The 72089-nt window shown below is 43.7% G+C and overlaps 1 protein-coding gene across 1 annotated transcript; it reads left to right on the top strand.

Annotated features, from left to right (window-relative positions):
* The first annotated feature begins 21971 nt into the window (after window positions 1-21971).
* On the top strand, window positions 21972-67771 carry pdia4 (protein disulfide isomerase family A, member 4). The gene is made up of 10 exons (XM_072508825.1): window positions 21972-22204; window positions 32994-33165; window positions 35437-35642; window positions 45408-45546; window positions 45811-46016; window positions 49449-49607; window positions 51689-51840; window positions 53310-53466; window positions 61792-62025; window positions 67082-67771. Exons 1-10 carry the CDS (start codon window positions 22126-22128, stop codon window positions 67495-67497), a joined length of 1920 nt encoding a protein of 639 aa, XP_072364926.1. The 5' UTR covers window positions 21972-22125; the 3' UTR covers window positions 67498-67771.
* The last annotated feature ends 4318 nt before the right edge of the window (window positions 67772-72089 follow it).

The raw sequence follows: 72089 nt of genomic DNA, 5'->3' as shown, positions 1-72089 counted from the left end.
GCTGTTCCACCGCCTCTCAGCTCTCACTTTATGTGCCACCCGCGCCCCACACCGGCCCCACCCTTTCGGAGAAGAAAAATTGTGACAAAAAGTAGAAACATTTGGATTTTAAAGCTTTCAATATCATATTAATACAACCCTTGCAGGAAATATGTTCTGCATCGAAACACTGGGCGAGGTTCTCTGGCCTCCCCGCAGTGTGTTTCCCGGTGGTGGGAGGTGGCCCACCGTTGACCAGCAGCAGGATCTTCTTGTCCCGCTGTTGTCAATGGGAATTCCCATTGAATCCACGCCACACCGCCCGGAAACCTGCGGCAGGGCTGCGCCATTGGCGGGTTCAGACGTTTCCACCAGCATGAACGGCCAGAAGCTGTTGTTTGCTTTCATACTTATTATGAATTGTGAGTTACTATGCTCCCAGGTGGTGTTTTGTTGTACTGTGCAATTATTACATTCAAATCTTATTCACTAAGTAGCTTTAGTAGTACTCAGCACCATAGACCTCATTGCAGCGCAGCTGTCCCATTATAAATTATTGAGATAAAAGCAAATTACTGTGGATGCTGGAATCTGAAACAAAAGAGAAAATGCTGAAAACTCTCAGCAAGTCTGGCAGCATCTGTAGGGAGAGAAAAGAGGTAACGTTTCGAGTCCGATGACTCTTTGTCTAAGCTAGATTATTGAGATAACGTGTTGGAAATTCAATTGCCCGATAATACATTGGGTGGCAAGGTAGCACAGTGGTTAGCACTGTTGCTTCACAGCTCCAGGGTCCCAGATTCGATTCCCGGCTTGGGTCACTTTCTGCGCAGAGTCTGCGCTTTCCCCTTGTCTGCGTGGTTTCCTCCCACAGTCCAAAGATGTGCAGGTTATGTGGATTGGCCATGCTAAATTGCCCTTAGTGTTCAAAAAGGTTAGGTGGGGTTACGGGGATGTGATGGAGGTGTGGGCTTAGGTGGGGTGTTCTTTCCAAATCAGGAAATGGCATACTTGCTCAATATTCACTTTGTGTTAGCCTGCAAATTAGAAGATAAGGTTGCAGTACCAGAGATAGAAGGAAAACATTTTAAAAAGCAAGGGAACAAATAAGGGGAGGTGGTGGTGTAGTAATGGCAATATCACTGGACTAGTAATACACAGGCCCAAGCTAATGCTCTGAGGATACAGGTACTAATCCCACCACGGCAACTGGTGGAATTTGAATTCAATTAATAAGTCTGGAATTAAAAGCTAGTCTAATGGTGACCAGAAAATCATTGTTGATTATTGTAAAAATCCATATGGTTCACGAATGTCCTTTAGGGAAGGAAATCTGCCATCCTAACCAGGTCTGGCCTATATGTGACTCCAGATCCACAGCAATGTGGTTGACTTTTAATTGTCCCATGAAATTTCTGGGCAAGCCATTCAGTTGTATCAAACCGCTACAAAGCCTAAAAGAAATGAAACCGGACGCATCACCAGCATCAATCTTCTGGACACCGGAGCTGACGAAGGTACATCCAATCCTGTCTACACTGCAAAATCTCCCTTTCTAACATCTGGGGGCTAGTGCCAAAATTGGGAGATGCCACAGATTGGTCAAGCAACAACCTGACATAGTCAAACTCACAGAAGCTATATTACCAGCGCCGGGCAGAGCCTCATAAATCCAAGCAAGTAAAGGACTGTGAGTTTGTCTAAGATATTAATGTATCCTGTGCTGTGTGAACACAATGTAAACTGATTGTGATTCGTACAAGTACTTCAGAAGATTTAAAAATGCAGTACTTCACACTCTGGCAGGCACCTCACAGTCTGGCAGGCACTAACCGTACTGTTTATGCTGGATACACTTTACATATTTTTCTTTTATATAAGTTCTTGGCCAGATGTCAGCAATGTAATTTGTTTTCAAAAAGCAAAACTCTCATCAGCTTCTGCAAATTAAAAGTAACAGTCTGCCCTCACTTTTCACGTTCTACGACTGTAACTTCTCTGTCATCCATTTTCTGCACAGAGGTAGATCCGACCTGTAGCACCCAAAATCTCCACCACATGCAGAGCAAGGTTACAGGCCCTGAATCGATCACAGCCAAAACAGGGATCCAACTACGTGCTGTTGGCAGCAATCTGAACCACACTGACCATCCAGCCAACTGAGCAAACCAGTCCCACAAAGAGTTGGAGTTGCTGTGGCACCATACCATGTTGTAACCTGGAGCTATAGAGTGTTGGGAGAAGCTCCAATTTATTTCAATCACATGATTGACCAGGGAGTTCTCCCACTCTTACTATCTACCATTGGTATACATTGAAGGGTTTACAAGTTAACTGGTTGAATCTAGTTTCTCTAGCTCCGATTCAGATTATTACAAATCCAGGGTTCTACAGTGTAACTGAAGATAAGCATGCAGGTACAGCAGGCGGTAAAGAAGGCAAAATGGTACGCTGGTCTTCATTGCGAGAGGATTAGAGTACAGGAGCAGGGATGTCTTGCTACAATTATACAGGGCCCTGGTGAGGCCACACCTGGAATATTGTGTGCAGCTTTGGTCTCCTTGTCATGTTGGATGTTCCGATAACACAAACGAACCAACACGGTTGTAGATGGTACAACTCTGTTTTATTATTCTGTACAATAATAACTATTAACTTCTGGCTGTGGTTCGTACTTCACCAGCTAACCTGTGGACCCAGCCCTAGCACTATCTTAGAGAGGCACTCAGCACATGATGTATGTCTGAGTGGCACGCTGTGAGCTCTGTGCTCTGAGGTATCTCCTGGTAGAATGAGCGGGAACTGTGGTGTTCCCTGTTTTATAGTGCGTGTGCTCTCACTGGTGATTGGCTGTGATGTTGTGTGTGTGTTGATTGGTCCATGTACCTGTCCATCAGTGTGTGTGTGATTGCACCATGATATGTTAATATGGATATCATGACATCCCTCCTTTTCGCAAGGATATGTGCCTACATGCTAATAAATACTGGTGTGTACTGAGTGCAGCTGAGTATGTGTGTGCAATATTTACAACATGTACATGAGGCTAAACTATATACATAGGAAGGTGTCAGGTGCAACAGAACAACGAGGTTGCACCACAAACAAAACAAGTGCAATCATCAAATATCGAAAGAGAACTCCTGGAACGACAAAAAGAGAAACACGTTAACATTGTTGCACAACAATTCAGTGAGTCCAATGTGCAAACAGGCTCATAAATCCAGTCTATTGGGTGGGCGACGAATTCGGGTTGACCGCCTCAAGGGTAGGTCAGCATCCACCGGCTGAGGAATGGGCCTGGCCACGGGCGACAGAGGAATAGGCAGAGTGGCAGGAAGCTCCACGAAGTCGACATCAGGGACAACAGGAGGGTATGGCACCGGTGCATGATCACATATCGAGCGCGGAAGCAGCCGAAGGGCCCGCCGATTACACCGGCAAATGGAGCCATCAGGCATGCGAACCAGGAACAAGCGGGGAGCCACGCGGCGGAGAACCTCTGCAGTTGCCGACCAGCCACCCTCTGGTAGGTGTATGCGGACGTTGTCTCCAGGCGCCAGGGCAGGAAGATCAGTTGCCCGAGTGTCATGTGCCGCCTTCTGCTGAGCACGCTGCTGTCGCATCCTTTGCAGTACTGGAGCATGGTCGGGTTTAGGAACATGAATGGACGGCATAGTGGTCGTGAGGGTGCGACCCATCAGCAGCTGGGCTGGTGAGAGGCCTGTGGACAGTGGGGCCAAGCGATAGACCAGCAGGGCTAAACAGAAGTCAGATCCGGCTTCAGCAGCCTTGCAGAGGAGCCGCTTCACGATGTGGTCGCCCTTTTCCACCTTGCCATTCGACTGGGGATGCAAAGGGCTGGACGTCACGTGTGTGAAGCCATATGAAGCGGCAAAAGAAGACCATTCTTGGCTCGCAAAACAGGGCCCATTGTCCGACATGACGGTAAGCGGAATGCTATGGCGAGCGAAGGTTTCTTTACATGCTCTGATTACAGCTGATGATGTCAAGTCGTGCAGGCGTATGACCTCCGGATAATTGGAAAAATAGTCAATTATAATGACGTAGTCCCTGCCGAGCTCATGAAAAAGGTCCACACCCACCTTTGCCCAGGGGGACGTTACCAACTCATTGGGCTGGTGTCTCAGGGGGTTGCGCCGGCTGAAACCTTTGTCAGGTGGGGCAGTTGAGCATGTTGGCGATGTCGTCACTGATGCCCAGCCAGTACACAGCCTCTCGGGCCCTCCGCCTGCACTTTTCAACCCCGAGATGGCCTTCGTGCAATTGTTCGAGGACAAGCCGGTGCATGCTGTGTGTGATCACAATCCGGTCCAACTTTAGGAGGACACCATCAATGACGGCCAAGTCGTCCCGGACATTGTAGAATTGTGGGCACTGCCCCTTGAGCCACCCTTCCGTCATGTGGCGCATCACACGTTGTAGAAGGGGGTCAGCCGCAGTCTCACGCCAATACCGGGGCGGTGGTGAGCTTGACCTTGAGCTCCTCCCATTCCTTCTGGTGTGCGGGCAGCCACTGGAATTCCACAGTCTTCTTGACCAGGTGGCGAAGAGCCATTGTGTGCGAGGCAAGGTTGGGAATAAACTTCCTCAGGAAGTTGACCATCCCGAGAAAGCGTAGCACTGCCTTCTTGTCTGCAGGATGGCAGATTTATGAAAGGGTGCAGGTAGGTCTCACAGTCGCTGGTTAGCTTCCACTACTGGTATCATGTCGTGTTGGGTGTTCCGATGCACAAATGATCCAACACGGCTGTAGATGATACAACTCTGTTTTATTGTCAAAACTGTAACAACTAACTACTGGCTTGGGTACGTGCTTCACCAGCTAACCTGTGGACCCAGCCCTATCACTATCTTAGAGAGGCACTCAGCACATGGTGTCTGTCTGAGTGGCACGCTGTGAGCTCTGTGCTCTGAGGTATCTCCTGGTAGAATGAGCGGGAACTGTGGTGTTCCCTGTTTTATAGTGCATGTGCTCTCACTGGTGGTTGGCTGTGATGTTGTGTGTGTGTTGATTGGTCCATCTACCTGTCCATCAGTGTGTGTGTGTGTGTGATTGCACCATGATATGTTAATATGGATATCATGACACTCCTTATCTGAGGAAGGACGTTCTAGCTATACAGGGAGTGTAGCGAAGGTTTACCAGACTGATTCCTGGAATGGTAGGACTGACGTACGAGGAGCAATTGAATCGGTTAGGATTGTATTCACTGGAGTTCAGAAGAATGAGGGGAGATCTCATAGAAACCTACAACATTCTAACAGAAATGGACAGGGTAGATGCAGGAAGGATGTTCCCAATGGTGGGTGTGTCCAGAATGAGGGGGCGCAGTCTGAGGATACGGGATTGACCATTTAGGACAAAGATGAGGAAAAACCTCTTCACCCAAAGAGTGGTGATTCTGTGGAATTCTTTGCCACAGGAAGAATTGAGTCCAAAACATTTTATGGTTTCAAGAAGCAGTTAGATATAGCACTTAGGGTGAAGGGGATCAAAGGATATGGGGAGGAAAGCGGGATCAGGGTATTGAATTGGATGAGCAGCCATGATCATAATGAATGGCAGAGTGGGCTTGAAGGGCCGAATGGCCTCCTCCTGCTCCTATTTTTACTGTTTCTATGTTTCTAACTAAGGCAAACGAATGCAGTTTTGGAACTGAGTGCATTCCTGGGATTTTCGGGAGTGGGGAAGTTCGGTAGGAATGGAACGGTTTCTTTCCGTTTCCTTTTTCCATCAGTCAAAATGACAAAGTCATTCCTGAAACCTCACATGAGGAAACATGTTGCATCCTTTATCCCCTGTGATGCACCATTGCCATCTCCCTTCCCTTGCAGGGCAAACAGGACAGCACCTCGGACTATCCTCGTGGCCCCTGGAACTAACAGACCTAAGCAGCTCAGATGGGGACTTCTCGGATATATCTTTAGAAGAGGGTTCACAGCTGTCACTGATACCCTCCACCAGTGCAGATACTTACACCTCGGTGGGATTAAGTAGTAGGCAGCCTTCTGTGTCACTCACTGGTCAGAACCCCACAGCTAACGATCCACAGCAGGTGGAAGCAGGGACATCCCAGGATTCCGGCATTCTGAGGGATGCTGGATCCCAGGACACTACTGAGTCCCTGGCCGATGACATGCCCCTGGGTCCAGTCATCCCAGAGCTGATGGAATTGCAAAGGCAGAGTCACGAAAATCACGAGGAGATGACAGCGTCCTTTCTCGGACTGCATGGTCAACTGGAGGTGTCCACTCGCCCACTGTCCGAGGATATGGTGCCATCAACCTCACACAAGAAAGCCAACACTGCAAGGATGGCATCCGTAGTGGAGACCTTGGTGCAGGATGTGCATTCCATGGCGGTGGTGTCCACTCCATGGCTCAACTAATGTGCTCCATTACTGAGGGCATGAGCTCCTTGGCAGCGGGCTTCAACTGCATGGTGCAGGTTTTGGTGGGAATATGGGCTTCTGGATCTCACTCCAGCTGCCCATACTGAAATGGCCTCTGGAAACCTAGTAGACACATCCATTATAGTCTAAAGATATTGATTCCCACTTCTCGTTTTAGGAAGCAGTCTTACGCAATCAATTAAGACCCTAGTAAAAGGTTCCTCAAATGCTGGAATGGGTATTAAGGACGCTGGTTTTATCACTGCTTGAGGGTTCCTATCACTTGACATGTGTGACATGATCGACAAACTTTGACTACATCTTTATGTAGTCCAGGCCAATAAAAATGTTTTTGGATTTTAGCTTGAGTTTTCCTGACTCCCAAATGACCTCCCACTGTTCCCTCATGTGCAACTCGCAACACCTCCTTTCTATACCCTACAGGCAATACCACTTGATGAGCTTCTGCCCACTTTTCATCCGCCTGCACGTGTAAAGGTCTCCATTTTCTCATCAAGACATCATTTTTACGGTAATAACACTCTGGTATACACTCAGATTCCTCTTCCGTGTATGCTTTCTGATACACCTATTTTATTTCTATATCTTTCTGTTGTCACTCCGCCAGTTTTCCTGATCTAAATATATCCGCCTCATCCTCCACCTGTTCTTGTTCTTTTCCAACCATCTGATCAAAAATCGTTTCTGATAATTGCACTTCAACTTCATCTTCACTCTCTGATTTCTCCTCTTGTTTTAACCTGTGACTTTGCGACCTTGTTGCTACACAATCCGGAAAAATCCCAGGATATTCGTCCTTCAACACTTCAGTTGTCTGATTTTCCACTGGCTTATGAACCACAGTAGGCATCACTCCCACCTGCAATCCAGCTATATCATTACCCAAGATAAACTGTGTTCCTGGACAAGATGGTTTCTCTATTACTCCTACTACCACTTCACCACTCTTCACTGGACTTTCCAACCGTACCTTATATAATGGAACACTTCTCTTCTCACCCTGAATTCCACATATTACCACCTTTTCTGGCAATATTCTTCCCAAACTACATAACTCCTCATCTCTTACATTAAAGATTGACTAGCTCTCGTATCTCTTAAAATTGTGACTTCTTTACCTACACTTTCTGGTACACATGAGTAAACCTTACCCACACAAGTAAATTCTTTAACGAGATCTGGCACCTTCTTATCAATCACTTCTTGATCAGGCTGTCCAATCTTTTGCACCTTCTTCGCTTCACTTGGGCTTTCCTTTACCACTTTAACAAACTCTATCCTGTTTTACCACATCAGCCTTCCCAGTGCTTTTCTTCAACCACCAAAACTGTGACTTTACATGGCCTAGTTTATTACAGTGAAAACATTTGAAACTTTTCATTTCTCTTCCACCCTCCTGGATTTCTTTTTTAATCTGAGGTACACTCTCCTTATTATCTCCCATCAGATCTCCTTTACCTCTACCACCCGAGTATTTCTCTTTTCCCCAGTTTCTATCCCTCACAAGTGATGTTGGAAACCAAGCTTTGATTTATGAACTGATTCATACTCATTGCCATTTCTGCTGCTCACCTCGCAGTTTTAACCCTCTGCTCTTCCACATGAGATCTCACTACATCAGGAATTGAATTTTTAAACTCCTCCCAAAGTATAATTTCTCTGAGAGCTTCATACGTTTGGTCTATTTTCAATGCCCTGATCCATCGATCAAAATTACTCTGTTTGACCTTTCAAACTCCATGTATGTTTGACCAAATTATTTCCTTAAATTTCTAAACCTTTGTGTGTAGGCTTTAGGCACTAGTTCATATGCACCTAAGATGCATTTTTTTCACCTCCTCACATGTCCCAGATACCTCCTCTGATAGTGATGCAAACACTTCACTAGCCCTACCTACCAGCTTTATTTGAATCAGTAATACCCACATGCCCTGTGGCCATTTAATTTGTTTAGCCACCTTCTCAAATGAAATTAAAAAGGCTTCTACCTCCTTCTCATCAAACCTTGGCAATGCTTAGACATATTTAAATAGATTCCCACCAAGCCTTTGATTATGATGCTCTTTCTCTTTATCGCCATCACTGTCCTCCAACTGTACTTTTCCCTTTATATCCACTCATTTTTACTGACTGTCATGTTTCATGGCCATTTTCTGAAGTTCAAACTCTCTCTCTTTTTCCCTTTCCTCGCTCTCTTTTTCCCTTTCTTCTCTCTCTTTTTCTTTTTCCCTGATCTGTACCTCCCTTTCGCTTTCTTTTTGTTCTGCGAGGGCTATTCGTTCTTTGTTTCTTTCTTCTCTCTCCTTTTCTTTTTCCCTGATCTGTATCTCCTTTTCTCTCTCCTTTTCTCTTCCCTCTCTCTCTTTTTCTTTTTCCCTGATCTATATCTCCCTTTCTCTCTCTTTTTCTCTTTCCTTTCTCTTTTTTTATTGTCCCTCATTGCATATTCAAGCTGCTTTAATTCTTTCTCATGTTCCAGTTGTTTAATCTGTAACTGAATTTTTGCCAGTTCTAATGAGTCAGACGGTATCTCAGGCAATTTTAAATGCTCAGCTAGCACCGTAAGTACCTCTTCTTTTTGCATGCTGTCGGGTAACGTTAACTGCATTATTTTTGCCAAATCTAAAAGCCTTTTTTTAGTCTCTGTTCGTAAGGTACTGTGTGTGACCTTCTCCACCCCCAAAAACTTCCGAGCCTCTGAAAGAGCCATTATCTACAACACCTTCGCTACGTAAACTGGTATACCACACCTGAAAAGCAACCACAAATATGCTCACCCCTCACTGTCTTTAAGTTCACTAAGCCAATCCAATCATGAAAGAGAGACTTTTATCCATCAAGCCCCCAATTTATTATGGGCCAGGGTTTAGAGAACACCAAAGTGTATCATGGAGTTCACCTGACCCACAACTTTTAATAGATTTTGTTTATGGGGAGCACAAGGGCCCACTCTACAGGTGTGATGCAACAGAGATCAAAAGTACTTTTAAAACAAAACAATGTTTATTCTATGAATCCAGTTAACATTTTATAAACACACAGTAAACATCTTTGCAACTATCAACTCAAATACTCCCCCCAAAGAATACAGTACCTTATAAGTTACCCTTAATCTTTCCTTGCAACATCCATAGGTCCCTCTTTAACAAAGATAGCAGGTTTTAAATTCTCTACTGAGAGCAGTTAGCACTTTTAAATTAGCAAGTGATCTGAAGATATTCTTTACATGCAGAAAGATCAAAATTACACCTTGTTTGGTTGGATGCAGCTCCAACTCTCAAAGCGAAACCACAGAGCCAAAACCAGCTTTCAGCACAAAACAAAAGTAAAATGCAGAGCAGAGCCCAGCTCCACCCACACACTGACATCACTGCAGCTATTTGATAAACACCCATTTCTTAAAGGTACACCCACTACAGCTATTTGATAAACACCCATTTCTTAAAGGTATTCTCACATGACAGTATCATCTGCAAACTTAGCAACAGTGCCTTCAGTTCCTTCTTCTAGATCATTAATGTATAATGTATAGCACCGACCCCAGAGGCACACCACTAGTCCCTGGCTGCCATCCTGAAAAAAACCCTTTATCCCCACTCTGCCTTCTGCCAGTCAGCCAATCCTCTATCCACGCCAGGATCTTACCCTTAACACCATGGGCTCTTAACCTATTTAACAGTCTTCTATGCGGCACCTTGTCAATCTTCTGAGTTAATCCTATTTTGGGTTTGCTGTGAGGACAGCAGAACGGTAGCACAGTGGTTAGCACTCTGGCTTCACAGCGCCAGGGTCCCAGGTTCGATTCCCGGCTGAGTCACTTTCTGTGCAGAGTCTGCACGTTCTCCCCGTGTCTGTGTGGGTTTTCTCCGGCTTCTCCGGTTTCCTCCCACTAGTCCCAAAAGACGTGCTGTTAGGTAATTTGGACATTCTAAATTCTCCCTCTGTGTACCCGAACAGACGCCGGAATCTGGCGACTAGGGGCTTTTCACAATAATTTCATTGCAATGTAAGCCTACTTACGACAATAAAGATAAAAGAAATAGAAAGAAAGTTTATTCGCAGAAATCGGATCACACGTAAACCAAGGGGCTGAGAAATAAGCCATCGCTTATTAAGAAAAAAAATCAAAACAACTATTTATGCAATGGTATGTTAATGGGTGCGTTGTGACAAATTAGTTGTGTGACTTATCCTGGCTGCATGAAGAGGGTCATTCATCTTCTTCCTGCTCTGGAACCCCATCCTCTTATGTAGCAAGTTGGCGCTCACTAGCGCTGCCTCCACCTCCCACACGAGTTTGGTGACTTTACTGGCAGGCCATCTGCCCATGCAAGGGTAGAGAATGGCGTGTCTCTACTCCACCCCACCCAGCATCTTGGTCAGGGCTTCCTCCAATAAATGTGGAGCTGTCTTCTGGGCTGCCACCCCCCTGATTGGACTTGGAATAATTGCTGGGGAGTGCTGGAGAGACATTTAAAAGATGCACCCCTAAATTGCTGAAATCAAGTAATGCCAGGACGAGTGAATCAGGGACGGTCCGCCTCACGCACCTCATGAAACTCATAATTTTTTTAAAGTGGCTGAAGATGCAGCTATTTTCCTCGCCGACAACGGCAGAGGGATTCTCTCCAATATTCTCACTGAAACCAATACTTCGAGAAAATACAGATGATTCCATCCATTGTATCTGAATCACTATTCTTGTGATGCGATCAATTAAACTGTGTTAGGCGAGAGGCGTAAGGCAAAAAAGTAGATATCTTGTGAGGGAAAATAAGTGCATAGATAAGGAGGTAGAAAATCTGAGCGATCAAATGGGGGAAAAGTGAAAGAGATCAGGAAAGGAAAAATTGCTCCAGCAATGGAATCCAAGGCACAATGTATGCACATAAATATACAGAAGGTATGAAAGTCGCCATAGTCATAGGACCATAGGCTGCTCTGCCCTTTGAAAGAGAAAGCTAACTGGTGGTGATTTAACTTGAGGATCACCATGTCTCAGACAAGTGACAAGGTTGAGAAGGTATGCTTTCGTGGTAACCTCAGCCGGTATGGGAATTGAACCTACGCTGTTGGCGGCGCTCTGCGTCATGAACCAGCCATCCAGCCAACTAAGCTAACTGACTGCCCACAGAATTTAATACCATAACTGACATCACATACACATACTGGGTAGGAGATGGTAATAGCTCTTCATTTAAAACTGAGTCCACTTTTGAAAACTTGTGGATTATTCTGGAGTAGAACAAGGCTTTTCAATAATTCCACAAACTTAAACAGAACCCTAGAAATGTTACAGTGCAGAAAGAAGCTGTTCAGCCCATCATATCTGCACCAGTCAAAAAAGAGAAAAAATAAACTAGCTGTTTATGTTAATCCATTTTTCTAGCAGCTGCTCTGTAGCCTTACAGGTATAGCCCTTCAGATGCAGATCCAGGTACCTTTTAAATTAGTTAAGCATTTCAGTATTAACCCTGCACCAACTTAGGCAGTGAATTTCAGACCGCCCACCACCCTCTGAGTGAAGAGGTTTTCCTCATGTCCCCTCTGATCCTTTTACCAATCATCTTAAATTGCTGGTAATTGACCCCTCAGCTAGGGAAACCGTTTTTTCTTGTCTACCTTGTCTAGGTCCCTCATTATTTTGTATATGAAAATTGCTTATTGTCACAAGTAGGCTTCAAATGAAGTTACTGTGAAAAGCCCCTAGTCGCCACATTCCGGCGCCTGTTCAGGGAGGCTGTTACGGGAATTGAACCGTGCTGCTGGCCTGCCTTGGTCTGCTTTCAAAGCCAGCGATTTAGCCCTGTGCTAAACAGCCCCTTCTCAATTATATCTCAATTAGGTCACACTTTAATCTCCTCTTTTCTAAGGAAATCAATCCTAGCTATCAAATCTTTCCTCATAGCTGCAATTTTAAAATCCTGGCAACATTCTTGTAAATCTCCTCTATACTCTCTTCAAATCAATTATGTCCATCCTGTAATGTGGTGACCATAAGTGTGGCCTAGCCAGAATTTTAAACAGTTACATCCCTGCTCTTGTGTTCAATACCTCACCCAGTAAAGGAAAGTATTCAATATGCTTTCTTGACCACCTTTTCCACCTGGCCTGACACCATCAAGGACCAGTGGACATGCACTCCAAGTTCTCTCACTTCCTTAACCCCTCTCAATACCTTCCTGTTTATTGAGTGTTCCTTTGCTTTGTTTGTCCTCCCCAAATGCATTACCTCACACTTTTCCAGATTGAATTCCATTTGCCGCTTCTCTGCCTACTCATCAAACCTTTGATATAATTCTGGAGTCAACAGCTATCGGCTTCACTATCAACATCATGGCCAATGTTTGTATCAGTTCCCAATCACGCCAGCTACATTTTAGTCAAAATCATTAATATATACAACAAACAGCAAGAGCCCCAACACTGAGCCCTGGAAACTGTTTCAATTCTCAAAAACATCCATTGACCATTACCCTTTATTTCCTCTCACTGAGCCAATTTTGGATCCAACTTACCACTTTCCCCTATATCCCATGAGATCTTACTTTTCTGACCAGTCTGCCATGAGGGCCCTTGTCAAATGCCTTACTGGAATCCATGAAGAGAATATCTACTGCACCACCCTCATAAGTTCTCTTTGTTACTTCCTCAGAAAATACCATCAAGTCAGCAAAACGCGATCTTCACCTAACAAAACCACGCTGAGTATCCCTGTTCAATCCGTGCCTTTTTACGTGACAGTTTATCCTGTCTCTCAGAATTGTTTCCAATATTTTGCCCACCAATGTAGTCAGACTGACCAGCCTATAGTTTCCGGGGCAATCTCTCGTACCCTTTTTAAATAATGGTACAACATTCAGCACCTCCAAATCTCTGGAATATCGCCTGTTTCTAGTGAGGATTGGAAAATGATCCTCAGAGATTCTGCTGTTTCCTCCCTGGCTTCCTTCAAGAATCTAGGACAATCCATCTGGCCCTGGTCGTTTATCCCCCTTGAAGAATGCCAGTCCTTCAAGTATTTCCTCTCTCACTATGCTTATTGTATCTAATATTCCACGCACATTCTTTTTAACAAGGATGCCTGATTCCCCTTCTCCGTAGTGAAGACAGAGAGAAAGTACTCATTGAGAAACTTGCCCACATCTTCTGAATCAACCCACAAGTTACCACAGTGTTTTTCAAACTTTTTTTCCCCAGACCCACTTTTACCAGCCAGCGGACCTTCGCGACATGCTGACGTTAGCAACCCACGCCGGCTGACCTTCGCGACACACCATTGTTGCTTACCTTTAATGCGGCAGGTGGGTCTGCTTGGTCCTCACGATCTCTCTTGCTTTGTCATTCAATGTTGCTTTTCCGCTAAGGATTCAGCTGATGATTTAAGTTCTTGCTGCATGCTTTGAAAAAAATCAAGAGGTTTTTCCTTGAACTCGCCATGCTAAGTCTTTAAATGCCGTTGAAGATTTGGGGCTTTTAAACTTCATTTGTCAGTACATCGCTGCATAACACACATGGCTTTGCATCCTGATTTGCATTGGTACAATTAAAGCCATACCTCAAGAAATCATCTGCTTTGTTCATGATTTCAATTTCTTCTTAATTGTTTGTTCATCAGATGCCCTGGAGCTCGGGATACAGCTCACACCAGCACTGCCTTGTCCTACCGTGGACTCTCCTGAGAAGCTTTCTCCAGGGGATTTAGTTGTGAGATCCTGTTCTGTTTGTATCTTTGGCCCTCTCTACCTCATTACAATATGACCCATCTTCTGTTCTTCACACAGACCTGTTGCTTGCTTGCTGGCAGCTCCAAAATGGAGGAATCCCACCTCTATAATTTTGTACCCAAAGCATTGACGTGCCGGGCGCAAGACCTTCTCTCTGCCGCTGCCTCTAGCAGAAAGACTCATCCACGTATGTAAAGGCCAGTCACGGCTGGCATTCTTTTTTTTTTTAATGAGAAATTCATTTTTTTATGTATAAATTTAGACGACCCAATTATTATTTTTTCCTATTAAGATGCAATTTAGCGTGACCAATCAACCTAACCTGCACATCTTAGTTGTAGGGGTGAAACCCACGCAAACATGGGGCGAATGTGCAAACTCCACACAGACATTGACCCAGGGCCGGAATTCGAACCCAGGTCCTCAGCACCATAGTCCCAGTACTAACCACTGCGCCCCGTGCCACCCGGCATTCTTTTTTTTTTAACTTTGAAACTTTATTTCTAATACCTAATTTTTCCAAATTCATGCCTTTTTACTGCTAAAAATTATAACAACTTCAGTTGAACATGGGCATCCTTACATTTACACACAAACTTTGTTTTAAATATATTCCCATTTCTTTAGAAATTTAACCAATTGTAGGAAAAATTACAATCTTGTTTTTACTTGACAAACTACGACTTTAGAGGATATGAAGTAACTTGTCAAACACGCACAATGTCACACTATTTCTTACTGGTTCCACAGCATTGCACCTCCAAATATCCAAGTCACCTCCTGCTCCATTTGAACCAAAAGCACTTACTTCCTGGTTTCCAGAGAGTGTTGACACTAAATGATGACTGTAGGTTTCTTCCAGTGTTTATCTATGTCAGCCCTATTGACCGGCCTTGGTTAATCAGTATTCCGAGAAACCTGGCCTGGCTTCCTCTCACTGTACCCCCCCCCCCCCCCCCCCCCCCCCCCCCACCCCCCCAGTCACAGACCACTTCCCGATAGTACTTACTGTCGTGGGTGTGCTGGCCATTGAATGGATTGACCAAGTAGCCGCAGGTTGCATACTGCCGATCGGTGGCGTGGGACGAGCCAAGCAGCACGCAAATGATGAGCAATAGAGCAGAGCTCCAAGTTGGGGCCACCACTGTTAGCATCGCAAGCCCGTCAGCCCATTTCCACCCCCCGCCCCCCCACACACACACCGCTCTGCGCACGGTAACCACCACACATCCCAACCTCGCTCCTCCCGCCCCCTCAAACACCTCAACCAATCGGGGACTGCCTGCAGCCAGCATTCTTAAAAGCCGGTCGCGGCAGTTGGGAACTTCTTCCCTCAATCGGGAACTCCACAACCGATTGCTCCACAACCCTCCCGACACCCACCCACGACGCACCTGCGGGTCGCGACCCTGAGTCTGAAAAACCCTGCGTTACCAAGTAGATCTCCGAGGCCCGACCTTTTCCTTAGATTTTCTCTTGCTCTTAAGGTATTGGTACAGCTTAGGATTTAGTTTGATTTTACCTGCTAATACTTTGTCGCACTCTCTCTTTCCAATTTTACTTCAGCCCTGTACACTCTATGCTCCTTTAGGTTATCTGTAGAATTAAGTTTTTTGTGACTGTGATAAGCTTTCATTTTCTGCTTTATTTTGGCCTCTATGCTTCTGGATAACCAGGGAGCTCTAGATTTGGCAGCACTATCTGTTTTCTTTTTGCCTCCAACTGCACCAGTAGAATTTCACATTTGAATGCCTCTCCCTGATTTGACAATGTTTCCATTTAATAGCTGTATCAAGTCCATTCTTGCCAGCTTATATATCAGCTTTGTAAAATTTGTTTATCTCCAATTTAGAACTTTCACTATTGTTCTATCCTTTTCCATAATGATGCCAAATCTAACCTGATTATCGTCACTATCTCCAAAACGGTCCCCAATGCTACTTTGTCCACTTACCCAACTTAATTTCCGAAGACTAAATCTAGAATTGCATCCCCTCTCAGTAGGCAGCAGGCTGGTTGTCCGACCTATCAGAATTTCACCAAATGGAGAAAATCAAATTCACCATCCATGGGTCGGAAGAGGGCTTCCACAAAACATGGGAGCCATTCACCCGACTGTTCCGAGGCCTGTTTGTGGCCAACACATAAATAAATAAATAGCCAGCAGCCAGGGGGAAATAGCCAGGACAGGATAGAAAGAGGAAAGCGAGGGAGGACCGGGGAGTGCGGGGCGGCCGGAGGGGGGGGGGGGGGGAGCTTTGTGACTGTACAATAAATGAAAATGAACTGTAATGTATATAATTTTGAAAGTGCCAGTAAAATGATGTTAAAAAAAGCTTTGTTGGGTGCCAGATAAAAATGTTCTCTTGAATGTAGTTCAAGAATTTTGCGCCTTCTGAGCCTTTCACTTTGTAGCACGGCATCATAGTGGTTAGCACTATGGCTTCATAGTGCCAGGGTCTCAGGTTCCATTCCCGGCTTGGGTCACTGTCTGTGCGGCGTCTGCACGTTCTCCCCGTGTCTGCGTGAGTTTCCTCCAGGTGCTCCGTTTTCCTCCCACAAGTCCCGAAAGACGTGCTGCTAGGTAATTTGGACATTCTGAATTCTCCCTCTGTGTACCCGAAATGGCGCCAGAATGTGGCGACTAGGGGCTTTTCACAGTATCTTCATTGCAGTGTTAATGTAAGCCTACTTGTGACAATAAAGATTATTAAATTAAAATTGACATTAGGGTCATGGAAGTCCCTAACAATTACTACCCTATTGTTTTTGCACTCAGAAATCGGTCTACATATTTGCCCTTCTAACTAATTCCCTTCCACTATTTTGGGTCTATGGTACAGTCCAAACAATGTGGCTGTCCCTTTTTTATTTCTGAGCTCAACTCATATGGCCTCTTTTGATGCTTTGTTTAGTACATCATCCATCCTCACAGCTGTAATTGATTCTTTATCCAATAATGCTACAGCCCCACCTTTTTTGTCTCCCTTCCTATCATGTCTAAAAAACTTTACATCCAGGGATGTTGAGCTGCTGCCCCTCCTTAAGCCAAGTTTCGGTTAAACTGATGATATTTGCTGCCATGTGTCTATGTACAGAATATAGACAGCAATGGCAAAGCAGAATACTGGAGGCGCTGGACATCTGAAATATATGAAAATTGAAAGGTCATTGACCTGAAACATTAACTTTGTTTTATTTTCTCTGCAGATGATAACTGCCCTGCTGGTGTTTCCACATTTTCTGTTTTTATTTTAAATTATATACATTAAATTCCCTGTTATGCTTATTTGCAAACTAAAAACTCTACCCACAGGTAATTGTCAAAAGCAAATGTTGAACTGAAACACAGAAGAATATATGAATTAGGAGTAGGCCACACAGCCACTTGAAACTTCAATTAAGTCATAACCGCATCACCACTTTCACACCCAATTTCCCCAATTCCCTTAGAATCCAAAAATCTGTCTCAGCCTTGACATGCGCAACTGAGCATCTTCAGTTCTATGAGAGTTTCAAAGGATCACAATCTTTTGAGTGAATTGGCGGGTAGAGTGCAGTCGGTCAAAATGGTGGTCCTTCTGAGGTTTCTGTTTGTGTTTCAGTGCCTTCCCATCGTGATCACTAAGGCCTTTTTTAAGAGAGTAGGCAGGAGTATTATGGGGTTTGTGTGGGCGAATAAGACCCCGAGAGTAAGGAGAGGGTTCCTGGAACACAGTAGGGACCGAGGAGGGTGTCGCTGCCAAACCTGGGGAGCTACTACTGGGCAGCAAATGTGGCGATGATCCACAAGTGGGTGATGGAGGGAGAGGGGGCGGCATGGAAGAGAATGGAGATGGCGTCCTGTAAAGGAACGAGCCTGGGGGCGTTGGTGATGGCACCACTGCCGCTCTCGCCGACAAGGTACACCACGAGCCCGGTGGTGGCGGCAACGCTAAGGTCCTGGGGCCAGTGGAGACGGCACCGGGGTGCAATGGGAGCATCGGTGTGGTCCCCGATCAGGGGTAACCACCGGTTTGTCCCGGGGAAGATGGACGGGGGGTTCCAGAGCTGGCATCGGGCGGGGATTGGAAGAATGGGGGACCTATTCATCGACGGGACGTTTGCGAGCCTAGGGGCACTGGAGGAGAGGTTCGAGTTACCCCCGGGAAATGCCTTTAGATTTATGCAGGTGAGGGCTTTTGTGAGGCGACGGTTGAAGGAATTCCCGTTGCTCCCGGCACAAGAAGTTCAAGATAGGGTGATCTCGGGTGTATGGGTCGGGGAGGGCAAGGTGTCGGCAATACACCAGGAGTTGAAAGAAGAGGGGGAAGCGCTGGTAGAAGAGTTGAAGGGTAAATGGGAGGAGGAGCTGGGGGAGGAGATCGAGGAAGGTCTGTAGGCTGATGCCCTAGGTAGGGTTAATTCCTCCTCCTTGTGTGCCAGTCTCAGCCTGATACAATTTAAGGTGGTCCACAGAGCGCACTTGACGGGGGCGAGGTTAAGTAGGTTCTTTGGGGTGGAGGACAGATGTGGAAGGTGCTCAGGGAGACTGGCGAACCATGTCCATATGTTTTGGTCATGCCCGGCACTGGAGAGGTTCTGGAGAGGAGTGGCGGGAGCAATATCTCAGGTGGTGAAAGTCCGGGTCAAGCCAAGCTGGGGGCTAGCAATATTTGGTGTAGTGGACGAACCGGAAGTGCAGGAGGCGAAAGAGGCCGGCATTCTGGCCTTTGCATCCCTAGTAGTCGGGCGAAGGATCTTGCTAATGTGGAAGGAGGCGAAGCCCCCCAGCCTGGAGGCCTGGATAAATGATATGGCTGGGTTCATAAAGTTGGAGAGGATTAAGGTCGCCTTGAGAGGGTCTGCGCAGGGGTTCTACAGGCGGTGGCAACCGTTCCTAGACTATCTCGCGGAGCGTTAGAGGAAGGTCGGTCAGCAGCAGCAGCAACCTTTGGGGGGGGGGGGTTGGAGGGGACGTCCTGGGATGGGGGGGGGAGGGGGGGAGGAAAGGGGGGACTGCCTGGGAGGGTGGATGAGCAAGAGTTAACATGAAGGGTTGGGGAAACTGGCACGTACGGGTGAGGGCCAGTGTACAAAGCTGTGTAAATATATCATTTTGCCATGTATATATCTTGCTCTGCGCGATTTCTCGTTTTTTTTTGTTACGGGGGGGGGGTTATTGTTTGTAAGGGAGAAAAATTGTGTTAAAAAACTTTAATAAATATTGCGCAGAACTGCGTCTGGAGATTGGCAGTTGTCGGTGTTGAGTACTGAGGCTGTTGCAGCAATGCCGTCGTCATGGGGGATGCTGGTGTAGAGTTCCGAGACATCCATTGTGACGAGGAATGTTCCTGGTTCAACTGGTCCATGGTTGCTGAGTTTCTGTAGGAAGTCCATCGTTTCGCGACAGAAGCTGGGCGTACTTTGTACGATGGGTTTCAAGATGCCCTCGATGTAGCCAGAGATATTCTCACACAAGATCCCATTGCCTGAAATGATAGGGCGGCCTGGTGTGTGGGCCTTATGTATTTTCAGGAGGCAGTAGAGATCTCCAGTGCAAGGTCATCCCCACACCCCCACTACTTGCCTTCAAACAACCGCACAACCTCAAACAAACCATTGTTTGCAGCAAACTACCCAGTCTTCAGAACAGTGACCACGACACCACACAACCCTGCCATGGCAATCTCTGCAAGACGTGCCAGATCATCGACATGGATATCACTATTACACGTGAGAACACCACCCACCAGGTACGCAGTACATACTCGTGCGACTCGGCCAATGTTGTCTACCTCATACGCTGCAGGAAAGGATGTCCCGAAGCGTGGTACATTGACGAGACCATGCAGACGCTGCGACAACGAATGAACGGACATCGCGCGACAATCACCAGGCAGGAATGTTCCCTTCCAGTCGGGGAACACTTCAGCAGTCAAGGGCATTCAGCCTCTCCGGGTAAGCGTTCTCCAAAGCGGCCTTCAGGACGCGCGACAACGCAGAATCGCCAAGCAGAAACTTATAGCCAAGTTCCGCACACATGAGTGCGGCCTCAACCGGGACCTGGGATTCATGTCGCATTACATTCATCTTCCACCATCTGGCCTGCGAAATCCTACCAACTGTCCTGGCTTGACACAATTCACACCTCTTTAACCTGGTGTTACCCCATCTCTGGATCTGTAAATATTTAATCACCCGCTAATGGTCGCATTCCGAGCATTGTCTTGCATCTTTGAATTTGTCTATATATATGTTTCTGGAACATACCTCTTCATTCACCTGAGGAACAGCGCTCCCAAAGCTAGTGACATCGAAACAAACCTGTTGGACTTTAACCTGGTGTTGTAAGACTTCATACTGTGCTTACCCCAGTCCAACGCCAGCATCTCCACATCATAAAATATCTAAACCAACATTATAAAAGATTTCAAATGGTCATTACAGAAAGTGCAATATTACATTTTTCCATAGATCATGTTGCACTCTTGAGGTGCATGTATACAATTCTGATACAGCAGCAGGGGCTTTTCACAGTAACTTCATTGAAGCCTACTTGTGATAATAAATGATTATTATTATTATTTAAGTCTCCCACCACCTAAAAATATTCAGCAAAGTGAATATTCTCACATTTACCTACATTATATTCCATCTGACTTGTTGCCCATTCACTCAATCCCATTTCACTGTGTCACAGTGGCACATTGGTTAGCACTGCTGCCTCACAGCGCCAGGAACCCAGGTTCAACTGTGACCTTGGGTGACTGTCTGTGGAGTTCTCCCAATGTGTGTGTGGCAAGTGTGTGTGGGTTTCCTCCCACAGTCCTTCTGCCATAGAACCATAGAATTCCTCCTTCTGCCATAGAATTCCTAGAGTCCTGATTTGTCCCATCGAGTCTGCACTGAAAGAGTACCCTACGTCGGTCCTATCCCCGTAAACCCACCTAACCCGGACACGAAGGGGCATTTATTTTTTGCACTGTTCTATGATTCTTTACAGCCAGGAATGCTCACAGCCCACTTTATCACTTATCTTTGTACTATCAATAAATTTAAATACATTCACCAACATACTAAATTGAAATCACCCAATTTCAACGAAGGGATGTGAAGTGTGGCATATCCAGCAGCTGCAGTAACCTGCTTTTTATTTCTTGATATAACCAAAAATTCAAAATTGAAATTGTTCACTGGAATTTTGCATATTATCTATGTTGTTACCTAAAAATGTTTTTTTAAACAAATTTAATGTCTTTTAAAAATGCTTTTCTTTTCTCAGTGTTACAAAGCCAATGCTCAGAATAGACAGGACAACACCATAATCCAGCTCCTAGCTTCCAATCCTTGAATCCAATTCATGGTCTCCACAAGAACATAATTTTTTTAATATAATTTTTATTCCGATTTTAAAGTTACAAAGCCATCAGGCACAGTGGACAGGTAAATGCCCCTTAATCCATCTCATCAGAACCATAATACGCTGGATTTGAGCCAAAAGACCGAGAAGCACTCGAGTTACTCAGGTTGATTTTAATGTAGTCATTCAGACATATAAACCCGCAAGACTCGCCCATTAAAATCAATGCAGAGCCGAGCCGCCTGCGCCCTCGCCCCTTTCTCTCCGCTCGCCTCTCCCCCTCCACCCTCGCTCCTCCGCCACTCACCAGCGCGAACGTGGCCCTCGGCTTCGGCCGCGCCGCCTCCCTGACGCACCGAGTGGCACCGTCCCATTGGACCCCGCGTTTGACCAATAGAAGGTGGGCAACTCAGAGCAGCCGTCCAATGAACGGGCAGAAAGACGAGAGGGCTATAAAAGAGATGCCTTGCGCGCGCACCCGTGCCCGCTGACGGAGCGCCGTGAAACACGGAGTGAGGGGGCGGCAGTGGTGAGAGAGAGAGAGACACACACACACACACACACACACACGCAGACACGGTGTTTGGTGGGGGATTAAATCGCTCGAGCTCCTCCTAGCCTGGGACCACATTGAGCTCGAATGGAGCGGACGAAAGTGTTGTTGCTGCTGCTTCTCGTCGCACAGTTCGCCCTGACCGCGCTGGCCGAGGACAAAGCGGGTAAGCACCCCCCCCCCCCCCCCTGCATGGCTTCACGCGGGTATGACTGGCGGCAGTTTGGAGATTTCAATTCTTCGGCCCAGGTGCTGAAATGCTGCGACGCCTCCACATCTTGGGGCTTGAATTTGAAATTCCTCCAGACAATAAAAAAATCGGACCCTTTAGAACAAGCAGCAGGAGGGGAGAATGGTTTACCAGGCTGGTACCCGGGGCGGCAGCACTGTCATGAGGATTATGCTCATTTGAGTTCAGAAGAGTGAGAGGGGATCTCATAGTAACTTTTAACATTCTAACAAAATTATACAGGGTAGACTCAGAAAGAATGTTCCTGATGGTGGGGGAGTCCAGAACTAGGGGTGGTAGTTTGAGGATAAAAGATAAACCTTTTAGGACTGAGGTGAGGATTGGATTTGTTTGTTTATTGTCACGTGTACCGAGGTACAGTGAAAAGTATTTTTCTGCGAGCAGCTCAACAGATCATTAAGTACATGAGAAGAAAAGGGAATAAAAGAAAATACATAATAGGGCAACTGGGAGGAGAAATTTCTTCACCCAGAGTGGTGACTCTGGAATTCCCTGCCACAGATAGTAGTTGAGGCCGAAGCATTGTGTAATTTCAAGAAGGAATTGGATATAGCTCTTGGGGCTAGAGGGATGTAGGGATATGGGGGGCGGGGGGGGAGGTGGAATTGGGGTATTTAACTCTATGATCAGCCATAACCATAATGAATGGCGGAGCTGGCTTGTAGAGCTGAATGGCCTCATCCTGCTTCTGTTTTCTATGTATAAAATTGAGAATTTTTGGTGTGTTGTATGAGCAAAACCTTTTACATGTTTTTGTTTTGTTTGGCCCCTTGTTCCGCACTACTAACCTATCACTGTTTGTTGATGTGCCAATTGTCATTGTTCTCTGTTGATTATTCTTTTGTTTATTATGAGCGTACTGTGTACGTTCCCTCGGCCACAGAAAATTACTTTTCACTGTACTTCGGTACATGTGACAAATCAAATCGCAGAGTGCATTACAGGAACAGGAGTAGGCTTTATGGCCTGTTGAGTATGCTCTGCCATTCATCTGCCTCAATGCCACTTTCTCACACTATTTCCATAATCCCTTGGTATCATTTGTCTTTAGAAATCTTGTCATGAACGTACCCGATGATAGGTTTGACAACCTTCTGGGATGGAGAATTCTAAAAGATTCGCCATCCTCTGAATTTTTTTCCTTGGCTCTGGGCATCACGATAGCACAGTGGTTAGCACTGTTGCTTCACAGCGCCAGGGACTTGAGTTTGATTCCCAGCCTGAGTCGCTCTGCGGAGTCTGCACGCTCTCCTCGTGTCTGCATGGGTTTTCTCCGGGCTTCCTCCCACAAGTCCCGAGAGACATGCTTGTCAGGTGAATTGTACATTCTGAATTCTCCCTCCTTGTACCCAAACAGGTGCTGTAGTGTAGCGACTCAGGGATTTTCACAGTAACTTCATTGAAGAGTTAATGTAAGCCTACTTGTGAACTAAAAAGATTATTATTTTAAATGACTTGCCTCTTCTGGGATTATATCCCCCAGTTTTTGATTCCAAGGCCAGGAAGAACATTTATCTACATCCACCCCTCATGTCCTGTAAGAATTTTGTAAGCTTCAAATGGGTCCTTTGAAACCCTAGGGATTACTCACCCAGTCTCAGTCTCTCGCATGACAATCTGGCCATCCCAGGGAATATTTGTTACATTCCGTCTAAGGCAGTAATATCCTTCCTTAAATAAGGAGACCAGAATTGTGCATGTTATTCCAGGTGAGGTCTCGCCCATGGTTCTATATAATTACAGCAAGAAAATCTTTAATCCTGTACTCTAATATCTTGATGAAGGCAAATTTACCATCTCCTAAATTAGGCTGCACCTAATAATGCATATGTTAATATGTTGGGAAATAATGGTGTGAGGAGATTGTTTTCTTTTTAGTTTATAAAGTCCCAGATGACCATAGGCTGCTTTCCCCTTTGAGGGAGGAAAGCTGACTTGTGGTGATTTAACCTGAGGATCTCCACACCTCAGACGAGGGGCAAGGTTGAGAAGATGGGCCTGTACAGGAATTGAACCCGTGCTGCTGGCCTTGCTCTGCATCACAAATCACCTGTCTAGCCAACTGAGCTAAACCAGTTTAGTTAACCTACTGCAGTGTTAGGGAACATTCTAACGATGCTACCAAACACAGGTGGTAATCTGTCCACTGATGTGTAATTAGTAATGCAGATGACACGTGGAACAGAAGGAAACCACACAAGAAGAGAATAAGCTTAACATCCAATACTTTTAATTTTCATTGAGATACTGCAGAAGTCACTTGCAGCTTCAGGGGTTGGAGATGTTTGATCATTCTAATAAAGCTGTCCAGAGCAGTTCATCTCTGGTTTTATGTAATTAGCTTGAAATGATTGTAAAGAATAGAGAAGATTTCACTCTGCATTTGAGTTGATGACAGTGCTCGTTGCTTAGTTACCACCTTCTGTTCTTGAATAGCATTTAAATATAAATTTTCCTGATGTAAGAAATGGGAACATATCTTATAAATTTGCTTTAAAGGTAATTTTTTGCACTTATAATGAGCAAATTGTCCCACGTTCATATAAGTGTACTGATTAAAATTGTAACTTGAAAGTCGGTTAATCAATCTGATGGATATTGGGCAAGTTATGCTCTAATTCCTGAAGTCTTGCCAAAAATTCTGTTAGTGCTTTAAATTACCTCTTGCTCATCTGGAAGTCCCAGGGCAAACAACATCTGCTCAGCTTCCTTGTTTCTCAAGTTAATCTAAATGTTTTCTTTGAACTGTCTCCAATAATTTTAAGATTTTTAAATTGGAGAAACCAAACTGGTATCACTGAAGGTTGGACGTGACTTTCCTCAAGTTACACATTACAGATTGCCTTCTTTCCTAATCACCTTGTATCTAGTGACATGTCGACCAAAATGCTGTCATTTCTTTCCTGTTGCAACACCACCAAGCATGTTTCCCTTGAATATATAATACATCCTCTACCAAATCTCAGCAAAGTGCCACCTTCAAATAATTTCTTTCTGGAGATGCTTCTGCAACTATTTTTCTAAGTTAAACATCCAGTTTTTCTAAATTCTTTTCCATTGATCATTTCCCAATGTTTCTAATTTGGTAGGCTGTACCAATTTACACACCATGGACACTATTCAATATTCCAGAGTAGGTGCACCACCAAACTCCAGCACTGCATAGACAAGTGGCTGCTACTTGGGTACTACCCAATGCATGATAGCTTACTGCTTACTGAGCAGTCTATTTGTAATTCAATCCATGCTGTATTTTATATGGAACAATACTAAATGTTTCTGATGTTCGGTTATAAACACATCTCTTTCTGAACTTTCCTTCCTAATACAATCCATACTATATTCATGCATCATTTACTCTTGTTTCACCAGGATGTACTTCAAAGATAGTAATCTTTATTATTATCGCAAGTAGGCTTACATTAACACTGCAATGAAGTTGCTGTAAAATCCCCAAGTCACCACGTACAACTATTCGTTTGTTTTTCAACAGCACCCATCTATGTTCCATTACATTTAAAACTGATCTTTCAGATGATTTAATCATTCTAAGCAGCTGATTTTTAAAAGTATGACTTTACATTTTTCTTCACCTGCACCGCCTGTCCCACCCCTTGGATAAGCCTGCAGGTTAATGTTCTGTAAATATCGTCACCATTTTTACAGTACAAGCTGACCACTTTACAAACAATATATTGACTCCCACTGAACTGCTCATCAGCCAACAATGATTTTTGTGCATTATTGAATGTCATTAATGGTGGCTGCCTACAAAAAGAAAACCAATTGAAATGGTAACTTAATAACAGAGCCACCCCACATCCTTTTATTTTCTTCCTTGTTCTTTTGCAACATCAAATAACCTCGAATATTCTAGCCCTGGCCACCTTCAAATCATTTCTTTTCAATGATTATCGTATTCATTTATTTTTATTTGTGCTCCTAATTCATCCATCTTGTTACAAATGCTGCATACATTCAGATGTTTAATTTTGTCTTCTCACTATCTTTTCCCACTCTGACCATGCGCATTGTCTTCCTGTCACATTCTGGTTATTATTATCTATATCACACCCTGCATTATTACCTTCTCCTTTCTCTTCAACGTTCCAAGTATCCCCTCACATGAAACCCCACCCCTGCCCATCTCCAATTCTCTACAACCCTACTTACACAATTTACCAGGACACTGGTCCCAGGGTGGTTCAGCGAAGGCCATTCCTCGCACCTGGCACTGGGCAGGCAAGTTTTTTGACTCGTGCTCTTGGCTACAGAGTATCTATTCCCCATAACTATATTGTCCCCTACTACAATGCCAGTCATCTAGCTGATCATTTAATTACTGCCTCTGGGCTTCAGCTCGTGGCCTACTCTCTCCAGCTTTCTCTATTGAAGTGATTCATATTGGTAGGAAAAATTTGAATGCGGATTACAGGGTCAACGGCAGGGTTCTGAGGAATGTGGAGGAACAGAGATCTTGGGGTTCATGTCCACAGATCTCTGAAGGTTGCCACTCAAGTGGATAGAGCCGTGAAGAAGGCCTATAGTGTGTTAGCGTTTATTAACGGGGGGCTAGAGTTTGAGCCGTGGGGTTATGCTGCAACTGTACATGACCCTGGTGAGACCACATTTGCAGTATTCTGTGCAGTTCTGGTCACCTCACTATAGGAAGGATGTGGAAGCATTGGAAAAGGTGCAAAGGAGATTTACCAGGATGCTGCCTGGTTTGGAGGATGGGTCTTATGAGGAAAGGTTGAGGGAGCTAGGGCTTTTCTCTTTGGAGCGGAGGAGGATGAGAGGCGACTTGATAGAGGTTTACAAGATGATGAGGGTGATAGATAGAGTGGATGTTCAGAGACTATTTCCTCGGGTGGATGTAGCTGTTACAAGGGGGCATAACTATAAGGTCCAGGGTGCAAGATATAGGAGGGATGTCCGAGGTAGGTTCTTTACTCGAAGAGTGGTGAGGGTGTGGAATGGACTGCCTGCTGTGATAGTGGAGTCGGACACTTTAGGAACTTTCAAGCGGTTATTGGATAAGCACATGGAGCACACCAGAATGACACGGAGTGGGATAGCTTGATCTTGGTCTCGGACAAGGCTCGGCACAACATCGAGGGCCGAAGGGCCTGTTCTGTGCTGTACTGTTCTATGTTCTAAGTACTCCTCTCTTGCAAAAGAGCAGTATTGCAGCTTGTCCCTCAGTGTACCAAATTCAGAGTGAAACACTTAGTCTCACTGCACTCCGGTCTTGAGCCAGACTTTGTGCATCTGCTGAAACTCCAAAATTTATACTAAAATCCCAGTGACCTGAGTTAGCCACTGCTTAAAAGCTGTTATGAGTCTGCTATAGATCCTATCTAACTTCAACGACCTTGTGACTTGACTTGCCCTATAGATTATGAAATGCCATGTCTCAAACTTGTATTTAAATCATTCTAAAGTAGTTGGGGAATTGACTGTAATGTACAAAATTACCAGTTGGGTGGAATTGACTGCAGTGTATGAACTTACCAATCAATCCTTGCACTCTTCAAAGCTAAAAGCAGTGAATATTTTGATTACGGTGTGGATATTAGTGGTTTCCCATAGTCTAATCTTACAGTGGGTCCATAGCTTTATTATACAACCTAATTTTCCATGTACCCCCCCCCCCCCAACATTGTGAAGTACTGTAGCACAATTGTTTATCCATTTGAATACAATGTTATCCTTTTATTACGGGACGAATTGAACATAAAAGTAAGGATATTATGCTTTAGCTATACAAGGGCATCTCCCATACTGTGTAGTTTTGGTCTCTTTATTTAACAGGATTTAAATGCATTGGAGGCACTTCAGAGGAGGCTTACTAGACTGTTAACTCAAATGAGTAGGTTGCTTTATGAGGATAGGTTGGACAGGCTGGGCTTGTTTGAGTTTGGTTGGGTGAGAGGTGATTTGATTAAAATATATAAGATCATGAGCAGTCTTGATTGGGTGGATAGGATGAGGGTGTTTCCTCTTGTGGGTGAGTCTAGCACTGATTTTCAAATTAGGGATCGCTATTTTGGGATAGAAGTGAGAAATTGGCCATGAACCATGACAGTCAGTTAAAATTGGCAGACGTAAAGGGAAACATACAGTTGGATGATAGTGATGAGGATCGTGAGAAAGAGTGTCAAAGTCGAAGGCTTAGTGGAAATCTATTTAAATATGTCCAAGCATTGGCAAGGTTTGACGAGGAGGAGGTAGAAGCCTTTATCATTTCATTTGAGAAGGTGGCTAAACAAATTAAATGGCCACAGGACATGTGGGTATTACTGATTCAAACAAAGCTGGTAGGTAGGGCTAGTGAAGTGTTTGCATCACTATCAGAGGAGGTATCTGGGATGTATGAGGAGGTGGAAAAATTCATCTTGGGTGCATATGAACTGGTGCCTGTAGCTTACAGACAAAGGTTTAGAAATTTAAGGAAATAATTTGGTCAAACATACATGGAGTTTGAAAGGCTCAAACAGAGTAACTTTGATAGGTGGATAAGGGCATTGAAAATAGACCAAATGTATGAAGCTCTCAGAGAAATTATACTTTTGGAGGAGTTTAAAAATTCAATTCCTGATGTAGTGAGAACTCATGTGGAAGAGCAGAGGGTTAAAACTGCAAGGTTAGCAGTAGAAATGGCAGATGATTATGAATCAGTTCATAAATCAAAGCTTGGTTTCCGACATCAGTTTCAGCCTGAGGGATAGAAACTGGGGACATGAGAAATACTCAAGTGGTAAAGTAAAGATGATCTGATGGGAGATAATAAGGAGAGTGTACCACAGGTTAAAAAAGAAATCCAGGAGGGTGGAAGAGAAATGAAAAGTTTCAAATGTTTTCACTGTAATAAACTAGGCCATGTAAAGTCAGTGTTGGTGGTTGAAGAAAAGCATTGGGAGGGCTGATGTGTTAAAACAGGATAAGACAGTGCGGTTTGTTGAAGTGGGAAAGGAAAACCCAAGTGAAGCGAAGGAAGTGCAAAAGATTGTGCAGCTTGATCAAGAGGTGATTGATAAGAAGGTGCCAGATCTCTTTAAAGAATTTACTTGTGTGGGTAAAGTTTACCCACACATCAGGAGGAGCAGGTAAAGAAGTCACAATTTTAAGAGATACGGGAGCTAGTCAATCTTTAATGGTAAAAGATGAGGAGTTATGTAGTCTGGGAAGAATGTTGTAAGAAAAGGCTGGGGGGGGGGGGTGGTTTGTTTTTCTTGATGGGCCGTGTATATTTGCTTTTGTGTTGATGATGGCTGTTTATTTATTATATTTATTATTTGTGCATACGGGGGAGGGGGGGTTCTTTTCTTTTTGTATTTTGTTGTTGATATTTTGTGAAAATGTGAATAAAATTTTTTTTTTAATGAAAAAGAACAAGAACAGGTGGAGGATGAGGCGTATGTTTTTAGTTCAGGAAAATTGGCGGAGGTACAACAAAAAGATATAGAAATAAAACGGATGTATCAGAAAGCATACACGGAGAAGGAATCTGCGTATACCAGAGTGTTATTACCGTAAAAGTGATGTCTTGATGAGAGAATGGAGACCTTGCATATGCAGCGGATGTAAAGTGGGCAGAAGTTCATCAAGTAGTATTGCCGATAGGGTATAGAAAAGAGGTGTTGAGAGTTGCACATGAGGTACCAGTAGGAGGTCATTTGAGAATAAGGAAAACTCAAGCTAAAATCCAAAAACATTTTTATTGGCCTGGATGACATAAAGATATTGTTAAATTTTGTCAATCATGTCTCACACATCAAGTAATAGGGAAACCTCAAGCGGTGATAAAACCAGCGCCCTTAATACCCATTCCAGCATTTGAGAAACCTTTTACAATGGTCCTAATTGATTGCGTAGGACCACTTCCTAAAACAAAAAGTGGGAATCAATATCTTTGACAATAATGAATAATAGATGTGTCTGCTAGGTTTCCAGAGGCCATTCCAATACGTAATATTATAGCTAAAAAGATTGTGGAGGGATTACTTAAATTCTTTACTAGATATGGACTACCCACAGAAATACAATCGGATCAAGGATCAAATTTTACCTCAAGGTTATTCAAAGAAGTTATGGATAGCTTGGGAATAAAACAATTGAAATCAACTGCGTTATAAAGACAATGTTGAGGGCTTATTGTCACAATTATCCAGAGGATTGGGATAAAGGAATTCCATTCGTACTGTTTGCAATTAGGGATGCACCTAATGAATCAACCAAATTTAGTCCTTTTTGAACTAATTTTTGGTCATGAGGTAAGAGGACCACTTAAACTGATTGAGGAAAAATTTGTGAGTGAGAAATGAGAAATTACATTATTGGATTAAATATCAAATTTTAGGGAACGATTAAATAGAGCAGGTGAATTGGCTAGACAACATTTAAAAGTTGCACAACATGTGGTGAAACGAGTATCGGACAAGAAATCCAAAGTTCGTAGTTTTGCCAGTGGGGATAAAGTTTTTAGTATTGTTACCAGTGGTAGGTGAACCTTTAAAAGCTAGGTTTTGTGGACCTTATCAGATTGAAAGGAAATTAAGTGAGGTGAATGATGTGGTAAAAGCACTAGATAGAAGGAAGACTCACCGAGTGTGTCATGTGAATGTGCCTAAAAGGTACTTTGATAGGGAAGGAGAGAAAAAGGAGGTTTTAATGATTCTAACTCTAAAGTGACGAACAAAATCCAGATGACTGAATTGGACACACCAAGTTAAATTGGAAAATGAAGATGCTCTTATAAATTGGGATAAATTGTTGAGTTTCCTTCCAAAGGAAAAACGAACTGACCTGAAAGAGTTATTGATATCACATGGGCAAGTTTGTGGAGATAAATTGGGAAGTACTAAAATGGCTATACATGATGTAGATGTGGGAAATGCTGTTCCAATCAAACAACATCCATACAGACTTAACCCTTTAAAATTGGCACAGGTTAACAGAAATTGAGTATGCTTAAAAATGACATAATTGAAGTGGGTTGAAGCCAATGGAGCTCACCCATAGTGATGGTGCCAAAACCAGATGGTACCCAATGGTTGTGTGGACTATAGAAGGGTTAATGCAGTTCCAAGAACGGACTCTTATCCTATCCCACGTTTGGAGGATTGCATTGAGAAAGTGGGACAATCCGCTTTTATTTCCAAATTGGATTTACTTGAGGGTTACTGTAGGTACCTTTATCCGAAAGGACGAAGGAGATTTCAGCTTTTGTGACTCCAGATGGTATATACCAATTCAAAGTTATGACATTTGGCATGAAAAGCACCCCAGCCACATTTCAACAGTTGACTAACAAAGTTGTTTCAGGATTACCCAATTGTGCGGTATACGTCGACGATCTGATTTTCAACCAGACGTGGAAAGAACATTCAAAACATCTAATGGAGTTATTCGATCAACTTCAAAAGGCGGGTTTGGTGATAAACCTAGCCAAAAGTGAATTTGGAAAAGCCCAAGTCACTTTCCTTGGCCATACAATTGGACAGGGTTGAATGGTCACACGGGATGTGAAACCAACAGTTATTGAGGAGTTTCCGAAACCCTCGAGACAAGGCAAATAATGCGATTTCTTGGCATGAGTGGATTTGATCGAACATTTGTGCAAACGTTTTGTAGCGTGCTTTCTCCACTGATGTACTTGCTGAAGAAATGTCGAAAATTTCAGTGGACAGCGGAGATTCAACAGGCATCTGACTGCCTGAAAGCTGTGATAACCAATGCTCCTGTGTTGGAGAAATACAAGGGGCTCTGTGATCAAATTGAACTAAAGTATCTGACTTGAAAGCGAAATGCCGAGGCGTAGAGAAATGGATGGATCATGCAGAGACCTTTCTGTTCAAAGAGACTGTCAATCGAGAAGGATTTCAGTTGGAGGAAGAAGAACAACAAAAATGGACTATTATTGTACCTGTTTGAGGGTTTTTTTTTCAACAAAAAAGTATATTTACTGTGTGCATTTCTTAAAGAATAGTGAAAAGGTGGAAAATGAAACCATCTTGAAGTTGATGGGGGGGTTTTCTTGGGGGGGGGGGGTTATTGAGAATATCTTTAAGAAACGGGTGTTCACTGCTGTAGTGATGTCAGAGTATGGGTGGAGCTGGGCTGTCTTGTCAGCTTTTTTACTTTCGTTTTTGAGCAGGCTGCAGGGTTTGTTTCAGTTTCGGTTTGTGTTGGAGCTGAAGCCAGACCAAGCAGGTGTACTGCTGTTCTCTCTGCCATCAAAAGACTCTCTTGATCATTTGGTGAATTCAGAATTATAAATGTTCTCAGTAGTGAATGTAAACCTAATGTGCTTCTGGTAAAAGGTGCTTTAAGTCTTATGGATGTTAAAAGGAAAGCTTTAAGAATTACTTAGTGTTGTAGTCTTTGGCCGTTGTATTTGAATTGATGGTTGCTAAGATGTTCACTATGTTTTAGAAAGGTTAACTTGAGTTCATAGAATAAACATTATTTTGCTTTTAAAAAATACTTTTCCATTTCTGCTGTACCACACCTGAAGAGTGTGCCGTGTGCTCCTCATACCACAATCTATTAAAAGTTGTGGGTCAGGGGAACTCCATGATATGCTTTGGGGTTCTCTAAACCCTGGCCGATAACATCAGCAATAAGCATTGGCTGTGGTCATAACATATGGTTCGTATGTTCGTATCCTTGCACAGCGGTGAAAATTGTTTAATATTTCTAGAATCTGATGGAGGAGGAGAAGAAGAAGAAGGAGGTGATGAAGATATCGATGAGGAAGAGGACAATGATGAATCTGTCAAGGAAGAAAATGGAGTTTGGATTTTGACAGATGCAAACTATGATTCCTTCATTGCAGACAAAGAAACTGTGCTGGTTGAATTTCATGCACCTTGGTAGGTTTATACTTTTATGAAACCAAATCCATGTTTATTGATGGAAAGAAGCTTGTGCCACACAAAAGGTTGCTGCATAAACTAAAGATGCATGGCATTGAGGGTAAAGTGGTAGCATGGGTAGAGGATTAGTTAACTAATAAAGCAGAGAGCGGGGATAAATGGGTGTTTCTCTGGTTGGCAACCTGTAACTAGTGTGGGTCCCTCAAGGATCAGTGTTGGGCCCGCAGTTGTTCACAATTTACATAGATGATTTGGAGTTGGGGACCAAGTGCAATGTGGCAAAGTTTGCAGATGACACTAAGATGAGTGGTAAAGCAAAAAGTGCAGAGGATACCGGAAGTCTGCAGAAGGATTTGGATAGGTTAGGTGAATGGGCTAGGGTCTGGCAGATGGAATTCAATATTGCCAAGTGTGAGGCTATCCATTTTGGGAGGAATAACAGCAGAATGGATTATTATTTAACCGGTAAGATGTTAAAACATGCTGCTGTGCAGAGGGACCAGGGTGTGCTAGTGCACGAGTCGCAAAATGTTGGTGTGCAGGTGCAACAGGTGATTAAGAAGGCTAATCGAGTTTTGTCTTTCATTGCTAGAGGGATGGAGTTCAAGACTAGGGAGGTTATGCTGCAATTGTATAAGGTGTTGGTGAGGCCACATCTGGAGTATTGTGTTCAGTTTTGCTCTCCTTACCTGAGAAAGGACATATTGGCACTGGAGGGAGTGCAGAGGACATTCACTAGGTTGATCCCAGAGTTGAGGGAATTAGATTATGACGAGAGGTTGAGTAGACTGTGACTGTACTCATTGGAGTTTAGAAGGATGCGGGGGGATCTTATTAAAACATATAAAATTATGAAGGGAATAGATAGGATAGATGCGGGCAGGTTGTTTCCACTGGTGGGGGAAAGCAGAACTAGGGGGCATAGCCTCAAAATAAGGGGAGGTAGATTTAGGACTGAGTGTAGGAGGAACTTCTTCACCCAAAGGGTTGTGAATCTCTGGAATTCCTTGCCCAGTGAAGCAGTTGAGGCTCCTTCTTTAAACGTTTTTAAGAAAAAGATAGATACCTTTCTAAAGAATAAAGGGATTCGGGTATATGGTGTACGGGCCGGAGAGTGGAGCTGAGTCCACAAAGATCAGCCATGATCTCATTGAATGGCGGAGCAGGCTCGAGGGGCCAGATGGCCTACTTCCGTTCCTAATTCTTGTGTTAGGAGTATGCTTTTTCATATTTACAAAAAAGCAAACAATTTGACCATAAAGGTTCTTCATAGAATTATGCCGCACAATGATCCTTTGTGCTGTGTCTGGTATAGCTATCCCATTAGTTCCCCCCCCCCCCCCCCCCCCCCCCCCCCACACACACACACTTCACCATAGCACTGAAAATAGTTGCCATTCCCCATTGCTTTTCAACCAGTGCATTCCGAAACATCACTCGGTTTAAAAAAAAAGAACCCATCTGCTTTTTAACTCTTTTTGCCAATTATGTTAAATCCATAAGCTTTTTAACAGCTGTATCCACACTATCTACGACTGTCTAAAGATCGTGTATTTGAGCCTCTTATCCTACACCCCATTTAAAATGTAACCACTTAATTTATACTGCCTGTCTTAATTTTCTCTTCTGAAATGCAACACATCACACTTCACTACATTAAGCTTAATCTGCCATTAACTGGATGAGTTTTTTAAAAAGTTGTTTTTGTGGAATTTACATAATTAATCTGTTCAGACCAATGCCCACCATAGCTCACTGGGTAGCATTCTTGACCGAGTCAAGCCATAGATTCAAGTCTCACTCCAGAGGCTTGGGGAGAGATATCTCGGCTGACACCCCCAGTGCAGTACTGAGGGAGTGCTGCACTGAGGTGCCATATTTCAGATGCGACAAAACACATGGCCCTCAATTTGTTCATTATGTACAAGAGAAAATCCCACAGCACTATTTGAAGATGAGGGAAAGGTATCCTTGGTTTCCTGGCCACTATGTATCCCTCAATTAACATAATTAGAACAAACCATATGGTCTTTATCACATTTCTGTTTTTGGAAGCTTGTTGTTTGTAAGTTGCATTTCCTACGTTATAACAATGACTGGGCTTTGGAGTGTCCTGAGGTTCTGGGGGTGCTAACCATGTTTTTTATACTTTTTGGAAGTATGAAATATTGCCAGCATTTTGGAATGTTAATGCCACAATTTTTCAATTCTGCCTTACAGTTAGCATGAGGTTAATCTCTTGGATTCACCATTTCTTTTCCTCTACAGGTGTGAACAATGTAAAGACTTTGCACCAGCATATGAAAAGATTGCCAGTGAACTGAAAGAATATGATCCTCCCATCCCTGTTGCCAAAATTGATGGCCCATCACAGTCTGACCTGGGTCAGCGATTTGCTATTGCTATGTACCCCACATTCAAAATTGTGAAAAATGGGCAGCCAATTCACTACAAAGGAACATTGTCAAAGGATGGTAAGAACATTTTCTGGTTACCTGTTAAATAGAAATTTCAAATGAGTGCATGGTAGAATTTTGTAACAACAAACTGAAGCCTATATGTCGGTTAACCATATTTATCAATCTGAAAGCTTTACTTAATTAAGCAAGGCTTTGATACTTCATGCACCATGACAAAGCTATGTCCCCTCGTGCTAGACTTCACCATCCGAGGAAAAAGGCTCTCACTGTCCACCCTATCCAATCCTCTGATCATCTTGTATGCCTCAATTAAGTCCCCTCTTAATCACCTTCTCGCTAACGAAAACAGCCTCAAGTCCCTCAGCCTTTCCTCATAAGATCTTCCCTCCATACCAGGCAACATTCTGGTAAATGTCCTCTGCACCCTTTCCAATGCTTCCACATCCTTCCTATAATGCGGCGACCAGAATTGCTCGCAATACTCCAAATGTGGCCGCACCAGAGTTTTGTACAGCTGCAACATGACCTCATGGCTCCGAAACTCAATCCCTCTACCAATAAAAGCTAACACACCGTACACCTTCTTAACAACTCCCTTAACCTGGGTGGCAACTTTCACGGATCTATGTACATGGACACCGAGATCTCTCTGCTCATCCACACTGCCAAGAATCTTAGCATTAGCCCAGTATTCTGTCTTCCTGTTATTCCTTCCAAAATGAATCACCTCACACTTTTCTGCATTAAACCCCATTTGCCACCTCTCAGCCCAGCACTACAGCTTATCTATGTCCCTCTGTAACTTGTAAGATCCTTCTGCACTGTCCACAACTCCACCGACTTTAGTGTCATCTGCAAATTTACTCGTCCATCCTTCTACGCCCTCCTCCAGGTCATTTATAAAAATGACGAACAGCAGTGGCCCCAAAACAGATCCTTGTAGTACACCACTAGGAACTGGACTCCAGTCTGAACATTGCCCATCAACCACCACCCTTTGGCTTCTTCTAGCTAGCCAATTTCTGATCCAAACTGCTAAATCACCCTGAATCCCATGCCTCCATATTTTCTGCAGTAGCCTACCGTGAGGAACCTTATCAAACGCTTTACTGAAATCCATATACACCACATCAACTGCTTTACCCTCATCCACCTGTTTGGTCACCTTCTCAAAGGACTCAATAAGGGTTGTGAGTCACGACCTACCCTTCACAAAACCGTGTTGACTATCCCTAATCAAATTATTCCTTTCCAGATGATTATACATCCTATCTCTTATGAACCTTTCCAAGATTTTGCCCACAACAGAAGTAAGGCTCACTAGTCTATAGTTACCGGGGTTGTCTCTACTTCCCTTCTTGAACAAGGGGACAACATTTGCTATCCTCCGTTCTTCTGGCACTATTCCTGTAGACAAAGATGACTTAAAGATCAAAGCCAAAGGCTCAGCAATCTCCTCCCTAGCTTCCCAGAGAATCCTAGGATAAATCCCATCCGGCCCAGGGGACTTATCTATTTTCACACTTTCCAGAATTGCTAACACCTCCTCCTTATGAACCTCAAGCCCTTCTAGTCTAGTAGCCTGAATCTCAGTATTCTCCTCGACAACATTGTCTTTTTCCTGTGTGAATACTGACGAAAAATATTCATATATCACCTCTCCTATCTCCTCGGACTCCAAGCACAACTTCCCACTACTGTCCTTGACTGGCCCTACTCTTACCCTAGTCATTCTTTTATTCCTGACATCTATAGAAAGCTTTTGGGTTATCCTTGATCCTACCTGCCAAAGACTTCTCATGTCCCCTCCTGGCTCTTCTTAGCTCTCTCTGTAGGTCCTTCCTAGCTAACTTGTAACTCTCGAGCGCCCTAACTGAACCTTCATGTCTCATCATTAATTTAACATTTGTATGTTAAATTAATTTAGACAAGTGCAACTTCCGCTTGACACCTTAGTTTGCCATCAAAATGGAAGAAACTGGAAGGAAAGTTGAAATATTAACAATTTACAATAATGAATAGTTTTGTCATGAAGGCACGTTAAAACAAAATTTGCCAACGTCCGGTGGCGACCATGGAGTGAGCATTGCAGATTCCGGTGGTGACCATGGAGTGAGCGTTGCAGATTTTCTTGGTCTTTTCCCCATCTGAAGGGCAAAGTATTTGAGCAAGAGGTGCAGGATTACCTGAGGAACGTTTTTACTCTGGTGTGGCTGGTGGATGGAGCCACGGACTAGGAGCGGTGCAAGAGGGAAAGAGCTACTGGAGCAGGAGAGTCTTCGTGGTGCGCCACAGGAAAAGGGGGCTGCTCTGCCTGCCCAGTGTCAATAGAGCAGTTGATAAGAGTTCCTCAATGATAAGTTTCGGCAGCAGAGGAAAGAGGTCCTGGTAGACCTAGCGAAGGTGGTGGAATCACTTAAATCTGGGAATGAGCAAGTGGAGCAGAAGCTGGACTCCCAGGGTTTTGCGATCCAGGAAGTGGGGGAGCACGAGGAGCAGTTGGTCCCATTGATGGCTGAGATGGGAGTGATGTGTGAGAGGCTGAGGGAGAAGGTGGAAGACATGGAGAATCGCTCCAGAAGGCAAAACGTCAGGTTTGTCGGGATGCTTGAAGGCATTGAAGGTGCGGAGGCTGGGGCGTACGTGGCAAAGATGCTAGAGAAATTGATGGGAGAGGGTTCCTTTTACCGGCCCCTGGAGGTCAACTGAGCATGCAGGGTTCTGAGTCCGCAGGGGGGTGAGCCACCATGGGCGAATTGTTGTGTGGTTGCACCACTTTCTGGATAAGGAGAGGATCCTTCCATGGGCGATGCAGACCAGGAAATGTACCTGGGAAGGGAGTGAACTGCGCATGTACCAGGACCCGGGAGCAGAGCTGGCGAAGAGAAGGGTCCGTTTAACCAGGTTAAGGCTGGCCTCTTTAACAAGGGGATGAAGTTTTGAATATTGTACGCGGCGCACCTGTGGGTGACTTTCCAGAAGCGAGTGTATTATTTCAGCATGCCAGAGGAGGTGATGGAGTTTGCGAGGTACAATGGACTGAGGAGTGTGAGGACATTGAAGAACGTTGGAGGAGTTTTGCGTGTTCTTTAAAATTTTTGATGGGTGTTCTTGAACGCAGGTTTTTTCATGGGGAAACAATGATGGTGAGTGCACCTTCTGTTACTCTTTAGGGATGTGTGTGGGGGAACTGGGGGGAGGTTGGAGGCCTTGGACGGGCTAGCTAACTGGAGTGAAGTGGTAGGTTGCCGGGAGGTGGGGTAGGAGAAAGGCTGGTTCTTTTAGGAGAGTGGATTTGACAAGGATGTGGTTTGTGTGTAGCAGTTTGAAAGGGATCGATGACTGGGGGGAGGGGGGGATGCTGTCCTGTTGACATAGTGTGCGAGCACAAGGGCAGCCATTCAGGGCTACGTGGAGCAAAACTATGTGGGGCAGATCACCGCCACCATGCTGTGGGAGGCACCCGAGGCATTTTTTATTTCAATTCGGGTGGATTTGGGCGCACAGGGTGAAGGCAGAGATGGCAAGACTGGTGGATTAGATTTTGCGGGTGGATAGGAGATACTCTGAGGAGCCAGAGGCGGGGCTGTTGAGGCAGAGGCTCCAGATGAGTTTGGGCTAGTGTCTATGGGAAGGTGGTGGGGCAGTTATGGAGGGCCAGACGGTCAATATGAGTACCAGTACAAGTCGAGCAGAATGTTGGCCCCTCCGTTAGGGATAATGAGGGTAGGGTAGTGTTGGACCCTGTGTGGGTGAATGGCGTGTTTGAGGTGTTTTATAGAAGGCTACACAAGTCTGAGCGCTGGGCGAGGGGAGGGGGGAATGTGGTGGTTTTTGGACGGGCTGAAATTTCCCACCGTGGAGGAAGAGCTGGTTTAGGGACTGGTGGCCCCAATTGGGCTGAGGGAGGTGATGGATAGTATGGAGACGATGCAGGCAGGGAAGGCCCAGAGGTCGGATGGGTTCCCAGTGGTGTTTTATAAAAGTTTGGGGCGGACCTGGGGTCACTGCTGGTGAGGGTGGTGTATAATGAAGCAAGGGAGAGGGCCGATCTCTTTCTCTCTTCACCCCCGCTTCCATCTCCCTGATATTAAAGATCCGGAGCAGTGTGGATCATACTGCCCGATATCATTATTGAATGTAGATGCCAAGCTGTTGAGGAAGGTGCTGGCCTCGCAAATAATGGATTGCACCCCAGGAGTAATAGGCAAAGATCAAACGGGTTTTATAAAGGGGAGACAGTTGACAGTGAATGTGAGGATGCTGCTTAATGTAATCATGATGCGTTCGGAGGAGAGGAGGTGGAGGATAGTGATGGCGATGGATGCAGTGAAGGCATTTGATTGGGTGGAGAAAAAGTAACTGCTGGAGGTGTTGGGGTGGTTCTGGCAGGGGTTTGTATTTTGGGTCCGGTTGCTGTATAAAGTGCCGGTCGAGAATGTGCGGTCGAACCGAGTGAGTTTGGGGTACTTCGGGCTGCATTAGGGGACGAGGCAGATGTGCCTGCTTTCCCTGTTGCTCTTCATCCCTGATCCCCTGTGGTCGTTCCCCTTAGTATCAAGTATACCTCTTTGGATACTGTTTGGGGGGGGGGCTTACCAGGGGTAAGCCATCGGGTACAGGTCTCTGGCACAGAGTCTGTCCCTGTTGCTCAGAAGGGCAGGGGGGAGAGGAGCAGAGCATTAGTCATTGGAGACTCCATAGTTAGGGGGATAGATAAGAGATTCTGTGGGAACGAGAGCCTCGCGGTTGGTGTGTTGCCTCCCAGGTGCCAGGGTCCGTGATGTCTTGGATCGTGTTTTCGGGATCCTTAAGGGGGAGGGGGAGCAGCCCCAAGTCGTGGTCCACATAGGTATCAACAACATACGTAGGAAAAGGGATAGAGATGTAAGGCAGGAATTCAGGGAGCTAGGGTGGAAACTTAGATCTAGGACAAACAGAGTTATTATCTCTGGGTTGTTACCCGTGCCACGTGCTAGCGAGACAAGGAATAGGGAGAGAAAGGAGTTGAGCATGTGGCTACAGGAATGGTGCAGGAAGGAGGGTTTCAAATTTCTGGATAATTGGGGCTCATTCTGGGGTCGGTGGGACCTCTACAAACGGGATGGTCTACACCTGGACCAGAGGGGTACCAATATCCTGGGGGGGGGGGGGATTTGCAAATGCTCTTCGGGAGGATTTAAACTAGTTCAGCAGGGGCTTGGGAACCTGAATTGTAGCTCCAGTATACAGGAGGTTGAGAGTAGTGAGGTAATGAGTAAGGTTTCAAAGTTGCAGGAGTGTACCAGCAGGAAGGTGGTTTAAAGTGTGTCTTCTTCAATGCCAGGAGCATCCGGAATAAGGTGGGTGAACTTGCGGCATGGGTTGGTACATGGGACTTCGATGTTGTGGCCATTTCGGAGACATGGATAGAGCAGGGACAGGAATGGTTGTTGCAGGTGCCGGGGTTTAGATATTTCAGTAAGCTCAGGGAAGGTGGTAAAAGAGGGGGAGGGATGGCATTGCTAGTCAAGGACAGTATTACGGTGGCAGAAAGGACGTTTGATGAGGACTCGTCTACTAAGGTAGTATGGGCTGAGGTTAGAAACCGGAAAGGAGAGGTCACCCTGTTAGTGGTTTTCTATAGGCCTCCGAAAAGTCCCAGAGATGTAGAGGAAAGGATTGCAAAGATGATTCTGGATAGGAGCGAAAGCAACAGGGTAGTTGTTATGGGGGACTTTAAATTTCCAAATATTGACTGGAAACGCTGTAGTTCAAGTACTTTAGATGGGTCCGTTTTTGTCCAATGTATGCAGGAGGGTTTCCTGACACAGTATGTAGATAGGCCAACGAGAGGTGAGGCCATTTTGGATTTGGTCCTGGGTAATGAACCAGGACGGGTGTTAGATTTGGAGGTAGGTGAGCACTTTGGTGATAGTGACCACAATTCGATTACATTTACTTTGGTGATGGAAAGGGATAGGTATATACCGCAGGGCAAGAGTTATATCTGGGAGAAAGGCAATTTTATGCGATGAGGCAAGACTTGGGATGCAACGGATGGAGAGGAAAACTGCAGGGGATGGGCACAATGGAAATGTGGAGCTTGTTCAAGGAACAGCTACTGCGTGTCCTTGTTAAGTATGTACCTGTCAGGCAGGGAGGAAGTGGTCGAGCAAGGGAACCATGGTTTACTAAAGCAGTCGAAACACTTGTCAAGAGGAAGAAGGAGGCTTGTGTAAAGATGAGACATGAAGGTTCAGTTAGGGCGCTCGAGAGAGTTACAAGTTAGCTAGGAAGGACATAAAGAGAGAGCTAAGAAGAGCCAGGAGGGGACATGAGAAGTTTTTGGCAGGTAGGATCAAGGATAACCCTAAAGCTTTCTATAGATATGTCAGGAATAAAAGAATGACTAGGGTAAGAGTAGGGCCAGTCAAGGACAGTTGTGGGAAGTTGTGTGTGGAGTCCGAGGAGAGGTGATATATGAATATTTTTCGTCAGTATTCACACAGGAAAAAGACAATGTTGTCGAGGAGAATACTGAGATTCAGGCTACTAGACTAGAAGGGCTTGAGGTTCATAAGGAGGAGGTGTTAGCAATTCTGGAAAGTGTGAAAATAGATAAGTCCCCTGGGCCGGATGGGATTTATCCTAGGATTCTCTGGGAAGCTAGGGAGGAGATTGCTGAGCCTTTGGCTTTGATCTTTAAGTCATCTTTGTCTACAGGAATAGTGCCAGAAGAACGGAGGATAGCAAATGTTGTCCCCTTGTTCAAGAAGGGAAGTAGAGACAACCCCGGTAACTATAGACTAGTGAGCCTTACTTCTGTTGTGGGCAAAATCTTGGAAAGGTTCATAAGAGATAGGATGTATAATCATCTGGAAAGGAATAATTTGATTAGGGATAGTCAACACGGTTTTGTGAAGGGTAGGTCGTGACTCACAACCCTTATTGAGTCCTTTGAGAAGGTGACCAAACAGGTGGATGAGGGTAAAGCAGTTGATGTGGTGTATATGGATTTCAGTAAAGCGTTTGATAAGGTTCCTCACGGTAGGCTACTGCAGAAAATATGGAGGCATGGGATTCAGGGTGATTTAGCAGTTTGGATCAGAAATTGGCTAGCTAGAAGAAGCCAAAGGGTGGTGGTTGATGGGCAATGTTCAGACTGGAGTCCAGTTCCTAGTGGTGTACTACAAGGATCTGTTTTGGGGCCACTGCTGTTCGTCATTTTTATAAATGACCTGGAGGAGGGCGTAGAAGGATGGACGAGTAAATTTGCAGATGACACTAAAGTCGGTGGAGTTGTGGACAGTGCAGAAGGATCTTACAAGTTACAGAGGGACATAGATAAGCTGTAGTGCTGGGCTGAGAGGTGGCAAATGGGGTTTAATGCAGAAAAGTGTGAGGTGATTCATTTTGGAAGGAATAACAGGAAGACAGAATACTGGGCTAATGCTAAGATTCTTGGCAGTGTGGATGAGCAGAGAGATCTCGGTGTCCATGTACATAGATCCGTGAAAGTTGCCACCCAGGTTGAGAGGGTTGTTAAGGAGGCGTATGGTGTGTTAGCTTTTATTGGTAGAGGGATTGCGTTTCAGAGCCATGAGGTCATGTTGCAGCTGTACAAAACTCTGGTGCGGCCACATTTGGAGTATTGTGGGCAATTCTGGTCGCCGCATTATAGGAAGGAAGTGGAAGCATTGGAAAGGGTGCAGAGGACATTTACCAGAATGTTGCCTGGTATGGAGGGAAGATCTTATGAGGAAAGACTGAGGGACTTGAGGCTGTTTTCATTGAGAGAAGAAGGTTGAGGTGACTTAATTGAGGCATACAAGATGATCAGAAGATTGGATAGGGTGGACAGTGAGAGTCTTTTTCCTCAGATGGTGATGTCTAGCACGAGGGGACATAGCTTTAAATTGAGGGGAGATAGATATAGGACAGATGTCAGAGGTAGGTTCTTTACTCAGAGTAGTAAGGGTGTGGAATTCCCTGCCTGCAACAGTAGTGGACTCGCCAACACTAAGGGCATTCAAATGGTCATTGGATAGACATATGGATGATAAGGGAATAGTGTAGATGGGCTTTAGTGGTTTCACAGATCGGCGCAACATTGAGGGCCGAAGGGCCTGTACTGCGCTGTAATGTTCTATGAAGAGGGTCGAGTGGGGAGGGGGTGGTGGTGGGAGAAGAGAGTTGAGCACAGTGTCTCATTGTATGTGGACGAGCTGTTGCTGTATAGTTCAGACCCATTGAGCAGTATCGGACACATCATGGGGATTTGAGAGAGATTTGGCTGGTTTTCGGGATACAAGTTGAATATGGGGAAGTGCGAGGTGTCCCCGATTAAGCATAAGAGGTCAGGGAGGTATGGGGAGTTGTCATTTAGGGAGGTGTGGACAAGCTTTAGATACTTGGCTATCCAAGTGATGGGCTGGGCGCAGCTGCATAAGTTGAACATGGCTTGGCTGGTGGAGGAGATGCAAGTGGATTTCAAGAGATGGGATGTGCTGGCGGGGCGGTTGCAGACAGTAAAAATGGCGGTGCTGCCAAGGTTTCTGTTCGTGTTCCAGAACCTCCCAATCTTCACCCCTAAATCGTTTTGTAAGAAGGTCAATGTGCTGATCTCTAGATTTGTGTGGGCAGTGAAGACAATGTGGGTTAAGTGGGCTTTCCTGGAGCGTGGGGGACGGACTGCCATTGCCGAACATGAAGAATTACTACTGGGCAGCGAATATTGCTATGGTTAGGAATTTGGTCGTGTGGGAGTGGTTAGAGGAGGCAGCATCGTGTAGGGGAACATGTTTGACGGCTTCGTTGTCGGTGCCTCTGCTGTTCTCTCTGGCCACGTACTGTGAGCCTAGTGGTGGTGTGGTGCTAAGGGTCTTAAAGCTGGAGGTTGCCTCGGTGTGGGCACTGATCTGTGACAACTATAGGTTTGCGCCGGGTGGTTGGATGCAATGTTTTGGGGTGGCGGCAGGCAGAGATTGAGCCATTTGGTGATCTGTTCATAGGGAGCAAATTTTTGAAGTTGGAGGACCTGGAGGAAGAGAATGGGTTGTGCAAGGGGAATGGTTTCAGGTACCTCCATGTCCGAGACTTTGTAAGGAGAAAGGTGCTGTCCTTTCCTGGGCTGCCGCCCCTGGGGTTGCAAGACAAAGTGTGGAATTCCTGAGGCCGGAGAAGGTAAAGTTTGTCTTGAGGGGGTCGGTGATTGGGTTTCCCCACAGGTGGAAACCATTTATTGATTTCTCGAAGGAAGTTTGAGAGGGATGGGGGTGTGGGGTAGTAAGGGGGTTGAAGAGGGCAAGGCAGGATGTGAGGTAAGGGGGGGCGGGGTGTTGTTTACATTGTTTGGCTGTTGTTTTTGTTTGTTTTAGATGAAAATGCTTTGAATAAAATATATATTTTTAAAATTTGCCCAGCAACTACAATATGGCACAGATGCCCTGAAAGAACTTGCTGCTCTGCACAAACTTGTTTGGCCATTTTATTTTTTGTTGCAATTGTTATCCTGTACGTTAGCCTCAATACAGAATCTGGGTATTGATTTACATTTTATGAGCATTTCAAAGCAATTAGAAAATCTTAGTTTTTAAAGTACAACAGCCAACCAGTCATCAAATTGAAATTCATATTTTTGTGATGAGCATTATACGCTTTATCCTGTAAATCTTTAACACAGCTGTAGAATTAGGCACAGAAATAGTTTACATTCACTCCATGAATATCTTGGCCTAGCTCATCCTTAAACCTTCATATTTTTCCAATTATCTAATTCCATTTTAATCAAACCATCCTTGGTTCTAACATTCTAAACCTTTCAAACCTTTTCAACAGAACTTTTGTCTAAAGTGAAAGAAGTAGCTTCCCCTGACTGGATTCCACCAGCTGAAGCAACCATCGTGTTGACAGAAGATAACTTTGATGATGTTGTGAATGATGCTGCTATCATCCTAGTGGAGTTCTACGCTCCTTGGTCAGTGTACACACTTTTTTTTAAATGTCATCATTGATGGAAATTGGTGTGACAAGCAGCAGTGAGAAGACAGAAATAATGTATATTGTTGTCTACTATATAATATGAAGTAACTTAATCGTAATTGAAGGAAACTACCTTTATTAGCTGGGAAAATAACCAAAAAGCAATGTTACAGACATGTACACTTTGGTGCATATCTTGTAATTCTAATATGATTTTGTAATATCAAATGTCAATTCTACTGACTCCACTTTGTTACAGGTGTGGGCACTGTAAGAAGTTTGCTCCACAATATGAGGAGGCTGCCGAGGAACTTGGCAAGCGTTCTGTGCCAATTTTACTTGCTAAAGTAGATGCCACTACTGAGACACAGCTTGCCAACAAATACCAGGTCACTGGCTATCCTACCCTGAAAATTTTCCGCAAGGGTAAACCTTTTGAATATAATGGACCAAGGGATACAGAAGGTGATATATTTCTTGATTATCCATTTATACCAATTGTGACACTCTATATAGTACATTTTCTACAATCTGCTTTTTTTTTTTAAACTTGTGCTGAAATGAAGCAGTGACTACAATGATCTAATGTTCACTATTATGAAGCAGGGTCAGCAGAGAGCTGTAGAGGCTGGCTTGTTACGTATGTTCATGGCTGAGATAGACCGATTCTTAATCCGTAAGGGAATACAGGTTATGGGGTTAAGGTGGGAAAGGAGTTGAGGACTATCGCGTTAGATCAGCCAAGATCTCATTGAATGGTGGAGCAGATTCGATGGACTGAGTGGCCTACTTCTCCTTTTTCTTGTGGTTATGGGATGCTCCTTTAATGATCCTAATTAAATATTCATGCCAGCTCCAATTTACAATGTCAAAATCTGTTTCTACCTTTCTTTTGTATTTTTCTTTTTTGGATAGGGCCAGAAAAAAAAGTGGAAAGGCAGGAAACCGTCTATTCGCAAATAATGTGGTGCACTCTGATCACTAAAGTAGGACTCATGGGATTGGATTATATTGTAACATGTTTTCAGGATTGGTTTATTGTAACCAAATTTGTTGATATAAGTTAGAAAGTAAGGAATGAAAAGAATGCAGAGGAGTAGCAGATGAATGCAAGTTGGGTGAGTGGGCAAGAAAATGGCAGGTGAAATGCAATGTGATAAAATGTGAAATTATTCACTTTGTTGAAATAAAAGTGGAATCAATTTTTTTTTTTTTAAATGGTGAGACTAGGTAATGTTTGCATTCCAAGGGACTTTGATGCCCTTTAAGTGAATCTAGGTGAGTAAATAATTAAGGCAAATGATAGTACTTTATGGGATTGGAGGAGAAGAGGAAAGAAATCTTGCTACAATTATCCGGGGCAAGGCGCTGAGGACCTGAGTTTGATTCTGGCCCCGGGTCACTGTCCGTGTGGAGTTTGCCAATCCTCCCCGTGCCTGTGTGGGTCTCACCCCCACAACCCAAAGATGTGCAGTATAAGTAGATTGGTCATGCTCAATTGCCCCTTATTTGAAAAAAAAAAAAAATTGGTTACTCTTAAATTTTTTTAGAAATTATCCAGGGCATTGACAAGGCAACAATAATGCTGTGTGCAGTTTTGGTTGCCTTAACCTGGAGAAGGGCATATTTACCATTTGAGTGAATGCAACAGTGATTCATTCAAAAGGTTCCTGAAATGAGGGATTGTCCTGTGGGTACTTGATATTGAGTAAAATGAATTCCGAGGTCATTCGATTTTGGGTCTGTAGATTCTTGGATAGTAAGGAAATTGAGGAATATGGAATCATGCAAGAGGATGAAATTGAAGATCATGGCTGATATTGTTAAACGGTAGAGCAGACTTGAGGTGCCAAATTACATTCTTCAGCTCCTGATTCTTAAAGAGATTGTGAATCGGAGGTGCAGCTTTGGATTCCTGGAGATTTTAAAAAATTATGACTTTGCTGAGAAATGCCATTTACACAAGTCAGCTGCAGATTTCTTTGGATTGGCAAGTGGCTTAATGCTGACTAGGACTCAGTAGAGCAGTTCTCCAGATCATTACCAGATTAAAAAATAAAATACAAAATAAGACCATAAGACATAGGAGCAGAATTGGGCTATTTGGCCCATCGAGTCTGTTCTGCCATTCAATCATGGCTGATATTTTCTCATCCCCATTCTGCCTTCTCATAATTCCTGATCCCCTTGTTAATCAAGAACCTATCTATCTCTGCCTTAAAAGTAATGAGATAGCACTTGTATCTCTTAAAAGTGAGATATAACTTTTTCTTTTAAAAGTGACTTTGCTTCTATCCGTCCAATACCTGACGTTCTAGAATACAATGATGTCTGTGTTTTCAGCCAATTCGCACATCTGCTGTTTCCTTGGTTATCTTTTCCTCTATAAATATGGAAAGCAACTTTTAGTTTTCCCTAATTTTGCTGTTAATATTTTGCCAGAACTTTACTTAATTTCCTTTTTCAGTTTATCTTTGCACAGTCTTGTACTCTCCTCAGCTTTCTGCAGCGCAGAACTATCTGACACATTCTTCCCTTTTTTGCCTATCTTGCTTTGTGTGCTCTTTTGACATCTGGCAGGAGCTGCTTTACATTTGAGAACACCACCCTGCTTCTTTATGGGAATATGTTTATTCCAAACCCTCTGTCTCTTTCCAGTGTTTCCCACTGTTCTGACATTGTTTTACCTTCAAGGGTCTGGTTCCAGTTCACATCTCATCATGGCATAGTAAAATTTACCCCTCCCGGTTTTCAAACTTCTACTCTTGGCTTTTCTTTATTTTGCTTAATTATGATTAATAATCCTGAATGCTGTCCCATATACCCTTTCTGCCTCAAATTAATTTCCTAAAACCATACCCAGGGCTGTCTCGTCTCTTGTACAAACTGGCTTAAAAAAAAAAGTTTGCATTTCCTGCGAATTTAGGATTGAGTTCCTTAACTCGATGCTAATTTTTGTTATTCTTGTCATAGTCATAGAGATTTACAGCACGACAATTACTATCTTTGAGGTCCTACTTTTTAGTGTAATTCCTAACTCCCTAAATTCAGCTTGTAGGACCTCATGTTTTTTTAACCTATATCGTTGGTGCCTATATGGACCACGACAGCTGGCTGTTCACCCTCCCTCCAGAATGTCCTGCAGCCGCTCAGACATCCTTGACCTTTGCACCAGTGAGGCAACATACCATCCTGTGTCGTTTGTGTCAGCAGAAACGCCTGTCTATTCCCCTTACCATTTGAGTGCCCTATCACTGTAGCTCTGCCACTCTTTCTGCTGCCCTCCTGCGCAGCGGAACCAGCTATGGTGCCATGAAATTGGCTGCTGCCACCTTCCCCTGGTGAACCATCTCCCCCAACAGTATCCAAAACGGTGCATCTGTTTTGGAGGGAGATGACCTCGGGGGACGCCTGTACTGCCTTCTTACTCTTCCTCTGTAGGTGGCCACCCATTTCCTATCTCCCTCAGTAATTTTTAACTGCGGTGTGACTAGCTCACTGAACGTGCTATCCCTGACTTCCTCAGCATCATGGATGCTCCTAAATGAATCCATCCGCAGCTCCAGAGCCATCAAGGGGTCTAACAGGAGCTGCAGTTGGACACTTGTGGCATGTGAAGGAGCCAGGGTCCCTGAATTCCCACATCGCACAAGAGGAACATGACACGGGTCTGGGATCTTCTGCCTTGACTTAACCCTTAGGTTAACTTACAACAACAACTAAAATGCCAAGAGCAAAACAGAAAAAATAAAAACTACTGCCTATCAATTGTACAAGACTCTGTCTCCACAAAGTGAAATTTAGAACAAGAGGGTAAAATGCTGCAAAACATGTGAGCACTGTACATTGCCATAATGTTATGGCAAAACTAAAACTCGTGTTCATTTTTTTATTTAGGTATTATAGACCATATGATTGAACAGGCTGGCCCACCTTCCAAACAAATTCAAGCTCTTAAGCAAGTTCAAGAATTCCTTAAGGATGGTGATGATGTCATAATTATTGGAATTTTTAGTGGAGAAAAAGACCCATCTTATCTCACCTATCAAGACGCCTGTGAGTAATTTGTGATGCCATAGAACTGTGTAATTGTACATGCTGTGGATTATAGCCTCTGGCTTAGCTAAGTGTGTATCTACAAATGAACAAACATGTAAATTAGGAGCTAGTGTAGGCCTTGCTGTTCTCCAGCCTGCTCTGCCAATTGATAAAATTATGGCTAATCTGATTGTGCTCTCAAATCTGCTTTTGTATCTACCCCTATTCCCTTTGACTCTTTTGTCAATCAGGAATCTGTCTGACTCTACCTTAAAATATTCAATGGCTCTGCCTTCACTTCTCTGAATAAGAGAATTCCACAGACTCAATGTCCCTTGGAGGGAAAAAGTCTCCTAATTTCTGTCTTAAATGATGAGCCCTTAAAGTTCCCCTAGCTTTGAGTCTCTTCCACAAGGGGGAGGTTTTCCCTTTCCCCCTCTCTCATTTAGAATGAACATAGAACATAGAAAATACAGCACAGAACAGGCCCTTCAGCCCACGATGTTGTGCCGAACCTTTGTCCTAGATTAATCATAGATTAATCATTAGAATGGATATAACTCTAGTAAGTACAACTTCAGTCAGTGCATCCTAATGTTAAAAACAATTTGCAATTATATAAATACTAATTTAAACACTGGATTTAAATATGCATAGTTGTTACAACAAATTGAATCCTCAAGCCATTCTATCAATCACTGTTTACCCTCCAGGAACAGCAGGGCCATGTTGTGCCCATATCCCTTCAGCCCTTTGTTTATCTGCCATGCAGTTCCTGCCACAGCCATTGACTGAATTCCACTTTGCTTAACTCTTGACTAATGGTTCTATTGCTTTATCTGAATATCCTGCATTTGTAACTATGGCCTTTTTTTGATCTTCTAACCACCCACAGGGCACTGGAAGCATTTTTTTCAAATTCTCTGATTTTAACCAGTCCTATCAATATCACACCATAATCTGCATTGTGCAAAACCATTTTTGGCTTCCTGGTGAATGTTCTATGTCCTCCCTAGAGCCTCAAAACCCTTTTTTTTAAAGGAACCCCAGAATGCATACAGTACTCCAGTCTTTAACAAGCTTCATATGGACTTCTCATTATCGTTTGACTTTATATTCTATTGTTGGTGATGAACATCTCAAATTACAAAGTATTTTTAACCTCCTTATCCTTATCAACTTGAGGTGCTGCCAGTAACCACCTCCACAGCTCTTGCTGCATTCTGATCTTAGTTGCTGCTCTTTTTGTCAAACATCCTCCAGTGTTGAGCCAGAAATGTGACCTTTTGGGGCAATCTCATCCAGCTCTTTCGTCTGCTTCTGGCCTTGTAATATCAGCAGAATGATCCACTAATTTGGATAGCAAAAGATTATAGAGATGTATAGAGCACAGATACAGACGATTTAGATTAATCAGTTCATGATTCAATCAAGCCTTTTTCCCCTTCTCTCAGCTAAATCTACCATTGTGACCATCGTCTCCCTCATGCTTGTGCAGGCCCTTACATGCATCTGCACTATTTGTTTCAACTACTCCCTATGCTAGCAGTTACACATTTTCAAGAAACCATAAAAGTTTTGTTTCCACAACCGATGACCTCAAAACATCTGGCAACTGTTTGAGTAAATGCTAAGCAGTCCAATGATCGGTCACCTGATTGCTTGGAGTAAGTGTATTTATGGAAACAAATGCAGTTGGACCTTCCCTACCTTGTACATGCTTCAGTAACTCTTTACTGATGCCATAAATAAAACTTGACCAATAAATCAGTGTTTGTGCTGCAATTTCAAAGTGGCTTCTGAGCTGCCCAAACCAATTGCTAGCTGGTAGATTTAAAATTATGCTTTTGGCCCTCCATTGACAATTTGTAATAGAGCTACTGAAGGCCATATAGGGTGAGTTTGTGTAACTGACTTGGAGCCACCTAATGCACTCCTACAAATTTGCAATGTTCATTTCCTCTCAAAAAAGTTGGTTGATCAAGATGACTTACCATCCTCTGTAGTAATAGCCATCAATGACTAACTGGTCTGACCAAGAGGCTGATTACATATTTTGTAATAATCTCTTAGGAAATATGTAATAATTTTTTTTTTAGGTAACTCTGTACGAGAAGACTACAGGTTACATCACACCTTCAGCAGTGAAATACAAAACTACTTGAAAGTATCACCAGGACAGCTGGTTATGATGCAACCTGAAAAATTCAATTCCGAATATGAGCCCAAAATGCACACTTTGACTATCAAGGTACGTGTTTCCCTCTGATTCTCTGCCCCTCTAACACCTCCTTACTTTGTGCTGTCCACACTTGTTTCTAATCCTAGTGTTACGACATCCTGGGTGACTGCACGGTCAGTTTCAGCCCACAGACCCTGGAGCCCCAGCATAAGTGAATTAATTTGTGTTTGTTTTCCTCGGCGTTTAACCCCTGATTGCTTTAGTGAATTACAGACACTAGATTTATAAGTAAAACATAACAAACTGTTTATTTATAACAAGAGTTAAAGGTAAACATATAAAAGAAATAATTGGAACTATGGTCTACTAGTCTACCTATTCCCAAAACCCCTTCCCACCCTCCACCCAGACATACACAAAACAGACACAAGGTGAAGAGAAAGGAAAGGCTTACAATTAAAGGAATGGAAGGAGAAGGTTTGAGATGAATTTTCGATGCTGCGGTTGTGGCCTGTATAGATGCTGGTCTTCTCCGAATGCAATCCTCTGGGAAATTGGTTTAAATAAGAAATTCAGGTTGGTGCAATTCTGACCGTTGACCACCAGATGGAGCCTCTGTCTCCCTGAGATACACCAGAGGATTTTACAGGCTTTTCCGTTTGTGCAGAAAACACGGCAGTATTATAATGTGTTCTCAGTTTGGGTTCTTCCCAGACAGAGGACGATATATTACATGCCTGGCGAGAAACTGCTTGCACCCTTGCACTCCTGAAGGTCCCTTCACAGATCGGATTGCTGCCTGTATCTTTTAAAATAGGAGTGCCTTCCCAGGTCTGCCTTGCAGCCTTTCAATTGTCTGGCAGAGAGTGCCTTACAGCTGCTTCCTGGCTGAATCTCTTCTCTCAGAACTCGTGACAAAATGGGGCTCTTCAAATAACCTGCTTTCTTCCGGAAGATTCTGAATGGCTCCACTAATCACAAGCAACGACAATTTCAGATTCACTGATTGGCTGCTTGCCAAGTCTATTAAACTGACATCACGGGCTCTACCGCAGAACCGAAAAGGACAGTCCTGGCTAATCCATTAGACCAGGGATGTTTCGATTTGCCTAACGTCTGTTGTTTAAGCAAAAATCTGTGTGGCAGCAACCAGCAAGAACTTTAGATTAAAGGCACTCAGCGGGGCAGCAATTAAAAAGGAAACTCTGAACAAACAAGGATTTACAACCTTTTATTCTAACACTAGATAATAGTTTCATAACACTCCAACCTACTTCCATCCTCCCCTATGCATGTGTCAACTTCATCCTGCCACAGGACTTTACAGTTTAATTATGAGCTCCTATTGTCTGATGAGAAAGATTAAGACGTTTTCTGTTGCCTTTAAATAGACTAAATGCTGCCTTCACTCCTTTTCACATTTGCCCCACTCAAAATTGTATTCTACTTTCCAATTTTAGCTGAAATATTAATCTTGTATTGTTGCGTTATGAATTAACTTGCATTTATGGAACTCAATCCTCAATATATTGTTGCAGGACATATTACCTCATTCTGAAGTGACTGACTTTATTACAAATAATGCTGTGCCTTTAGTTGGGCATCGTAAGCAAAGTAATGATGCAAAGCGATACAGCAAGCGCCCATTAGTGGTGGTGTACTATGGTGTAGATTTCAGTTTTGATTATCGTGTGGGTGAGTATAATCACAGCATTTTAAAACACATGAGTAAGTTTTTGGTTTCTTCCAATATTGGGCATTATTCCAAATAGAATCAAAACACTTACAACCACAATCCTTTCCATAATAGACTGGTACTTTGTAGTTAGTTCCTTGAACAAATGGCCACCATGTAGACCAGAAATAAGAACAAGAACAATACAGCACCAGAACAGGCCCTTCAGCCCTCCAAACCTGTACCAATCATGATACCACCCTTGGCCAAAACCCTCAGCACTTCCTAGTGCAGTATCCCTCTATACCCATCCTATCCATATATTTGTCAAGATGCCTTATGAATGAAAAGGCATCTGCTTCCACAACCTCCCCAGGCAACGCGTTCCAGGCACTCACCACCGTGTAAAAAATAAAACATTAATACCCACTTTGCACATCATCCCTAAACTTTGCCCCACGGATCTTAAACCTATGCCCTCTTGTGACTGGCCCCTCCACCCTGAGAAAGAATGCCTGCCCATCCACTCTATCCATGCCCCTCATAATCTTGAGACCTCTATCAGGTCACCCCTCAACTTCCGTACTTCAATGAATTTGTCAGTCTATTCAGCTTCTCCACATAGCCCACGTCCTGGTAAACCTCCTCTGCACTCTTTCCAAAGCCTCCACATCCTTCTGGTAGTGTGCCAACCAGAATTGTGTGCAATATTCCAAGTGCAGCCTTTTATATTCGATGCCCTGTCCAATGAAGGCAAGCATTCCGTATGCTTTCTTGACTACCTTGTTCATTTGTGTCGCCACTTCTGTGGACCCACATGCCCAGATCTCTGACTTTCTATATTCCCAAGAGTTTTGCTATTTAGTGTATATTTCCCCACTTATGTTACCTACCAAAATGCATTACCGCACACTTGTCCGGATTAAACACCATTTTCCATTTCTCTGCCCAAGTCTCCAACCTATGTCCTACTGTGTCCTCTTGCAATCCTCAACACCAGCTGTCATTCCACCAACCTTAGACCAGCTACAGTTTCCTTCAAATCGTTTATGTATACTACAAGCAAGAGACCCCAGCACAGATCCCTGTGGAACACCACTAGTCACAACCTTCCATTCAGAAAAACACCCTTCTACTGCTACCCTTTGCCTTCTGTGACCGAGCCAGTTCTGTATCCATCCTGCCATCTCGCCTCTGATCCCATGTGACTTCATCGTGTGTATCATCTGTCATGAGGCACCTTGTCAAAAACCTTCCATTTCAGAAAAACACCCTTCTACTGCTACCCTTTGCCTTCTGTGACCGAGCCAGTTCTGTATCCATCTCGCCTCTGATCCCATGTGACTTCATCTTGTGTATCAGTCTGTCATGAGGCACCTTGTCAAAAGCTTTACTGAAGTCCATGTAAACAACATCCACCACTCTCCCCTTAGCAATCACCTTTGTCACCTCAAAAAAACTCTATCAAGTTAGTGATGCACGGGCAGCACGGTGGCTCAGTGGTTAGCATTACTGTCTCTGGGCGCTGAGGTCCCAGGTTCGACCCCGGCTCTGGGTCACTGTCCGTGTGGAGTTTGCACATTCTCCCCATGTTTGTGTGCGTTTCGCCCCCACAACCCAAAGATGTGCAGGGTAGGTGGATTGGCCACGCTAAATTACCCCATAATTGGAAAAAGTGATTGGGTAAATTTATTTTTAAAATAGTTTGTGATGCATAACCTCCCCATCACAAAATCATGCTGTCTATTGCTGATGAGTCCATTTGTTTCCAAATGGGTATAAGCCCTGTCCCTGAGAATTCTCTATAATCATTTACCTACTACCGACGTGAGGCTCACCGGCCTATAGTTTCCTGGATTACCCCTGCTACCTTTCTTAAACAGTGGTACCACATCAGCTATTTTCCAGTCCTCTGGGATATCCCCTCCCAAAGATGTCAGTTGAGGCCCCAGCAATTTTCTCTTTTGCTTCCCTCAGTAGTCGAGGTAAATCCCATCCAGCCCAGCCCGGGAGACTTTATCTTCCTTAATATCTTTTAAAACACTCAATACCACCATCTTTTTGATGTCAACATGACCCAGACTGTCCACACGCCCTACCTAAGAATCATCTTTCACAAAGTCATTTTCTTTGGTGAAAACTGATGCAAAGAATGTTCTGTGTATATACTATTCATGTTAGATGTTTCTGGATGAGGAAGGGAATGGACTGATGCCACTCCCTCTAGTGAAAATGCATACTTGTCTGGTGGCTCTCCCAAGGAGAAATTCATTTACTGTGCACTCACACCACACCCCCATATTCCTCCCATTCAGATATTTGGAAAAATCTAGAAATATTTGTGATGTAGAAGGCCACTGCCTAAAAAACAAACCACCCAGCACTCATTTTCCAGCACTTGGTTTGTAGCCATGGAGTTCATGGGACTTCAGGTGTACATCGAGACATCTTGTAATTGAGTCATGGGTTTCTGCCTCCCCTACCCTTTCAGGCAGTGTTTCAGATCCCGACCACCCTCTGCGTGGAAACATTTTTCTTCACATCTCCCTACTAATCCTCCTACCAGTCACATTAAATCTATGCCGGAGATGTCTCTGCTAAAAGCAACAGATACTTTGCATCAAGTCTATCCAAGCATCGTATAACTTGTAGAGCTCCATCAAATCTCCTCCCAGCTTCCTCTGTTCCAAGGAAAACAACTCCAGCCTATCCAATCTTTTCTTGTAGCTGCAATATTCCAGTCCTGGCAGCAATCTCCTAAACCTCTGTACGCTCTCTAGTACAATTACATTCCTTTCTGTAATTGAGGTGATCAGAACTACACACACTACTCCAGTTGTGTCCTAACTAGTGCTTTATATAGCTCCAACATAACCGTCCCCAGCTCTTGCATCCTCAGCTTATGACATGCCCTGCTACCTTCAGGAAACTGTGGACATGCATTCAAAGGTCCCTCATTTCCTCTGCATATCACAATCTTTCATTTATTGTGAATACCTTTGCCTTATTTGACCTTCCTACATCCATCTCTCTTCTGTGTTGAATTTCATTTACCACTTTCTGATCACATTACTGGTCCATTGATATCTTCTTGCAGGCCACAGCTTCCAAACCCACATAGCCAATTTTTGCGTTATTTGCAAACTTGATCATGCCCCTACACTTAAATCAGAATCATTTTAATATACCGCAAAAAGTACTGAGCCCTTCAGAACCCCATTTGAAACCGTTTTCCAGTTGCAAAGACATCCAGTAAGAGTTTATTTCCTGCCACTGAGCCAATTTTGGACCAGCTTGTTACATTCCACTGGATTCCACAAGCTCTTTAATTAGTCATGTGAAACATTGTCAAAAGCCTTGCTGAAATCCACGTAGACCACATTAACTGCACTATTCTGATAAATCCCCCTTGATGCCACTTCCAAAATTTCAGTCAAGTTGGTCAGATCTTCCCTTAAATGTATGCTGACTGTCCTTGATTACTCGGTGCCTTTCTAAATGATTTATCCTGTCTCTCAGAATTACTTCAACAGTTTGCCCGACAAGGGTAATTATTCTGTCTATCGCTTGTTCCATTCTTAAACAAAGGGAGTGTTAGCAGTCCTCGATTCCTCTGTATCCAGTGAGGCTCGGTAAATGATGGTTTGAGCATCCACTGTTTCCTCCCTGGTTTCTTTTAATAGCCTGGGTTTCATTTCATACAGCCCTTGTGGAAAAAGTCTCCGTATTTGAAAATTGTAGTTTGTGAAAACTGAGATTTCTCTCCTGGGATCCTTAAATACATTGTAGTTACCTGGTTGTGTTTTCACACCTTTTATTAATCCTTCCAGTCCTGTTTCTAATCCACCCAAGTCTACTGGCCAAAATCACCAACAAAAAATTCTAAACAACTGGCTAATTTTTTCTCCTCATTCTGATTTGATTTATTATTGTCATGTATTAGTATACAGTGAAAAGTATTGCTTCTTGCATGCTGTACAAACAATGCATACCGTACGTAGGGAAGGAAGGAGAGACTGCAGAACATAATGTTACAGTTTTAGCAAGGTGTAGAGAAAAGATCAACTTAATACGAGGTAGGTCCATTCAAACGTCTGATGGCAGTAGGGAAGAAGCTGTTCTTGAGTCGGTTGGTCCGTGACCTCAAACTTTGGTATCTTTTTGCTGATGGAAGAAGGTTGAAGCGAGTATATCTGGAGTGCGTGGGGTTCTTAATTATGCTGGCTGCCTTTCTGAGGCAGTGGGAATTATAGATCGAGTCAATGGATGGAAGGCTGGTTTGCGTGATGGACTGGGTTACATTCCCAACCTTTTGTAGTTTCCTGAGGTCTTGGGCAGAGCAGGCTCCGTACCAAGCTGTGATACAACCAGGAAGAATGCTTTCTATGGTGCATCTGTAGAAGTTGGTGAGGGTCGTAGCTGACATGCCAAATTTCCTTAGTCTTCGGAGAAAGTAGAGTCGTTGGTGGGCTTTTTTAACTATAGTGTCGGCATGGGGGGACGGCATGGGGGGACCAGAACAGTCTGTTGGTGATCTGGACACTTAAAAACTTGAAGCTCTCGACCCTTTCAACTTCGTTCCCATTGATGTAGACCGGAGCGTGTTCTCCACTACGCATCCTGAAGTCGATGAAAATCTCCTTTGTTTTGTTGACATTGAGGGAGAGATTATTGTCGCTGTACCAGTTCACCAGATTCTCTATCTCATTCCTGTACTCTGTCTCGTCATTGTTTGAAATCTGATCCACTACGGTGGTGTCATCAGCAAATTTGAAAATCGAGTTCGAGGGGAATTTGGCGCCACAGTCATAGGTGTATAAGGAGTAAGTAGGGGACTGAGGACACAGCCTTGTGGGGCACCGGTGTTGAGGATGATCGTGGAGGAGGTGTTGTTGCCTATCTTTACTGATTGTGGCCTGTGGGTTAGAAAGTTCAGAATCCAGTCAGAGGGAATGCCGAGGCCAAGGCCACGGAGTTTAGAGATGAGTTTCGTAGGAATGATGGTGTTGAAGGCTGAGCTGTAGTCGATAAATAGAAGTCTGACATAGGTGTCTTTGTTATCTAGGTGTTCCAGGGTAGAGTGCAGGGCCATGGAGATGGCCTCTGCTGTGGACCTGTTGCAGCGGTAGGCGAACTGTAGTGGATCAAGGTAATCCGGGAGGCTGGAGTTGATTCGTGCCATTACTAACCTTTCGAAGCACTTCATGATGATGGATACCCGAGCCACTGGACGATAGTGATTAAGGCGCGTTGCTTGACATTTTTGGTACAGGGATGATGGTCGTCTTCTTGAAGCATATAGGGACATCGGATTGTTGTAAAGAGAGGTTGAAGATGTCTGTGAATACCCCCGCCAGCTGATCTGCACAAGACTTGAGTGCTCATCCAGGTACCCCACCCGGGCCAGTGGGTTGACCTTCGAGAAGGCTGCTCTGACGTCTGCAGTGGTGATCTCGGATACAAGTTCATCCGCGGCTTCTGGAGTGGAGGGCTTGCTCTCCCTGACCTCTTGCTCAAAGCGGGCATAGAATGCGTTGAGCTCATCAGGGAGGGGTGCGTTGGAGCCAACGATTTTACATGCCTTCATCTTGTAGCCCGTTATGTCTTGCAGACCTTGCCATAGACGGTGGGGATCCATGTGGCTAGCCTGGGACTCGAGCTTGGTCCGGTACTGGGTCTTTTGGCATCTTTGATGGATTTCTTTAGATCATATCTGGCTTTCTTGTAGAGGTCAGGGTTGTCTGACTTGAACGCCTCAGACCCAGACTTCAGCAAGCAGTTGATATCCCTGTTCATCCAGGGTTTCCGGTTGTGAAACACGTGGATTTGCTTCTTTGGCACACAGTCTTCTACACGCTTACTAATGAAGTCAGTTACTGTAATGGCGTACTCGTTCAGGCTGGTCGCAGAGTTTTTAGATTCTGACCAGTCCACTGACCACACAGTACCGTAGGAGATCGTCCGATTCCTCAGACCAACAATGCATGACTTTCTTTGATGGATTCTCCCGCTTCAGTTTTTGCTTATAAGCCGGGAGCAAGAGTACAGCCTTGTGTCAGATTTGCCAGTGTGGGCGGGCGATAGAGCGGTAGGCATGTTTGATATTTGTGTAGCAGTGGTCCGGGGTGTTTGGGCCTCTGGTGGAACAGATGATGTGTTGGTGGTAACTTGGTAGTATGCTCTTGAGCTTGGCCTGATTGAAAGTCCCCAGCTACAATGAACAAGGCCTCGGGATGTTTCGTTTCAAGGCTATTTGTGGTGGTGAATATTTCGTCCAGTGCGATTTTCACGTTCGCATGGGGTGGGATGTAAACTGCCGTCAGGATAACTGAGCTGAACTCCCGTGGAAGGTGGTAGGGGTGGCATTTTAACATCAGTTTTTCTAGGTCCTGGGAGCAGAAACTCACCAGTGTTGCTACAGCTAGGCACCAGGAGGTGTTGATTAGGAGGCGGACCCCACCTTCCCTTGCCTTTTCTGAGGCCGTCGTACGGTCCATTCGGTGGATTGAGATATCCTCTGGTTGTAGGGCACAGTCCGGTGAAACAGGAGTGAGCCATGTCTCCGTGAAACAGAGCACACAGCAGTCCCTTAGTTCTCTTTGAAAAGTGAGTCTGGCTTTAAGTTCGTCTAGCTTGTTTTCTAGAGATTGTACATTAGCTCGGAGTAAGCTAGGCAAAGGGGCTGTGGGGCCGTGTTGTTCCACTCTCACCTGCGGGCCTGCATGTTTTCCACGCTTCCTGGAGTGACTGCTTCTTTTCAAGCCTGGGAGACGGTGAGAGTATGCAGTGTTTAGGGAATAGTTGTGTCCAATGAGGTTATTCACTCCGGTCGGTGTGTGGATGGAGGATTTGTTCCCTTGCTTGCGGTTCCTGCGTCGGTAGGTGGGTCTGCGCGGTCGAGCGTTCCGGGTCGCCGTCGGGCTGCGGTTTGTCTTCACAGGTTGGTGGATGTCCAGAAGGCCGATAAGTGGATGACATCTCTGGGATCGCGTTGCGGATGAGGCGATGGCCGGGTCAGTGTGTTGGGGTCCGCAGGGTCCTTTCCAGATCACGGTCTTCCTTCAGAGGACGGAGGATCGCTAAACCTGCAAGTAAATTTGAAAGAGCAGTATTAGTGATCGTTAGGCTTTGCGAGTTGATTTTTAGGAGTTTGGGGTGACTGGGGAGGGGTGGGGGGGGGGGGGGGGTGAAGAAGAGTGGAAGGAGTGCTTGGGGCCTGCAGGGGGTCGCAGCTCTCTGGGTCAGTGGGGTTGGAAGCTTGGGGGGAGGGGAGGGGGACTGCAGCTGCTGCGATGCTGGTCTGGTCGTTGGAGAGCAGCAGAGTGTAGGTCCTGGCTTCTGTGGTGTTTTCCAGGTCACAGAGCTTGTAGAATGAAGGCCCTGGCTTCTAGGGTGTTTTCCTGGTCTCTGGCAGCCGCTGTCGGGGAATTCCCAGGCCTGGGACTGCAGCTCTGGCAGCTGCTCTCATGTGGTCGGCTGCTCCGGGTCGATTTCAGGTCGGCAGTTTCAGGTGTCTCCAGGTTCCTAAGATCGCTAAATCTGAAAGTAATTGAATTAGAACATTGTTAGAGTTTTAAAGAGTTAGAATGAAGTTTTAGAAACATAGAACGACAGTAAAAGATAGAATTAGAGGGCATGCTGGGCGCAGCTTGCAAGAAGTCGCCTCACTCCGGCGCCATCTTTCTTTCTGAATCTCTTTCTGAACCTATCTTCTGCCTTTGTCTATTAGTTTATTCTTCTCCATTGTTCTTCGCATAAAACTAAATGTTTCTGCTTGTATTGCTGTCTCACCTAAAGCTTTATTTTAGTAACTGCAGGTTGACCTGTATAGGTAGTTGCTTTCATAGGCTGAGTAAGATGGTGCACAGATTTGATATTTCTTAGCACTGACTGGTTGCAGGTAATGAAATTCAGTCTAATCAACACTGCTTTTTAATTCCATCTGTGATATAGACTGCTTCGTCCTTCTATTTGCACCAGCACATCTATGATAGATATACAATGGTCTCTCTTTACTGTATAATATTACTTATAGGTGTACTCCCTGCCCTTTTGACTTAGATTTACTGCTACTATCCAAGTCCCTCACTCCACCTATTCTTGTCCTTGCAACTCTCCTCCGGCTCCCACTTTATTTATCTCCAGGCTTTATTTCCTCCAGTATTCATGTGAAAAACACTACACAATTGTTGGCGTCATTATAAAAAAAAAACAAGTGGTTGCTGCTATTGTTTGTGGGAGTGCCACACATGGCGACAACTTTTCCACATTCAGTGGAATTTACTCAAATTAAGTGCAAACTGTTTAATGTTAAGCTAATACTTGTATATTATTTGTACTTTCAGCTACACTATATTGGCGGAAAAAAGTATTGGATGTAGCAAAGGACTTCCCCGACTATACTTTTGCAATTGCTGACGAAGAGGATTATTCATCAGAACTAAATAGCCTGGGTCTGGCAGACAGTGGTGAAGAAGTGAATGTGGCAATTCTGGATGTAGCTGGCAAAAAATATGCAATGGAACCGGAAGAATTTGATTCTGATATACTGAGAGAATTTGTAATGGCATTTAAAAAAGGTACAATGTCTTCAATATCTTCAATCTTATCCAGAGTGTGACAAGATACTCGCATGGAGAAATGATGTAACATGGAATTTCTCTAGTAGTTTTTCTTGAGCTATACTTTAGATTAGCAGTCAGATTCTGACAATTTTAAAACTGCAAATTGGTTAAGGAGCCTAACTAACAGAAACTGTGGCAGTAGCATTTATCTATCTGAAGTTCGGTCACAGATCAGCCATGATCGCATTGAATGTCAAGACCGGCTCGAGGGGCTGAATGGTTTCCGATCAATTAGCTCTGAATAATTATAGTGGGAAGCTGACTTAGCAGTTGCAATTTGGGTACGAGAGTCATCAGCTCTCTTTAGACCAGTTTTGCTATCAGTAAAGCACCACAATGTGATGAAGCCTGGAAGGGTATGAGTGCTAACATGGGAAATTTGATGCAGGCGATAATCCTTCTGGTAAGTTTTCTCAAGTTATCATTTAGATTAACAGAAAGAGATTCTGCTTGAGCAACCAAGAACTAAATTAAAAAGCAGAACCACAAAGGTAATACTTTCTGCATTACTACCTGGGCCATGAGCAAATTGCATAGGCTAAACACGACCAGAGTTTAATGCATGGCTCAAACGTTGCTCTGGGAGAAATGGAGATTGATTCATGTGGCAGTGACACCAGTTCTGGGGAAAGAGGGAACTGTACCATTAGGGCTGTGCTGGGACCTGTGTACTTGTGAATTGTATAACGAGGGCTTCAGGTGGCGAGAATGGTTTCACAGTCGTTAACATTGTTGCTTCACAGCGCCAGGGTCACTGTGGAGTCTGCATGTTCTCTCCGTGTCTGGGGGTTTCCTCCCAGGTGCTCCGGTTTCCTCCCACAAGTCCTGATAGACGTGCTTGTTAGGTGAATTGGGCATTCTGAATTCTCCCTCCGGGTACCCAAACAGGTGCTGTAGTGTGACGACTTGGGGCTTTTCACAGTAACTTCATTGGGGCTGGTTTAGCACACTGGGCTAAATCGCTGGCTTTGAAAGCAGACCAAGGCACGCCAGCAGCACGGTTCAATTCTCGTACCAGCCTCCCCGAACAGGCGCCGGAATGTGGCGACTCTGGGCTTTTCACAGTAACTTCATTTGAAGCCCACTTGTGACAATAAATGATTTTCATTTAATTTTCATTTCATTATTGTGTTAATGTAAGCCTACTTGTGACACTAATAAAGATTATTATTATAAATTGAATGGGGGTGGGGATTCAAGATGGGACATATGTGAAGTTGAAGAGAAAGGACAAAACAATAGCGCAGGTTCACAATACAGATCATAATAAGCAGTGTGACCAGAAGGGACTTACGCCAACAAATAAGGTCAGAGTAGTGAAAGTGGTAAAAGGATGGAATTCTGTCTCTATCTGAATGCACAAAGCAGTTGAAACCAGATTAAATTGTAAGTACAAATAAAATATAAATGAGTATGATATGGTTGATATTCCAGATATGGTTGCAAAGTAACCACAGCTGAGGAATATTCAAGTCTATTTGGTGTTTTGGAACGGTAGATAGAAAGGAATCCAAGGCTCTTGTTAATAAAAGATGACATCAGTACAGTAGTGAAAAATTACCTTGGTTTGGACATCTGGATGCAGAATCCATTTTGATGGAGATAAATCACTGGTAGGAGTTATTTATAGGCCCCCTGACAGTAGCTACTCTGTCAGACGAATATGTAAAAAAAAAAAAAAGATGCTACAATAATCATGGGAAATTTTTATCTTGTACATTGGATGAATTAAAGTGGCAAAAATAGCCTGGATAATGAGTGCATAAACTGTATGTAGGACCATGGGACAATTGCTTTGAACAATATATTCTAGAACTAGCCAGGGAACAAGCTATTTTAGACCAGGTAATGAGTCAGGATTAATTAATAACCTCAAAGGATCCTCCAGGTAAGAGTGATGAAATGTCATATTCTGTTTAAGGTTGAGCAGCGTGGGTCTGAAGCTATTGTCTTAATCCTGAAGTTGCCTTTATTTAAAGTTTGAGGACAGAATTGGCTAAAGTGGAATAGGATAATGGCTAAGACTGTAGAGAAACTGGCAGACATTTGGAGATATTTCCAAACACCCAATACATTAAATTCTATTGAGAAAGAAAGACGCTACAAGAACACTGTAACATCCACAACTAACTAAGGATGGTATCAAATTGAAAGAAAAGGCTTTGAATGCTGGCAAGATTAATGGTGGCCGACAAGAGTGGGAAATCTTTAGAAACCAGCAAAAGATGGCTAAGAATTAATAGGAGGGAGATATTGGAGTATAAGAGAAGAACTAGGAAGAAATTTAAAAACACAATAAAAGCTTCTACAAGTAAGGAAGTGAGTAACTAAAGTAAATGTTAGTCCCGTAAGGATAAGGTCGGATATTAATGGGAAACCAGGAACTGGCAACGGCTTTAAACGAGTATTTTGTATCTATCATCATGGTAGAAGACAAATAAAACATTGCAAGAATAGTAGAAAAACAAGATGCGAAATGAATTACTAGGAAAACTAATGGCACTGCCAGTTGACAAGTCCTCTGGATCTAATGGCCTGCATCCAAGGTTCTTAAAGCCCGTGGATGCATTGATTCTGTTCTTCCAAAATGCCTAGTTCTGGAAGGTCCCAGCAGATTGGCAAAATTGCAAGTGTAACACCTCTGTTCAAGAAAGGAGGAAGACACAAATAAGAAATGATAGGCCAGTTAGCCTGCCATCCATCATTTGAAAAATGCTAGAATCCATTCATAAGAATTCGATATCAAGACATTTAGAAAATCAGAATACAATATGAGTCAACATGGTTTTGTGAAAGGGAAATAATATTTGTCAACTTAATTGACATTCTGAGGATGTAATAAGCAGGGTAGATAAATAGATGTAATATATTTTAGATTTCCAAATGGCATTTAGTAAGGTGCAGCATAAGCGGTCACTGCACAAGACCTCATGTTGGAGGTAATGTATTAGCATAGGATTGGCTAACTAACAGGAATCAAAAAGATAAATGGGTCACTTTCAGATTGGGAAACTAACAAGTGGAATGCCACCGGGATCTGTATTGGGCCTCCAGTATTTACAACCTATGTTAATAGACATGGATCAGAAGGACGGACTGTATCGTAGTCATATTTGCTGATGCAAAGATAGAAAAAAAAGTTGAAGATGCAAAGAATCAGCAACGGGATATAAGTCAGTAAGTTAGAATGTAAAAAAAAAAAAAAAAAAAATTGGCATATCATAAGCAATTGGAGCAGAAATAGCCCACTCAAGGCTGCTGTGTCATTCAATAAGTTCATGGCTGATCTGATTGTAGTCTCAACTTCACATTCCTACCTGTTGCGTGTAACCATCAACAATCAAAAATCTGTTTAATTCAGCCTTTGATGTATTCCATAACCCATCTCCCACTGCTCTCTGGAAGAGAAATCGAAATAATAACATCTCTCAATTTTTCCTCATCTGTCTTCAATTGAGATCCCTTATTTTCAAACTGTGCCCCAAGTTCTAGATTCTCCCACAAGAGAAAATGTATTTTCAGCATCAACCCTGTCAAGTCCTTTCAAAATCATATGCTTCAATAAGATCACCTCACTCTTCTAAACTCCAATGGATTTAGGCCCAACCTGCCTAAGCTTTCGTCGGAGTCAGCCTAGTGAACCTTCTCTGAACTGCTTCCAATGCATGTATATCCTTCAAAGAAAATGAGACCAGATGTGGTTTCACTAATGTCCTGCACAATTGTAACAAGATTTCCCTTTTATATTCCATCCCCCTTGCAGTAAATGTCAGCATTCCATTTGTCTTCCTACAGTACATGATCTTTGAGTCGTGTACAGTGACAACCAGATCCCTGTTACAGAATTCTGCTATCTCTCTATTTAAATAAATCTTATAACTGTCAGACATCCATCCTTGCTGACCCTTGAGCTCTGATTGCCCCACCGCCTATGTCTCGAGTGTAAAATTCATAGCTTTTTAATACCCCTCCTTTTCCAGCGCTGACCCCTTAACTCTCATGCAAGAACATTAACAGGAGCAGCAATTGACTCATGGTCCTTGGCGCCTGCTCCAGTATTCAATCAGATCATGGCTGGTCTTTGGCTTCAACTCTACTTTTCCCAGCTCTTTCCCATATCCCTCAATACCCTGAAACAAAACCTGCCTATTTCAGCCTTGAAAATATGGAACATCAATAATCCTGTGGGGTAGACTATTCCAAAGATTTCCTAACCTTAGTGAAGAAATTTATCCTCCTAACAGTCATAAATAATTTCCCTTCATCCTGACACTGCTCCTGTGTTTTAGATTCCTCAGCGCAGGAAAACCGCCGCTGTCTACCCTGTCAAATCCTTCCAGAATCTTATGTTTCAATGAGATCACCTCTTGTTCTTGTAACTGGAGAATATAGACTCACTTTACTCAACTTCTTATCATAGAATAAACTTCTCCTTTCATCCAAGGACAACCCTCTCTTCCTAGAGTCCAATCTTGTGAACCTTCAATTGAATGTCAGATTTTGGTTCGTATTTTTTTTTAGTACTTTTTCTCTGATAATTATCTTAATTTCCTCACTATCTGTCTTTTGGGAATCCATTTCCCTTCGCAGCTGGTGTGGGTTAACAAATGCTTTAGGATTCCTCCCTAATTTATGTCTTTCAACCTTTTTTGCAGAATGTTAACCCTAGTTAAAGCATTTTGTCACCCTAATATCACCTATGTCTTTCCTTGCCCGTCTGAAGCACCTTAAGATGTTTTCCTGTCTAAAGTGCTATTTAAATAATAGTTTAGCTCGGTTGGCTGGATAGCTGATTTGTAAGGCAGTTTCAATCTTCTCAACCTTGCTCCTCACCTGAGGTGTAGTGATCCTCTGGTTAAATCTCAGTCAGCTCTTCTCCTTCAAAGGGGAAAGCAGCCTATGGTCATCTGGGACTGTGGTGACTTTACTTGCTATTTTATATGCTTGATGGCATTTTGAGTTTTCTCCATAAAGGACTATGTACTCACAAATACTTTTTTTCTTAAAACAGGTAAATTAAAGCCTATTGTTAAGTCACAACCAGTCCCAAAGAATAACAAAGGACCAGTAAAAGTGGTGGTGGGCAAGACATTTGATGAAATAGTTATGGACAAAAAGAAAGATGTGCTAATAGAATTCTATGCACCTTGGTGTGGGCACTGCAAAAAACTGGAACCTGTGTATTTGGAACTCGGTAAAAAGTACAAAAATGAAGAGCAACTGATCATCGCAAAGATGGATGCAGCAGCAAATGATGTGCCAAATGATAAATATAAAACTGAAGGATACCCTACCATTTACTTTGCTCCAAGTAATAATAAAGACAATCCTATTCAATTTGACCAGAATGAACGAGACCTTGACTCTTTGAGCAAATTTGTGGAAGAACATGCAACCAAGCTGTCAAGAAGCAAAGATGAGCTATAAGGATTGTTTAGTTTATTCGGTTATAGGGGACCTTGGAAACGCCCAACATGCAGTTTGGATTTGAGGTGAAATGACCTGTTTCAAAAACTTAGTCCTTTGAAAAAAAATCACTGGAAATAAGAGATTAAACTTGTGCCAGAGAATTTTGTTTCTACCTGTGTAATTGAGGTATTTACCTAGAATGTGTGAAATCACTATTTTGTGAAGTTTGTATGGTTTATTCAATTTATATTTTGGTAAAAAACCTTCAAATAAAGATGACCTGAGGAATTAATTTCTATAAACTATTTTCTTTCCCCTCTCCTTCCCATTAGCTGGATCGGTGTATTTTTATCCTTGACAACTGTTTAATTTAAATATAACCCAAGGTGGGTAGTTTTTTCCAAATAAAATAACTTGATACTCGCTCCAGAAGTATGAGTTTCCCATTCAGGTCATTTCAAGTTCTGATTGATGTTACAACTTGCACCCATTGTAGAAATGCTTTAAAAACCTTCAGTTCAAACTGTTGACATCTAATTTGACTTTAAAAGCCAGATTCCAGAAGCAAAAGCATAATGTATTATGAACAACTTTCTTCACCTTCTCCATCAGCCTCTTTTCAGGCCCCTCTGATGGGCAGATGAGGTTCTCGCTCAAGTTCTACCCCATCTTATGGGTTGCCATTAAGTGCATCAAAGTTTGTTTTATATTTGATCTGTTGAAACTATGTCCATTGCAGGTCAGGCCTTGCTTTATGCCGTGGGGTATTTGCATCAAAATAAAGCTAAAGTCAGAACAACGTGGCCCCAATAACTTTCTATTTATTTTTAAAATAAATTTAGAGTACCCAATTCATTTTTTCCAATTAAGGGACAATTTAGCGTCGCCAATCCACCTAACCTGCACATCTTTTTTGGTTGTGGGGGCGAAACCCACGCAGACACGGGGAGAATGTGCAAACTCCACAAGGACAGTGACCCAGAGCCGGGATCGAACCTGGGACCTCGCGCCGTGCGGCATCAGTGCTGTCCAATTTTCCATTTATAATGGTATGACTAACAATATAACTGAATTCGATCTTGGCTTTTCAGCATATTTGCCCGGTATTTTGTATCTTGGGAGTTTATTTTGAAAACTAATTGTATACGGGTAAAAAAAAACTACTTAAAGTAGCTCTTGCACGTTTCCTAACCTTGTTCCACTCTATCCCACTGGAAAATCTGTTTACTGCAGTGACTCCACCCCATTTTTCTAAGGTAGGGCCGCTTGTTCTATGTTGTTCCACCTGCCTCTGCTTCCAATTTTGGGCTTAAGCAAGTGAGGTGGAAAGAAAATAACTAATTTATATATCACCCTTTCATATCATTTCATAGGACAGTATCATGCTTTACAGTCAATGTAGCACATTGAAGTTTGATTTGATTTATTGTCCTGTACTGAAGTACAGTGCAAAGTATTTTTCTGCAGCCGAGGGAACATACATAGTAGGCAAAGAAATAATCAACTAAGAACATTGACAAATGGTACATTGACAAACAGTGATTGGTTACAGTACGGCACAAGGCACCAAATGAAGAAAATACATGAGCAAGAGCAGCATAGGGCATTGTGAATAGTGTTCTTGCAGGGAACAGATCAGTCCGAGGGGGAGTCGTTGAGTCTTGTAGCTGTGGGGAAGAAGCTGTTCCTATGTCTGGATGTGCGGGTCTTCAGACTTCTGTACCTTCTGCCTGATGGAAGGGTCTGGAAGAAGGCAATGCTTTGGTGGGAGGGGTCTCTGATAATGTCTGAGACAACGGGAGATGTATACAGAATCAATGTGGGGGTGGCAAGCTTGTGTGATGCGTTGGGCTGAGTTCACCACACTCTGCAGTTTCTTACGATCTTGAACTGAGCAATTGCCATACCAGGCTGTGATGTAGCCACATAGGATGGTCCCTCGCACATCTGGAGAAGTTTGTGAGAGTCGATGCAGACATGCCAAATTTCCTTTGCTACTGTAGGAAGTAGAGACGTTGGGCTTTCTGGACTGTTGCATCAACGCGAGTGGACCAGGACAGAATGTTTGTGATGGTGACCCCCAGGAACTTAAAGCTATCGACCATCTCCACTTCGGAGCCATTGATGCAGATGGAAGTGTGTGTCGTGCTACGCTTCCTGAAGTCGATGATCAGTTCCTTGGTCTTTCCAACATTTCGAGAGGTTGTTTTCGGTACACCATGCAGCCAAGTGATTCATATCCCTCCTGTAGTCTGATTTGTGTTGGCACTGTTACACTAGGGATTGTGGTAGTCAATTTGTTAAAAGCAAATTTCTTTTATTTTACCAATGATCTGTTTTGTGGTCAATGGCTACAATGTCCGACTGTTTTAACAGGATGATCTCTCCTGAAAACTCCTAGCTAACTTATGAAATACGGAAAAGCTTTAGACCTTTGTCTAGGTAAGCCATTGCTTCAAGGAAAAATATTGGCCAGGGCACAGCTGGAAACTGGCTTCTATACCAACAGCTTACCTTAATCTCTGGAGTTGCCAATGATCTGGCCTTGACCCGTCCTCCAGCTGCTGTTTTTAGAACAAGAGATGCAGAATTGGTTTGGCTTCCAAATGTTATACTGATACTTCATCTGACTAGTTGTTATACAACGATCTAGAATTCACTCCCTAAACTCCACCTCCTTCCCCACCACTTTAAAATCCAGTTCTTGGGTTTTCCTTTGGTTTGTCTATTTATCCCATTCCCAAACTCCGCTTGCTTAGAATCATAGAATTACTACAGTGCAGAAGGAGGCCATTCGGCCCATGGAGCTGGACCAACCCTCTGAAAGTGCACTCCACCTCGGCCCCCAGCCCATCCTGCCTGATCACTGTAACCCCACCTAACTTCTATTTTCTTGAGGCTCTGTGCTTATTTGTACCAGAAATGGCCATGCTTTCACCTGTCTGTCCCAACCCTTCCTCAAGTGCCTTGGGATTTTCTGTTCCTGCATTTCTGACAGAAATACAATTTCCGCAGTTGTGGTCAAGACCTGAGGTAGCTTTGTTCAGCACATTATAGAACTCACCTAATTCCTCAGTCACAAGCTTGTGTTGGACCACCTACCAGTGCTACATATCCAGTAGTACCAACATTTCATCTGACTTGATATTTCAGACCCTTGCCTCCATATCCATCACTGTACTGTCACTCTCATTGCAATATTATTGAAAGATCCTATCCAGCACCACCCTCCCAACATTGATCAATTTTCTCTTGGCCCTACATGACAATTTCCACAAAAATGTAGCTACAAATTACAATTAACATCACATGAATAGTGAGATTATTTTTGTAACATCTGTTTTTTGTGGCCCTAACACAATTGTACAATACGTGACCGATGTCCTGACTTCGTGACTAATAGTGTGGAAACTCTACTTGGAAATATGCTGGAAGTTTGCCTGTTTGCTTTCATTGCCAATGGGCCAATCTAATTTTAAGGTTCTGATCTTTTAAGTTGATCGATTGCAAATAGTATTTGCTGTTCATTAATGCTAAATGTACAGAACAGTGGTATAAACCCATAATCAATGTGTGAATGAAATGTTTTTTGAAAGTTATTTAACTAGCTTCACATTTGTCTGTAAATTGTAATGGCATTTTTTTTTTTCATTTTAAATCTGTTTTGCTGAAGGTTTGGCCATCATCGGGCATTGATTTATCTCCAAATAATGGTCGTACTATATTGTTATGTAGCCTGATATTCAGGAGAAAAGTTCTTCCCCACACATGACGGGTGGAATTTAGATTGTCCTAAAGCTGATCTTTTGGACTCTTGCCATCATGAATCATTGGTCTTTAGGAAATCCATATTTTTTGAACTGGCCACCATGAGGATGATTTGAAAGTTTCAGGTCATTGTAGATAAAATACCTTCTAGGTCCGGGTCCAGTGTCACATTTGGAATAAGTGACCAGCTTCATTTTGCTGCACTTTTATTATATGTCTCTTTGCCTGGCATATTTGCTCCTCTGGTAACATCAATGGTCACCTTCAAATGTTCACGATCTTTCTGAAGTAAATAGAAGTGATTGAAGTTTCTGATCTGCCGACTGCAAGTTTGTTGTTTCTCTTCCCACACTTTGTGCACAAGGCAGAGTTTTACCTGATTCCATAGCTATTACTGCCGAACAGTTTGCTAGCCTGTCACCAGAGACTTGTAACTTGAGGGGCACCACTCCACATTAAGCATGGCTGACCATGTGTCTCTCCTGCTCTTGCTGCCTGCCATTGGCCTGTTGGTAGGCTTTTGCATATTGATACTTGACCTGTTGGCCACGTTATGAACACATCTTCCTTGGCCATCAAGTCCTGCGGTGGGACTCTAACCTGGAACTTCTGGCCCATAGGTAGGAAGCGACCCAATGTGCCCCAAGATCTTCAACTAAGTAGTTCTGCCTATATATTGTAAAGATGTTATAACGATTGCCCGGTAGATGTTAATCTTTGCCAGTTTAATGCTGCTTTTATTCTATAGCCTCTTTCATACCTTCTAATAGTATCTGTTTTGAAGTTCACCAGTTTATTGATATTAAGCATGATTTTTGAGGCAAGATTGACTGCGACCAAAT

Source organism: Scyliorhinus torazame, chromosome 6 (assembly GCF_047496885.1).
Source record: "Scyliorhinus torazame isolate Kashiwa2021f chromosome 6, sScyTor2.1, whole genome shotgun sequence".
Lineage (NCBI taxonomy): Eukaryota > Metazoa > Chordata > Chondrichthyes > Carcharhiniformes > Scyliorhinidae > Scyliorhinus > Scyliorhinus torazame.
Note: the sequence above shows the minus strand (reverse complement) of the source record. Positions and strands in the feature narration are given on the sequence as shown.

Bases quoted from the DNA above. Each gene is read 5' to 3' on its own strand.
- pdia4 (XM_072508825.1), top strand. From the start codon at position 22,126: ATGGAGCGGACGAAAGTGTTGTTGCTGCTGCTTCTCGTCGCACAGTTC. The intron at 35,643-45,407 runs GTAAGAACATTT...CCTTTTCAACAG, and splicing joins AGGAACATTGTCAAAGGATG to AACTTTTGTCTAAAGTGAAA. The intron at 51,841-53,309 runs GTACGTGTTTCC...ATATTGTTGCAG, and splicing joins TGCACACTTTGACTATCAAG to GACATATTACCTCATTCTGA.